Here is a 60,948-nt window from a genome sequence, read left to right on the forward strand (position 1 = left end):
AAGATATTCCTGGCCCCCAACTCAACACAAAAGTTGGTAACCATGAGAGTTACCAAATCTTTCATAGACCCCCTTTGTAATAATTTTTCATCAAATTTACCCCCCTTTTTCATGCAAAATGTTTGGTTTTCAATGACTAGAATTTCAAACACCTGTTTTCAATGACATTAAATATTGACATAATATTACCGGATTTTACCAAGTACCCCGGTACCCCTTTTTTATCCAAGGTGGATCATGCTCGTTAAAAAAGTATCCAGTCCACCTTGACATGAATTACACCCACCCTCCAACAAGATTTAGCTTAAAGTGGAAGCCCCAATTTTGGTCCAAGTTTCTTATGGAATTAGTCAAGGTTAAAATGTATCATGTAAATTCTATTCTGGCTGTCATCAAAGTAACAGATGTAATTAGTCAGTTCTTCTGCAGCGAACTGAAAAGCGGGGCTTCCTGACCTGTTTTAAGAATAAAGCTTACCTGCAGAACCCCCAGCAGCTATCTGCTGACATGCTTGCTTCACCTTGCCTGGCATCCTTAAGGATTTTCCTGGGAATAACAGGAAGAAAATTTGCTTATGAGAGATTATTGAATTTATGGCTTGGCCTTGGGCAATTGTTGAACAAAAAAATTGATTATAACAAGGGATCACAAAAAAAGGATACATGTAATGTATTCAGAGAGTATCGGAAATGATATTGATTTTGATTCAATTGTAGGCTATAATTTGACCCTATGTGTAGTTATTATTGGGCCACATCAAATTGATTCTTTAGTTCTTGTCCCCAGCATAACTAAAGTTGCTAGAGAAGTTGAGGCTGAAGACCATTAATTATTTGCATTCTAAATAGTCAGATTAGCTGAAGCATGACAGTGTAAAGCAGGGGTAGCGTTTTAAGGGGTCTTACTCTTGGGGTCCAGTACATCCATTTATTTGCCAATTTGGTTGGACCCCTGGACTCAGCAGGTCACCGCTAACCCTGGTGTAAAAGGAATGATTCAATGGAAGTTCAGACGTAATACATACATAGCCAATCAAGACCCATGCCATGGATGGACGATTGCATCAAAAATGTTGCTAAAATTGCACTTCAAGAAAATATTGGACTGTACGAAATAGGCAATCTTTCTTTACTCCCCGGCTTTTCCTCAAACATGTCAAAAGATACATCGTACAGTTCGACACATCAAATTACTTTCATCCAAATTTAACATTAACACTAACACAGAATAAATAACATAGTGTTATGTCAACGGCAACGCTGACTGACTGTACATACGGATGTATATGACATGCCTGAAATTGGGTATAGACCGGCCAAAAAACAAACTGTAATGGACTATCAATCATCGCTATATACTAGCATCGTTATCGAATGTACATATGTGTGCAATTTTGCAAATTTGAACCTAGTTCTCGAGTAAGAATGGTACCACACTCTAGAAAAAAGAATACAGCAATACTAAGACTAATGTAGCCTAGGCCTATACTTAAAGTTTACACAATTATATTTTGCTATGCATGTTATTTACCCAGGTTACCAAAAAGAGCGCTAGAGCTGTGCTGTATGCCAAATTCGGCACTCAAAACATCAACAAGTGCGAGTCCAAATCGCCGGTGGTGTTGTGTGAGCTTTCCTACTGTGTCCCTATAGCTGTGTTATGTACATTCAGTGCACTATTTCACTATTCTCAGTCAATGACCTCGCGTTTAATTATTCGCTCACAAATAACACGACACGACACAAGTCTAGAGACTATGACTTTGACCTTCAAAATAAAATTAATGACACCCCGCACTCGTCACCCCGCGTGATTTGCATTCGCGTGACTGCGCAGGCGCATATCAAAATTTGTTATTGAAAGCTTGTAGCCCATCAATCATTAATTCATGTAATTTAAAATTCGTTTTACGTGTCCACTGAGGGAACGTTCATAAACTTGTTACCCCGGGGGAGGCACTCCCTATCTGAAATGGCAGGGATGTGCCTCGGCCATGTTAAAGTCATAATGTACGATCTTTTTCAGAATTTACCTTTATTTTTTCAAACCCGATTTTTGGCATATTTGTAATACTTACACATGTTCTAACTTAAATCTATGAGCAAGCTGTCAAATTCGTCCTATGTGTAGTAAAACGGGACGATTTTCTGTTGGTCCGATATAAAGTCATAATTTTTTATTATGACTTTATGTCGGCCACGATCGCAAACCGTAGTCTCGTACAAAACTAGCTTGGTTACGCTCCCTCCACATGTGGAGGGAGCGTAACCAAACTGGCCGCGTAGGAGACTAACTCTGAAGCCGCACTCGCTGTCCTAATCCAAATAGTGCGAGATATGTTTCGAGTGATAGAGGTGAAGATTATGATGTTGTTTCTTTGCAAATTCCCAATGTTTTTCGCGTCCAAATGTATTGGGAACTTTCATAATGATTGTATATTATCATTTTAGAAGAAAAAAAGAAAAATCTAAAAATTTAAAAAGATCGTACATTAAGGCTTTAAAAGTAGGGGGCATTCAGGTCAAATGTACAATTACAAAAATATGGGGTCATTCAGTACACAACCTGAATAAAAATGGGGTCATTCGGTATGGAACTTTGAAAAAAGGATGGTCATTGGGGTAACAAAAAGTTAAATGGGAGTCATTGAGTACAGGATTGCCAAAAGAGTCCCTATCATTAAGTACACATAAATAAGTGCCAAACTGCGTAAAAACAACTTGGCCACCTTGGAAATGTGAAAAATCTCATTATTTCTGGAGCACACAAATACCACCTAAATTTTGGAATTAAAAGGGGGGTCATTGGGTATAGCAGGAAATAGAAAAAGGGGGTCATTGAGTACATGAATTTTTATAAAGGGGGTCATTGGGTAATAGATAGGACCATAACATAAAAAAGGGGGTCATTGGGTACAAGCCTGTTTGAAAAAGGGGGTCTATCCCGAGGCACATGATGCATATCTGTCATGGAAGTGCCCCCCGGGCTTGTTACAAATTCCAAAAAAAAATAAAAATCTGGAATACACTTATCATTTATCAGTGTCACTCTTACAGGCCTTAACCGCCTTATGTCTATAATTGGCCTAAATTGTCCATAAGTTCATGACATCATCATAGAATATAAAATGCTTTCAAATCTGGTCTCAAAAGTTATTGCACGGATGTATCAGGGGCGTAGCCAGCTTTCTTTGTGGAGGGGGGGGGCAAAAAAAAATTTCGGGGCACAGACGAAAAACAATTGCAGTTGCTTTTACATACATAGGCCTATGTGATGCGATCAATATTAAATTTTGATTTTCTTATAAGATAGTAAAAAGCATTTACAAAGCTGCATTGTGCAGAAAACCCCATTGAAATTGAGCAATCAGTTCCAAAGATGTGAGCAATTAAAGGAAACAGGAAACAAAAGGAATTAATACCTTTGTTTGGCTATATCTCAAAATCAATATTTCCGAGTTCCGGCTGATTTTGCTTGATCGTATCACATAATTATACCGGTTTTGTTTTTACAGAGACTGTACATATTTTCGAGTTTCAAAAAAACGCTTTACTGGCTGACGTGTATTTTACACTATTTTCGCCCATGATTGGGATGAAAATGTGCGCCCGGAAATTTTGTATTTTACTTTTTAACCTCCCTTTTGTCATGTCAAACCCCCCCCCCTGTTTGAAAGGTCTTTGACCCCCCACAGAATTGTCAGCCCCCCCCCACCAAGGTATTTATGAACGTTCCCTTAGTTTGGAAAAGTGAGCCCGGTATAAAGTGTGGAGGGAGGAGGGGAGTTTTTCTGGGTTTTTTTGGGGTTTTTTTGGTGCTTAATTGACAAATATATTTCCCGGGATATATTTAGGGGCTGTGCAACAATTATGACCCCTGCCTCCGGGAAACACAATCAGTGTTATCATAGGCCTAGGCCAATAACCTCTTGTCGAAAAATCTTTGCCCCCCCGCACGTGCCAATTTATTTGGATCCCAATTTGCAAACTTTATTACCGTTCACAAACACTTGTGGCCTGATGCAAAAAAGGGGCCCTGAAAATGTATCCCGGGGGCGGCTTAAAAAATATCACCTTAATTTTTCTCGTGGAACATGAATTTACACTATTTTCGGTGGGGTTGACGTTCGAACGTTCATTTTTCCGAATGGCCAAAATAGGCCTATAGACGAATCCAACGAGCCAAGTCATGGTCAGGATTTGGTTGGCCATATTTGGGTACCCGCATGCACCAAACAGGTGTTGTGAGTACCCAATTGGGTGGATTAAACCCGCTTAAAATTCGATGTTCTCTAGATTCTTTTGTGTTGTAAACTGTCATCGTTCTTTTGTCTACGTGTTACACGGGTGATAGAATGCAGTTTATAATACCCTTCAAGGCCGCATCATCCCACATTTTAGGTGGGATAGTTGGGTACCCGTCGCGGCTAATGGCTGCCATTGAGGAGCAGGAATGCGTGAAATTGGATTCGTCTATAGGTCCGAAAGGGGGGCCTGAAAAAACACTTGTCAATTTTTCTTTTGGCATCAGGCCCCCTGTTAGGAAATTTGAATATAGCGTTTCCGTAGGCTTAGGCCTACTGTTTTCCTAAGCCATGGATAGCCTGGCCCCCATCGAATGTCACGGTGCCAAAAATCGCCCCGGCTTAATTGCTTTTGGAGCAAAAAATGTGTAAATTAATTTTGTTGCCAGAAAGTGAGGAGAGTGAGGCCCGGGACACACCGACATCGCCCGGTTAATAATTACATTATACAACCAGAGACACTGAAATGAATACACGGAATCGATACACGTAAATCTTTGGATACCGGGGTGGAAAATGATGAATATCTCCCGTAAATGATTTCGTATAAAGAAACCAGATGTGGTTCCTTGCACTTGAATATATATTTTGAACAGATATGATAGTCGTTAGTTTGCGCTTTGAGAGAGTAGCTTGCGTCTTGAGCTGAAAAGTGACCAAAATTCAAGATTTTAAATAGCGCAGCGTAGACCCTCGTGGAAGTAGTCTCAGGCCAGACTGTATGTGGCTATCACGAACATACAGGATCGACGAGTGTCAGACCGACTGACACAAACTGGCTGTGTAGGAGACTATCGTAGAGGCAGTCTATAAGCAGATGACAATGGCGAATGTATGCTCGCTGACCGTACAGAGGTCAGTCACAGGCTAATGTCATTAGCCTTAGTCGGATGTCCTTCAGCCCACTATGCATTTAAAAACTATTAAACAGGTGGGAACACAATGGCCATGCGTGGCTGTGGATTCAACCTACCATGGCATTTTCTGCCATGAAGATATCGGGGCGATGACACTGTGCGGGAAGGAGGTGGGTGTGAAACGAAGTACTAGTGTGATGTGCCCTGAGTAATTTGATTTAATTTAATTATTTAACTTTGTTTACAAGCTGAAAGTATTTCATGAGATGGGAAAGCCCCTTGTAATTGCAAGATAATGGTGTGGAAAGTCATTTTGGAATTCCCCCAAATTATTGTAAACAAAGTCAGAGCTATGTTTGGAACTTGGAAATCCCCAGTTCATTATTGCACCATCAGGAAAACCCCCCAGGAAGTGATGTAATGTGAAAGGTGAATGTGTATAATTAATATTGGGAAATCCCAAGATTGCAGCAATGTTGTAACAAGAAATGTCTTTAAAAAAGACGGCGCAGTGAATGAAGAAAAAATGTTGGATTTCACATTCACTGAGAGGACCTTTGGCTTAAAAATGAGCTTTTAGAAACGACACTGTAAAAAGGAGAATGATGTTTGTTTCCTTTATTTTATTTTGTCTTAAAAACCCACAATGAGGGCACAAATTAATTTATATGCTGAGTACTTAGTTCATTTCTTGGTATACTTAATAACATATGATGACATTTACTTAAAATGAAGAACATATTCTCAAGTTTGTACTTAACATAAATGAGTTAAAAAGTTGTATGCATCTGAGCCTTTAATAAGGCCTAGGAATGATTATAAACATAATACTGTGGTATGGGGTAATAGCAATTCCTCATTGATAGCATGGATAGTGTCTAAGTCTGATGACGAGTCTTCAGGTTCATATTGTGGTTTGGATATACCATTGACTGACATCGGGTATGGCCATTGTTTTCAATTTTGCGATGAATAGTTATATCATTTTATGAACCAATTACAGGTAGGCCTATTTCTGGAAAGCATTAAGAACAGAGATTAAACTGACCAAAATTCGAAATCAATATTCAGGGTGTACTAGACGATATACAGTGTGTAAAAATGAACTTTTTAAGGAACATGTGGTATATTTTTCTTTTCAGGAATATTTTCTCAATCTGAGGACCACAAAATCAAACAGAGCTTGAATTGAAAAAAGCCAACCAGAAATATACTTTATTTTGGGTGCGATGTTTGCTTCTATGTATACAGGGTGATCAAAATTTACTTCATTAACAGACCTAATTATTTATTCAAAAGGTTTAATTAGTGCTAATTAGCTGCTTAAACTGCTTTCAGTCATAAATACTCATTCCAAACCAGAGAATACAATATCTCTTTGTCACTTTTAGACTACACTTGCAATTCTGATTCTTCTTCTTCTTTCGTGTCCTTACATCAAACTGTACTTATCCACTGAGAAACACACTTTTGTGCCCGTTGAGAAAATTGCGCCAGATCGTCTGTCGTCACAGGATCTTCCAAAAGCGGGCATTCCAGCAGGTGCTGCATCGTCTGTGGCTCTTGTCCACAATCACACATGGTCGGGCCACTGATGTATCCCCATTTGTGAAGGGTATCCTTGCAACGTCCAACACCGGTTCGGAGGCGGTTAAGGCATCTCCAGTTTGCCCAGACTTCGTTTGCTCCTGGAGGTAGTGATTCTGTGGGTTGAATCCCCATCTCAGTGGTGACTGCTTCAGATGAAAGCCTTTCTTTCCACATCTGGGTGCGAGCCTCTGATGATGTTGTTTGCGGGGGGAGGGTGCTTGTGATGGAGCTTTTCCTCGACTTCAGCCGTCTGGTTGGTGGTGTGTGGTTGAAGAGGGGTGTCTTACGTCCGTGGTCTGTTTACGGCGTTCCTCTTTGCTTGCCACAGCTCTCCGGATGTCAGGTGGTGCGATACCTGCCAAGAGGTAGACCTTGTCCATGTTGGTAGGCCTTAGACATCCTGTGATGGAGCGGCAGCTTGCGTTGAGTGCAGAGTCTAGCTTCCTAGCATGTGATGATCTCTCCCAAGCAGGGCAAGCGTATTCCGCGGTGGAGAAACTCAAAGCCAGTGCTGTTGATCTGATGGTATCTGGGCTAGCACCCCATCTGGTGTTGGCAAGTTTGCGCAAGATGTTGTTGCGTGTGCTGACCTTGGCCTTGGTCTTCTCCACGTGGGCCTTGTAGGATAGGCATCGATCTAGTGTGACCCCCAGGTACACTGGGTTAGGGCAGAAAGGGAGCTTGGTACCAGACCAGCTGATGTTCAACTGTCGCTTGGCTTCCTTGTTGATAAGGTGGAAGGCACAGACCTGGGTCTTCCCTGGGTTTGCGCGCAGTTGATTCTCGTCGTAGTACTCTCCTAGTCCAGTCAGTGTATCTGTCAGTGTGTCTTCGATCACCTCAAAGCTGGTACTCTGGCTGGTTACGCACAAGTCATCTGCATATATAAACCGCTTGGTTTGGCTGTCAACTGGCTGGTCGTTAGTATAGATGTTGTATAGCAGAGGAGCTAGGACACTTCCTTGGGGGAGTCCGTTTCGTTGTCTGCGCCATCGGCTTCGCTTCCCTCCTAGTTCAACAAAGAACATTCTGTTCTGGAGCAGGGTTTGTAGAAGCCTGGTGAGGTGGACATCCTTAGTCATCTCAAGCACTTTGGCGAGTAGCCGGCGATGGTTGACGGTGTCATAAGCTGCAGAAAGGTCGACGAAGACAGCACCTGTGATCTGCCCTCTCTCAAATCCATCCTCAATGTGTTGGGTGAGGTTTAGCAGCTGGCTGGTTGTTGATTTCCCTGGGCGGAAGCCAGCTTGTTCAGGGATCAGTAGACCATCTACATGTGATGCAAGGCGGTTCAGGATGAGCCGCTCAAACAGCTTGTAGCTATGGCATAGCAGAGATATTGGTCTGAAGCTCTTTGCCTCTGATGGGTCCTTTCCTGGTTTCAGGAGTGCTATCACTCGTGTCCGTCGCCAGATCTTCGGGATTCTGATAATTGACTGTTTTACATAGACCCCTATGAGGGGTGTAAGTATTCATTTTGAAAATATCATTATCATTTCATTTGTTCAAGAAAAATGTCATGCCGTCAGTCTTTTGGGAGTCTCAACTTATAACCGCATGGTCCTTTACACTGCGCCATTAGGCCTATCAATTTAATACCCAGACCGAATAGGCTATTTAGTAATAAATAAAGCAACTTGAAACAAAATGATGGAGAAATTATCACTTTCGTAAAAACAAAATAGTATGGTCCACAACACAGAAGTCCTAAACAAACTGTAGGCCGAAACAACGGCCGAAAATTGCATAAAATAGCTGACATGTACCGCAATATCAAAAACTGCATTTGGTACATTTTACAGGTTCACTTTACCATGCTTACAGCACGGTGTGTCAATTGCGGGAAAATCCGTCAAGGTGTCCCGAAGAATAATCATTTACAGTTGAGTCACGGTCACCGGCCATCTCGTTTGCATATCCACAAACTACAGCGCCTCTAATGACGTGCATGCACTGTTACTGTGCGACTGAACAACCTTTGTTTATTACTTTAGACAGATCAGCACGCTGTGATTGGATGTACTATGAAGTAAGTTGTTGTTGTAATGGTAACACACCATACTTTGGTAACACGAAACTTCACCCATCCCATCCACATGTAATGACACGTGATACAGTTTTTGAAAGCTAACTCCCCAGGCTAAATCCATATTCCTCCGCCGGCAAAAATATAGCCCATGATAAAATTAATCATAGTTATAATTATTTTCTTCAAATGTGGTTGTCGGGTTCAGTAGCCACAATTAATACAACAATAAAACAATTCCCACCAGATAATTACTTGATATGTAGGCCTATACTTTCTCAATCTAAACCTGAGGTATAATATGGTTTCAGATCTAAACCAAAATCAGTACCACTGACGTCATCTCTGTCTACCAACCAAGTTATCAAAATTTGTCTATGGCATATGCAAGGTATTCTACCGGGGCAATACACTAGGATAAATTATTACTTGTGCTGTGATAGTTGCCATCTGCGACGTGATTGGAAATTATGCACATTTACAAAAACATAGGCCTACGTTTAAACTGTTAAAATACATCACGCATTTTGACTATAAACTCATCTATACCATTTTACTAGAAATGTACTATCTCCAAGGACGCTACGACCAACTCAACGAACTCATGCATATGCAAACGAGCCCAATCCCTATGCTAAATCAGGGGTGTGAGAGTAGAAATTGACAGGACGCATGCTCAGCTAATGCTTGTAGCTAATATTCCTCATGCAAGGAGCCCAGGTTGAGTGTGTTGTTGAAAATCATTGCATTAAAAACACTTCTTTCAATGAAATCGCATATAAAATCAATGGATACACAACCAAAATTCTACAAAAGTCAATCTTTATATTAATAAAGCTATCGATGTGTACGAAAAACTTCAGTGGTACAAAATGCCTTTCACATTCGAAAATTTCAGTATAGTAACACCCAGCCAATTCAGAATTAATGCAGCACTGCTGCAAAAATGTGATTGAAGTAATGGTTTATTAATAGATGATGGGTTTTTGCATGAGTACTGATATAAAAGCTTGAGGCTTTTGTTTGGACTTTACAGAATGCCATGGGAGATTGAGAAACTCCACATGTGTGTGATGGTCTTCGTGCTTTAAAAAAGAAGTACATTTTAACCAGTTTATGTAGCCAATAATTGAGCTATTTTAATACAGCAACGAAGGAGACAGCGAGCAAACAAATGTGCTCTTCCTCATCAAAGGATTAAAGTTCTTCTGTCGAATTGCTGGAGTTTGCTGGGTTTGTGAAGGCCACACATCTGTCAAAGAACAGTGGAGCTGTGTTAAAGAAACCTGTTCCCTGGAAAAAGAGTGATTGGTGAAAGAAACACCATTATTGGAGAAAGCAGCGCAAGGAGATATATTGCGGAGAAAGCAGCGCAAGAAGATAAGTAATAGGAGCAAGCAGCATCATTTTCGTGTGAGGATTTCAAACGCAAGGATATTTATAAACGCAAGAGTACACTGGACTTCGCAGATTTTCGCAGGACAAGTGAATAAGGATATATTACATCAGTCGTCCAGAACATTAACATTGCAAGAACTCTAGGATCACCAACAAGAAGGCCGCTGGTTAAGTACTGATAGAATAAAACTGTGATTGTGTGGTTTTAGTGTATATTGTTGTTATATGTACCAAGCATACTTTATTTTCAATTAAAGACTTAGATTTTGTTAGCTTAATCAAACAGTGTATTTGTGTTGTGCATTCGTGTGAGTTCGGGTAAAAGGTGATTTTGGCCTTGAGTCAGTACGACTCCCTCGTAACACTAGTATTTGGAACTTTTTTGTATTGCGCCATCCGTGCAAATTCTTGTTTTCACGCATGCCCCGCATCGGTAGAGGTCGCTTAATGAAACAAAATTATTGTCAGGCGGTATAGGACACGCGACACGTGACGTACGAGGCCAACGAAACTACAAGGCTGACAGCCTTATAGATGGTTAACGGTTAGCAGTTACAAATTGAAAAACAACATACTTACATGGGGTACTTTGTCACACCTTATCGGTTTAATAGAATGATATACTTGAATTTTGCTTCGGACACCACCGGCATAATTATTGCGACGTCGTAATCAGCAAAATCGCATCTGCCACCACCTGATTATTGTGACAATAGGCTAATATGCAGCTGCGCACAATAAGTTTATGTACACTTAAAACAATATTTTGTAATCGTCTCAATAAGGAATCGGATATTATTTGCACAGTATTTTTTGCAACATTATGCAACATTTATATCAACCATGTCAACATTAACGAAAAAAGATCTTTGCATCATCTTACATTTGCTTTCATTCGCGATATCGTGCAGGTTTTCCAATTTGAACAAAACCTTATTCAATGTTTTGCAAGAAACAGATTGTTTAAAACGAAAAGGATTTCACAGAACAAAATATGAAGCACGACAGTTAAACCACTAGTGCGCATTGTGTTGAATGAGCTTTCTTTCAAACTTGGAATGAAGTGAATGTTATTTTGGGGTTGAAAAATATTTTGTGAAAAATGATTGCCCAAAATATTTGCAATAACGTTTTTAAAACGTTTTCATGACCTTTATATAACCCAATATTTAAATATTATTAAACATTTCTGTGTTTGCTGGATGCAAATATTTTAACATCATGTTATTTAAGTGTTGACAAAATATTTGGCAAAATATGTTTGCAAAAATAGTTTACAATAACAGTTTGAAAACATTTTTAAAATATTGCTGTACGTGTGTTTTCGTACAAAACGTTTTCATGACCTTTATATAACCCGACATTTTAATGTTATTAAAACATTTTTACCTAAACCAAAAGCCAAAATAGAGCTTATTTAAAACGTTTTTAAAACGTTTTTGTGTTTGCTGGGTATTGACGCATGCGTTATGTAATCGCTCAAACCTTCACAATCAGTCAACAGAATCCAGTAAAATTGCCGTATATGATGCAGAATAAGATGGGCTACACGCTGATGTTTATATTTTTTGGATTTTGATGTCTATTTCTCGACTTACGTCCAAAATCACTCACCCTGTTGTTTTTTCTGGGACACACTGTATAGTCACTCATAAGAAATAAATACTGTTTGGAAAACAATCCTAAGAATGAAATATGCAAAGCTATAATTCTGACCCCCCCCCCCCCATGATATATCATGATTGCCAAACTGAAATGGTAACCAGAGCTTTATTCCTATTCTCTTGCCTTCTATGCAGTACCATTTTACACCTCTCCCACTGCAATATATATGCCTTGCATTTCATAATCTTTCTTTGTTGACTATGCTAATGTTACAATTGTTTTAAAGAAGCTATGTTATCCAACCGGTTATAGACTGGTTCAATTTTGGAAAGATCGCGTTCCTTGTGCAAACGTACAGGGGGATATCATTTATAAAATTTCATGTAAACAAATCCAATTGATTATTTGGTAAAATGATGTTAAACATACCTAACAATGACGTTTCGTGCTACATCGTAGCACTTTCTCAAATCGACTGACCAATTCTCGTAGATGTGCGGCAGGAAGTGATTTCCTTCGTCCCGGTTCCGGTTGAGTGTGTTGGGCCCCCTTTTCCGTATCCAACTCGCTTCTTTTATGTGTCTTCTATTTCTGTTTTGCTCTCTGTCCTTTATGCTCGCGTCATCCCAATTGATCACATGATTATCCTCCGCTACATGGTCAGTAATAGCGGATTTGTTGACCTCACCGGTGACCGAGGCCTTCCTCTGAGCTCTGGTATTTATAATCCTTAGTTGAGGCTTTTTCCGCTTCGGTTTTGTGTTCTTTAAGCCGCGTACTTAGAACTCTAGAGGTTTCACCTATGTAGGTTTTTTCACAGTTGCGGCAGGGGATTTCGTAAACGCATTCGGCGGTTTGTAAGGAATCGCGTTTGTCCTTTGGGTGGACCAGAATGTTTCTTAATGTCTGGTGTGGCTTAAATGATGTTTGAATACCATGCTTATTAAATATCCTCCTAGCACGCTGCGAAAGCCCCTCTTTGTAGGGGAGGACGACCATACCTCTAGTGACCGACTGTGACGTTTCCTTTTTGGGGGGTTTCTTTTTGTCCACGTCTTTGAAAGCCCATTCTGGGTACCCACAAAGTTTGACGGCTTCCTTGATTTTGCTTTCTTCCATTCTTTTGTATTCCTCCTCTGTGATGACTTTATCCTTTCGATCCATAAGGGTTCGAATGACGCTGAGTTTATGCTGAAGTGGGTGGTGAAATTGGAAGTGGAGGTACTGATCCGTGTGTGTCTTTTTACGGTACACTAACAGTTTTATGGAGCCATCGGGTTTCTTGACAATGAGGGTGTCAAGGAAAGCGATTTGTTGGTTTTTCTTCTTTTTCATATGTGAATTTGATGTTACCGGTTTTGTCTAGCTGATTGATGTGTGAAGTGAGCTGTTCCGCTGATCCTTAATAACAATTTCTAACACATCGTCCACATATCTTTTCCAAAGTCTAGGTTGACAGTTGACCGGGGCTGTGGCAATGGCTTTTTTTGTGCTGGGTTGCCACGGCAACCCAGCACTTATTGCTTGATTTCTGTTTTCTGTTGTTTCTATAAGTAATTCATTAAAAAACCGGAAACTTGTAAAAATATTGCAAAAAAATTATCAAAATTGTTATGACAAACAAAAATACTTAAATTGGCCTGTGCAGATATCAGAAATATTGTGTTAAGGTAAAATAGGTATATGTTTTAGGAAAATAATTTTTCTGAATCTAGACTTGTAAGTTTTGCTGGTTCTCTTCACTAGAACACTAATCTTGGCAGGCTATGGGATCTGTGGGCAGACACACCGGGTACCACACATGCTCAGTATCTGTGTTGTATGGTATGTGATCCAATATCTCTGGTGAGAGCTACCTGCTAAGCAGTGAGCAATGATGACATATTCAATTTACACATGTTCATGGTCTGTGATCTGTGGTGGTCTGTTATCAAATAGGCCTATGTGTTGGATAATTTATAACTACATGTAACATGTTTGACCATGCAACATGCAGTAAACATGGTAAAAGTTGCATCCCTCACATCGAAGACCTGTGTTAATAAATAAGCAAGATCACTAAATATTGGAAATAAGATAGGCCTGTGTACATTTCCTGGTAACACGATCATGACGATGGTGAATGATCAAAAGCTATTGATGCACACATCACTTTCAAATATTTGGGTCTATTTATGATGACAAAAATGTCACAACTAGAACAGAATGAAGCATTAGGGCATAGGGCCTATGTAATGATTGGATATTGTTACTAAGCATATTATCAGTAAACATTCAATTGCTATTTTGGGGTTAAGTATGTGTACGTCAGTAATATGTACTGGTGCTTTTCGAAAAATAATATTCTCGAAATTTTGCTTGTTACTTTGTATGCTTAAATTCTCAAAAAACAAAAAGAGCTATGAATTAATCTATACTATATGGTGCGAACGTCGGTTGTTTTTAGGCCACAAGACCATTTAGCAATCCATGTATGTGGGGTGTATGTGCAGGGGTGTTTGTACCCTAAAAGTGTCTGCTTCCAACTCATGCCATCCAAACCTGGTGATAATAATATTTGAGTAGGGGGACAATACGTGAGTGGAGATATTTGAGTTCAAAGGTCATCTGGGGGTCAAATGAGGTCATTGCTGATTTAGATCAAGCGATGGGGAAATTGCTCTCCTTTGAAAAAGTAAATTTCAATGTCAAACATTACCTGGTGATAATAATCTCTGCGTAAGGGAGCATCAGGTGAGTGAAAATGTTTTGAGGTCATAGGTCATCTAGGAGTCAAATTTTGAATTATTGTTCGTATTGGGCTATAAGTTGGTGAACGTAAACCTGAAGAGGAGTAACAACGTAAAGAGCATAAAAGTATAAGAATTGGAATGGAACTATTGTAATGAATCCAACTGAGTCATCAGTATCTGGGAAAAAGTGCCTGATTTTGAGGTTTGAACCAACCGAATCTTTGCACTTAAAATTATTTTGACTATTTTTACAAAAAGAAATATGAAGTTACTCATTGTGAACAACCATGTCCCAGCACATCCCTTTTTAAAGGGATTTTTTTATTCATGCCACTCCATGTAGAGATTAGCAACTATTGGACTAACCGGGAGCCCATCGCGGTACCAAATTTTTGTTGATACACTTGGCAGCGAAAGGAGAAGTATGTGGTAGTGAGAGCAAAAGCTAAAATCTCCATGACGTCGTCTACAGTTAATTTGGGTCTCTCATTCAGCGAGGCATCTTCAGTTAACCGGTGCCTAATAATCTCAAGGGATTCGCTAATGGGGGTGTTAGTGAACAGAGACACTACGTCGTGAGATATGAATTCCTCTACTGACAATCCTGATGAACTTGTTTACGGGGTATAGGGGGATAATTAATTTCATTCCAATAACACTTTCAAGCATGTCAAAGTATGCGTCTGGCCCCACGGATCCCAGAAATGTAATGTTTGTGCTTGTACGACCTATTGTTAAGAAGTTATGGGGAACAAGGTCACAGATCGATTTGCTTGTTGTGTACGAGTCCAAAGTCAAAGTTGCTCCAATTCTTGTAAAGGTTGAGGCAATTATTGTGCGCCTAGCTTAAGGGCTGGGGTATGAACGTTTGGACAGTATTTATTTTGGGACATTAGAGCACATCAGACATATCGAATTGCATTCTGAATACGAAGAATGTCATTCTGATATCAAATAATTTTGATTTTTGAAATTCGCAATTTAATACACATTTTATGGCAAATCATTAAAATTGATATTTTTGATATTTAACAGTACTTGAAGTAAACTTTATAAATCTGATGATTTATACTTAAAGTGTATGTAGGTGGGATGAAAATCCGACGATCAATTGAAAATTTTGACCTTTCGTATTGAAGATATGGATTTTTTTCCCAAAACACACACAAAAAATTAGGTCTTTTTGGGAAAAAATCCATATCTTCAATATGAAAGGTCAAAATTTTCAATTGACCGTCGGCTTTTCCTTCCTGCTACATACAGTTTAAGAATATATCATTAGATTTATATAATTTAATTCGAGGACTGTTATATATTTCAAAAATGAAAATTATTTGATATCAGAAAGACATGCTTCGTATTCAGAATGCAATTCGATAGGTCTGAGGTGCTCTCATGTCCCACAAAAATACTGTCGAAAAGCAATAAACGCTCATTTTAGATCCCTTAAACAAGCACATATTTCTGAAATAGAACCAGTCTATTACATTTCAAGCTATTTCAGTAATCACAGTTTTATTCAGGAATGAGGCAGGCGTTGATTTTCATTATCTTTACTGATTAAAGCCATATTATAACATTTCTGTAAAAATAGATTAGTATTTATATATTTTCCATAAAATGTTAGCTTTTACTGTCAAATATGTCCCCTTTTAATTTTGAGCCGAACAAGTGAGGTAAAGCATAGAAAATTGGAATTTACTACTAGCGCCAATGGGTGTTACTCCCGCGGTTGTGTAATACGGTACGATCCTCTGGGGTGTGTGTATGTGTATCCCGTACGTCGTGTACGTACTGTGCATACGTGTTCGACTAATATTTCCATCGTAATAATAAAACGACGGTTCCGGCGTTTTATTCAAAATCTCGGATTTTGACAAAACTACAACACCTAAAGTCTTGATTTTTACAGAGTATCTTTATGCCTAATGTACATTACAATCGTGTAAAAACCAGAATATAAAAAAAAATGAGGGCGTTCTCCTCAGCAAATGTTATAATATGGCTTTAATTTGAACTAAGAGTTTTTTCATTTCGTTCTAGAATTGCTGCTTTCATTTGATCCGCCATTTGAAATCCTCGTCGAAAAATTGTAAAACGTAACAATCGATAAGGGATTATCGGCACCTTAGGGTCAAGGTGGTAAATGAAGACTACGTCAGTTTTGCTTCTATCTCTGTGAACAAAAAAAAATATAATAATAAAAATAAATAGTTAATAGTATTTTGGCGACCATTTTGAAAACCGGTGTTTGACACACGCAAGAGTGTTTTCAAAGGGGGTATATCTATACAAATATAACGCTATACGGGGCACAAATTGAAAAATCAGGTCACATCCGTTCCATGAGGTAGCTAATCGTTACTTCGCCAATAATTCCACTATACGCTGACGAAGAGATGTAATAATTGGATTAACTACCATAGCAACGGTTTTTGAATATACCGCGCAGCACTGGTACGTTCACGCGGTACCTCTGCTTGAACCATATCATGTTGATCATTCGCACCTGTAAGATTACTATCTTTGAAAAGACCAGTATTGTATTCAATCTATGATTGCAGACATACATATGCGATGAGTGCAACCTGTTTGTAGTGTAGCGCGATGTATTCAAAAATTGTTTCACCTATTGCTATGGTAGTTAATCCGATTATTACATCACTTCGTCAGCGTGAAATACAGGGTGTCCCCAAAACAACAGAACACTCATTGCGCCCTCTTTTACTCATATAGCGTCCTCCTTTACTAACGTCTGATTTGTAATGCTTTGGCACAGGAAAATAAAATAATTAGGTTCTTACTCTAAATTTCGCTGGCAAAAAAACCCGGATGTATACATAACTCCTCGTACAAATCCCTTCAACTGTTTGCATCCTGGATGATCAACGCTGGTATACGTCATGCTGGATAAGTCATCGTTATGCTTCTTGACGTACTCAAGTCGACAGAAATCACGGGGTGAAATTAATTTGGCAACAAACCCCCTGGTTACGTAAGTTGTATGCATTACTTGTATATTCTGTGTGCAATGATAGAAAAACAGGCAATATAAAGGGGTGGTGCAATAATTATGTGTACCCCCGGGGGGGTGAATTCTCAAAATGGTCTGCCAAAAATCGTTTGCCCCCCCTTTGGCCGTGCCAAAAATCTTTGCCCCCCTTTCGACGTGCCAAAAACCTTTGCCCCCCTTTTGACGTGCCAAAAATCTTTGCCCCCCCTTACATGCAAGATTTTGGGGAACCCGAATTTAAAACCTTAAATTGTCTTATCATATAATGCGAGCGCAGCGAGCAGGAAATTTTGCATATTTGAACGTGTTCCTAACGTTTTCCTACGCCTTTTAGGGCGTAATATAAAATGGTACCCAAAATATCTGTGCCAAAATTGCTTGCCCCCCTTTCGACCTGCCAAAATCGCTTGACCCCCCTTTTGACTTGCCAAAAATGCTTGCCCCCCCCTTTTGGCCTGCCAAAAATCTTTGCCCCCTCCCCTATAATTCACCACCCCGGGGGTACACATAATTATTGCACCACCCCTAATTGGCCAAAATGAATATTGTGTCAAATTTGGAACCAATCAAGGAGGGTATTAATAAGATCATCTGCAAATGTTACTTTGACCATAAATAGTTTAAAGCCTAGTCATAATTGGTCATTGAAATGAGCATTTCAAGTTAACAACCAATCAGAAATCCTGTTAGATGACCAATAAGGCCCATGGGGTTAATTATGGGGGCATGCCGCAAACAAAATCTAGGCCTAAAAGTGTATAAAACAAATCAATGTTGTAATGGGGTTTTGTAACAATCTCACACATACATTCAATTTGTGCACACACATCCCATACCCCAATACCCCTTGTCAGTCACCTTATACAGCGTGTAACAATAAAATTTGTACAATTGCATTTTGACTTCTCAGGAACAAACTAAAAAAGTTAAAGCACAAAATTAATGTTATATGCAATACAATCAGTAATATCTTGGCTAAAAGAAGAAGTTTAGTTGGTCTCTTTACTAGATTGGGTTCAAAAGTTATGTCCGATTAATTAAACCGTCCAGAAAACGTGTTGGGCCACTTTTGCCATGTTTGTGCATATATCAAGTTTGAACCGCGTAGATATACTTATCGTGCATTAAACATCAAAGAACTGACACAATAGAATTATAAGTGGTGTTTCTTCGTATTATTAACACCAACTTAGTAACAAGTAATATGATATTTCTTTAACTCTATAAATGAAGTCATGAAAATTCTTTCAAATTATCTTATAGATAAAGTAATTTCTCATATCCCTGAGATATCATTGGTAAAATTGAGAACAGTTTTTGCATCCATAAGTACAAAACGATAAAATTTTGAAATTAAGTTCAGCTGGGCTTCTAGCTGTTCTGGGGCGACCACTATTGCCAGCATTTCTGTTAACAAATTTCTCATACTTTTTACATACTTCTCATAGTTATATGTAATTGTATGCCTTGATGGAAGACGTGATCTTACTGATTGACCCCATGCGCTACCGAATGTCACAACCATAAAAATACGCTCTTCCAACGAGAATTGGGGTTGAAGTTGTTGAGCTGCAGCCACGATTTCTAGTAAATGAGGTTGTTATTTCAGTGCTTAGTTGTGACTTTCAAAAACTCAAGAAGATATTCTATTATGTAATCATTCCTACCACTTCGAATACCCCATTGTTTAAAACTACCTATTATAAGAGCACCGTCCAGGCTGGTCCATGGTTCAACTCTATTCAGTCACTTTTGTAACACTTGGACAAAAGTGGCCCAGTCAGTTTTAAGACTAGGTTACATAAATGGCCATATCTTCACTTGTATACCATCGATTTTATTGGAACAAAGCTTATTTGGAGGCTAAAGAAATTACGTTGATAGACATATAAATATCAAATCAAAACATAAGCGGCATCCTTGTGTCATTCTATTTTCAAAATTGTACAAATTTTATTGTTACACCCTGTACGCCACAGATTATAGAAAATACCACATTCAAAATCGTCATTTATGTCGTCAAATTTAAGTCGTCATTTAACTCGTAACTTTTCAAAGCAATCAATTTTGAGTAAATTCGAGCGGAAATAAGTAAAAATTTTGCATTTTTTTACCAAGAATTCTCAAATTATGCTCTTAATGTGGTCCAAACACACATACGCGGTGTCAACATTGGGGAGGATGATTGTATGGACCATCCTCCTTACCAAAAATATATATTGAGGGAATTTATCCCCCAGCCTCCGGGATTTACGCCTATGACCGAAGTCTTTCCGCTGCGCCACATGCCCTACGAGCGAAATTGCCTATTAAGTATAATATGTAATTACCAGGATTATTAATTACACTTAAGGGAAGGGGTATGAACGTTTGGACAGTATTTATTGTGGGACATTGCATTCTGAATACGAAGAATGTCCTTCTGATATCAAATAATTTTTGAAATTCGCAATGTAATACACATTTTATGGCAAATCATTAAAATTGATATTTTGATATTTAACAGTACTTGAAGTAAACTTTATAAATCTGATGATTTATACTTAAAGTGTATGTAGGTGGGATGAAAAGCCGACGATCAATTGAAAATTTGGACCTTTCGTATTGAAGATATGGATTTTTTTTCCAAAACACCAACAAAAAAGGGTCTTTTTGGGAAAAACTCCATATCTTCAATATAAAAGGTCAACATTTTCAATTGATCGTCGGCTTTTCCTCCCAGCTACATACACTTTAAGAATATATCATTAGATTTATAAAATTTATTTCGAGGACTGTTATATATCAAAATTTGAAAAATATCAAATTTTAATAATTTGTCATAAAATTTGTATTATATCGTAATTTCAAAAATGAAAATTATTTGATATCAGAAAGACATGCTTCATATTCAGAATGCAATTCGATACGTCTGAGGTGCTCTCATGTCCCACAAAAAATACTGTCGAAAAGCCATAAACGCTCATTCTAGATCCCTGTAAGTTGACCAAAAATGTACGTATTCATTTCCAAATATATATCAATAGCATGCTTTACCTCGTCTAGTTCTTCAATTACGTATTCTTTCACATCAGGATCCCAAACAGCTCTTATATGCAATGGAAGCAGGGCAGATATGGCTACATCGACAGGAGCGTCCACGGTCATATCTATTCGAATGCTGAATGAAATTAGACGAATTGTAAGTGTCTTAAGTTTTATTAAAATATAATAACGATGAGTAAAACATTTTTGATAGGTGAATTTACTAGCCATTCACATCAAGAGTTGAGACTGCAACCTGAACAGGGACCAGGGCCAGCACATCCTCCCTCTCAGCTACGACAACATCATCAAGTCATGTGACCCTAAAACACCAGCGGTCAAGTGACGACCACGGAATAAAGCAGTGGCTCCGAAGGCTCGTGGATGCAAGCCGCAGGCTACCACAGCTCTGAATGATATAGTCGTGAGACGTAAGTTAAAACTTTCTTATACTATGAATTTACTATTCTTATTAAAATACATAAGAACTTTTAGCATTTTGCAATCTAAAGAACGCTAGCACCATAATACTCGATCATGGGTCGGGGCAAACATGGGACATCTGGTTATGTACGAGTAGTTGCGTAAACATAAGTATACACAGACCTGAATAAAAGTGAGTGCAAACGATGTATCTACGATTAGTTGAAGTCGTTTGGGTGTTTAACACCATCGTTTATTTTTTACCGGATAAAACTCCATAGTGGGTACCCCCTCCCTTCGTAGTCGTACATACTTACATTTCCCCGCTGTTTTCTGGTGACTCCTTATAAGAAAGTGTAACATCCTGCCGGAGTAAATGAACACGAAACACATACTAATTATTAAATTGCAGTGGCGTACCGTGGCCGCTCCTACCCCGGGGGGCTGCAGAAAATTAAATTTTGCCGCCCCTTCCCGGCAACAGCCCGAAAAGGTTGACCCTTTTTTTCGGTGGTTTGAAAAAGTGAACACATTTTGATGTATAGTACCATTTTTTCAAAAATTTTTATACTTTTTCAAATTTGTCCGCCCTTTTTATTTACTAATTCTTTTTGCCGCCCTTCGGTTTTGCCGCCCCTGTTTTTGCCGCCCCTTCGTTTTTGCCGCCCCCTGCATTTACCCCGGGGCGCGATGAATTGTGATCAATAATTATAGCATTCATATATATCTAAATTTAGCGTTCTCCTGTTGCTTTAGAGCTATTAATATTCAACGGTATTCGTATGAAAATACATGCCATGTAGTAGCGGCGTGCCGCGGCGCCACATGAGGCATGGGGAATATCCCCACGCCAGAACTCTTACCCCCATGTCCTCCAGTAAAAACAAAAAATTCGAAAAACTGACTTTTTACGACAATTTTGACCGGGAAAGAGCTCCTGGTGTATGAAGTAGAGATACATAGTTAATTTTCTGCGAAAAGTGCGCGGAAAAGTTCATTCTTCTATTCGAAAGAGGTAAGAGAGAATAAGGTACTCCTCTTCCAAAAACAAATCGCACATGAGACACAAAGTAGCACCAAGTGAAGTAACTGACTCCTCAAACAGAAGTAACAATGGAGAGACGAGAAGCATCTCATCATGCTAATCGTCACTATGGACCACAATAGCCTCATCCCAACGGCATAGTTCACTAACCTCAACTAAACACTCATAGTGCAAAATTTGACCTCAAGTTGCAGACTATGAGTTTTTGTACCCAAATTTTCAAAGGTCATTCAATGAATGTACAAATGTATTGGGGTTAAAGAACTGTGCCCTGATAGATGAACATGTTGTGGATCCTAGTGCGTGCTAATAATGCGAAAACAATGTGAATCAGACTCTGATGTGAATCCTGCGGTAGATATTCAGCAAAATGGGTGATTACTGAAACCAAACCGGAGTTAGGGTGACTCTAAAAGCAGAGTTCAGCCACTCTGCGATTCTATATCTAAAATGACTTCATATTGGGAGTCATATCATATAATTTTTTGACTTAGCTAAAGAGTCATCGTTGATTACTCTTGACACATTTGACTCCTGATGTGGAATCATTTTAGACACAGAGTCACGCAGTAGCTGGACTCTGCTTTTAGAGTAACCCACACTCCACTCCATTCGAGAGTCATTATCAAATAACTGTCACGTCATGCACGACTCCACAGGTAGAGTCAATTGACTCCACGGGTAGAGTCAACTGACTCTCTTGCGACAATCAGGCGACTCCTTTGGAGAGTCAGTGCTAGTTTACCCCCACTTTGAGAGGAAACACTTGACTCCATTCTGCCATCAGTGAACACTGGTAAAATAATTGCATATTTGGGGGAATCATTTGCCTGAATGCATTTTTTCACCATTACATCGATCTCATTACCTCTATCGTATTTAGGCACCAGAAACAAATTGGTTCGATCTTTGGATCGACCATCGATGCTGCTTCGATGCTTGTTATTAATGAACTAACAACTAGTTAATCCGAATTAATGCTAAATTTATACTTTTCAATATCCATACACCAAAGATTTATGTTATCACAATTAATAATGGTCAATTAATTGATTTCATAAATAAAAAGGATCAACCAAGCATCGATGGTCGATCGATTGTTTCTATTGCCTTACCTTGTGAGTTTGATAATGATTCCAGTCGTCGTCTTGATATAGTTGATATGCACGCCTATTTACGGCAATTGCTTCTGCTTTAAGTTTAGCTCGTTGTTCGTTTGTGCTTCTCTGTGGTTTCAACTCTTCCTGTGGAACATGTATAAGGGGTGGTGCAATAATTATGTGTATTTCTGGGGTGAATTATAGGGGGGCAAAGATTTTTGGCAGGCCAAAAGGGGGGGCAAGCATTTTTGGCAGGTCGAAAGGGGGGTCAAGCGATTTTGGCAGGTCGAAAGGGGGGGCAAGCAATTTTGGCACAGATATTTTGGGCACTCTTTCTATATTACGCCCTAAAAAGGCGTAGGAAAACGTTACGAACATGTTCAAATATGCAAAATTTCCTGCTCGCTGCGCTCGCATTATATGTTAAGACAATTTAAGGTTTTAAATTCGGGTTCCCCAAAATCTTGCATGTGTAAGGGGGGGGGGGGCAAAGCTTTTTTGGCACGTCAAAAGGGGGGGGGCAAAGATTTTTTGGCACGGCGAAAGGGGGGGGCAAAGGTTTTTGGCACGGCCAAAGGGGCAAGCAATTTTGGCAGACCATTTTGAGAATTCACCCCCGGGGTACACATAATTATTGCACCACCCCTAAGAGAGGAAATAGGGTTGACAGCTGGCACAATTTTGCACAACAGCCAATACGACTCCCGGAGGGGGTTCTCCTTGGTTGAAGGTGGTGGGGATGTGCCACAGTTTTGGGGGTACCCTTTCAGCGATTTCTGTATATCGATGCCCAGCTAACACACTACGTTTTCACGACATTCGATGACGTTGGACTTAGGTTGTCATTTACGCTGTAAATACGTAAATCTGTGAACTCGTATTCGTAATAAACATACCTTTGTTGCCATGACGTCGTCCGAAACTGTAAAAATTTGCCTTTTCGGTGGTATTTTTCAGCAGTTTCACGGGCAGAAAAAGTAATGGAACACAATTTATCTCCAGCTGCTGTAAGCGCGTGATGTGTTGAACTGGTACTATTTTCAGCGTAGATAAAATAACATTATACATGCTACACAAAGGCAACAGAATATATAAACAAAGTTGGCACTCTTATTGACGTAGAGACGTTACTTTATTTCATAAACAAAAACACTTTACATAAAACAAAAGTATCTATATTATAAGCAGGCCGACTTTCTCCCTCTTTCTGTCCAGAGCGAGAACCAAACCATTTAAAAAACAAACCATGCAAGAGCAGTAGTTGAACTTAATCTAAACCTATTGAATAACTCATTCCTCAAGAGATTAGCTCAGTACCAACCTAGACACAGCAGCACATTATTTTCATGAACATGTACCGGTTTACTTATTGCAGTCTATACATGTATATAGATTAGAAACATTAAGTGAGTGTGTGTCCTTAACTGGGGGATCCACAGCACTTGGGAAGTATGAAACGACAAAGGTTATCTGAGGTCAAAGGTCAGGTCATATTCAAAGTTGCTCCGATTTGGTTGTAACTCGGGGAAAATAACACCAGACACTTGGGGAGTATGAAACCCCAAGGGTCATCCAAGGTCGAAGGTCAGGTCAAATTTAAAGTTCTCCGATCGGGTTGTAACTCGGGGAAAATAATCCCAGGCACTTGGGAGTATGGAACCGCAAAGGTCATCCGTGGTCGAATTTAAAGTTGCTCCGATTGGGCTGCAACTCTGGGAAAATAATCCCTGATATTTGGGGCGTATGGAACAACAAAGGTCAGGACAAATTTAAAGTTGCTACAACCAGGCTGTAAACTTGCAGACAATAATCCGTAACACTTGGGGAGTATTAAACCGTAAAGGTCGTCCGAGGTCAGATCAAATTTAAAGTTGATCCGATTGGGCTGTAACTCAGGGAAATGACCCCTTTTACATGACTGTACTTCGGGAGTATGAAACTGCACATGTCATCCAAGTTCAAAGGTCAGGTCAATCGCCCTAACTAAGTTTGTGGTCTATGACGACCATTTGCATCTAGTTTCTAATATTTTCAAGAACACAGTACGTTTTATTTAGATATCACATACCGGTCTCACTTTATATGGGACCACTCCACTCTGGTCCCACTTTAACACGCTCAAATGTGGTGCAGATATTTACAAAAAATGAGGGGGTGGGTATTCACTGCAAAACATATCATATAAACAGCAGAAGATTTGTTACACTTGTATAATATTCTAAACAAAGCAAAGACATAATGTCAAACCTAAAACCGGCAACCAATGCCTGTACCGTTTAGCTCTGATTTTTAAATCAGACATATCAGTTAAACAGTGATCTAAAACCCAAGGAAGGAACTAAATCAAAAGTTGCATTTTAATGTCCCAATCAATGAAGAGAGGGCGAGATGGCCGAGTGGTTAAGGCGTTGCGCTGCCGGCCGGGAAATACGATCGACGAGGGTTCGAGCCTTGGGCTTGCCTTAGGTGAAAATTCTCTTCCCTCCCAAAAAGTTCCTATATGGTCAGGAATCCTTTAATTCAGTTCAGTTATTTAATTTTAGAATTTAATTGAAGAATTTCTTCTCGCCCCCATACACTGCTTATCACGTACAGATATAGGTAGTGTATGTGCTTCGTCCGTGATTCGGACGTCACGTAAAGCCGTTGGTCCCGTGTACAGGAAGAGTCAAACCCTGTGCACGTTAAGTGTCAGAGCTATTCGAAAAGAGAAGGGGACCATCCCCGCGTTCTGATATCTGCAATCAATCCTAGGTTCCAGGATCGTGCATAGGTAAAAAACTGTGTACGCTAAGCCCGTGCGACAATACTCAATTTGAGGTATGCACGTATATAGGAAGAAGGAAGAAGAAGGGGACATTTTCTTGTTCAAGAACGCTTTGTGTACAAATGAATAGAGCATCCTATCTGTCGTTTCAAGATATGAGTGTTATGATTGGTTTTGATTTTGGTCACGTGGTTTCCTATTATCCTGCCTAAGCTCTTGACTGACGTCATTACCGATACCTTTGTCTGTACTCTTTGTTAGAAACTTAAAAGTTGTGGAAAGCAGTTTCGGTTTTGATCGTGTGACCCTGAATCAGTTGGTTACCTTGATCAAAGTATACAAAAGAACTGTTTCATATCAATTTGTAAGCGCTCTTTATCAAAGTCATAGTTCATTGAATTTGCAACCGTGTGACAAAACATTCGAAAATAGTAATTTTTTTACACAAGATTTGCAATTTAAAGTGGATTGGCCATTGCTCATTAAAATGAAGCTAGTGTAGACAATACTGTATACGCGTGCTCTTTCATTTAATGTCATAAGATTTGAAAAATATTGTAAGGAACACTTGAGGTTTTGACTTTTGAAACCTTCATCTTGGTCAACAATTGTGCTTGAATAGTTTTCACATCCGCGTTGCTATAAACATTGAATTGCGTCATCTAAAAAAGTGTTTTTAGCGGGAAGTGTTTTAACACTTCCCGCTAAAAACACTTAAAACTTATAAACTTTGATATAAAAACTTTTCTGATTGGATGAAAAACCATTCGGGGTTTGACAAAAACCAATCACAGATGCCATATTTAGTCGCCAGCTAGATCTTACACAGCTCTTATGATGCTATGCACTCAACCGTGTAATATAAACATAGACTGTAAAGAGACTACACTCGCTATGCATGGAAAAATCTGTGTACTCGGATGTATCGAGGTGGAAACTGTGCGTCGATGCATTTTATAAGAGAATCTTTTTGTAGCCAAACCTTTTCATATGAAATTTCGCAATGCAATATTCACGAGCAGAGAAATCGAACAAGGATTATTCAAATGTAGATTACATTTGAAAGCGTTGTGTAGATGTTCGAATAATCCTTGGATTATGTTCCTGTGAAAATTCTAGACCATCGAAATATTTCCTCACGAGATTACAAAAGAATAGACACCCAACATCGAGTGATGTACACATCGGATCCATATGCATATCGCATACGGGATAATCGATTGAAGCTATATGACTTCCGATATAAAAGCTAGTTGATTTTTATTCAAGTAATTTAGTGCACGAAAAAATGAGAATGAAAAAATGGGTGGAGAGAGGTGTGTGGGGTTTGTGGGGTGGGTTGTGAGGGGGATAGGGGCGAGAGAAAGAGAAACAGAGGGTAGAGAGTGTATTAAAAGAGGGAAGGAAGGGGTGGGAGAGCTCGAGAGGAGAGTGGAGTAGGATGTAGGGGAGGGAAGAGTACAGTGTTGGGGAGAGATGAGGGAGGGAAGAAAGAGACACTGGGAGCGTAGGAGAGGGAATAGGGGACGCTGAGGTAACATAGGCGAGTGGATAGGGGAGCTTAGGTGAGATGTACGTGTTTTGCTTTCCGGGGACAAGAAACTAATTCGCTTATGAATGCAGCAGTGACCGTGAACGCGTGTGATTGATATTTGTTTGCTTCAGCACCCGGGGAGGGGGGTACTCAAGTTTGGTTTTGGTAGGGACGTGCCGCTGAGATTTCGGAAGTGGACCCATAAATATACCAATTTTTCAAGAATTTGGACCCATTGATATACCAAAAGTCAAAATTTTCGGCCGAATTTAACCAAAATTGTCTTAGTTTTTACAAATTTTCCCCAAATTTTGGGAAAATTTTGAAAATTTTTGCTAGATTAAGGAAAAAATAGTCTGTTTTTCGAAAAAATTGAGAAAATTTTGAAAAAAGGACCCATTCATATACCAAAATAGGCTTTGAAAAAGGGGTCATTGATATACCAGAAGGCCGAAAATGCTACCCATGTTTGCGGCACGTCCACGTATAGTCATTTGTAATAAGTACCCCCCCCCCGGGTTTAGCATTACATAACACACAGGAGGATATGTAGATAAAAATATGCTTAGCACAATAATGACAATAGGCTATTGTATACTTATATGTTACTATACATTGTGTGTGTGCTTTATACACTAATGGTGAATTTATTACTCCATTGCTGACCGAAAAGCGTTTGATATTTGACCAATGATGTAGCGGCGCTTTTCCCAGCACAACAAAAAGCTCTCCACCTCATTGGCTTGAAACAAGAGACTGGAGCAATCTGCAACTTTTAAATTTGCATCTTAAAAGCTAAAAGATGCAGCTATTAACTGCTGAATCTAATTATATGACATATCTGTCTTTGTTTAGGATAGGCAGGGGTGATATAAACTGGTACCTTAATTCTTTTGTGGTTTTATACCAGATCTAAGTGGGGCCAGAGTGTGGAGGCCCCACTAGATTGAAGCCGGTTTGTCGGCAGGCATGGCAGGGGCCCATCGCGGGCAAACAAGCTTGACCACGCTTAGCAATTTCGACCGCGTGCATCGTTTTGATTTGCAACATTTGAAAATGTACACAAGTTTCATATACAGGTATCAATTGTCAATTTGTCAATGGAGAGTGTTTGATAGCAAATTTGGTATCAAATTGGATTTATTATGTTTCTGCACAGGATCGTATCAAACAAATTATCATAACAAGATCAGGTGTTGGTGTAGGACGGATTACATAACTGCGAACTTTTCTATTTGAGGTGTTTATATTGACAGTCTATTGGCTAAAAATTAAATACACAGTGAGTTTTTCCCTTTTCCCTATTTCAATCCCCCGGGGGATCTTTGAACATTTTTGTACGGGGATATGTGCTACGCAGACATTCAGATGCTGACTTTCTCTATACCTACTTTTTGCTGTTTTTGCCACCTATCAGTATACCAATTTTCAAAAAAGGGGGTAGAAGCAGCCAAAATTGCCCTAATTGGGCGAATATTGGTCTCCCCTGAAAACCTACCATCGATATATCGAAATCGCTAAAAATTAGGTACCCCCAAACCATGGCACATCCCTGTATATACCTTTCACCAAGAACCCTCCCCCTCCCCGGAATCAACCAACAATTTTGACACATTTAAGCATCAATAGTGCACTTGTACCGGTAAGTCATTATCATTAATAATCGGTTAGGGGGCTTGACACAAGAACCATCGTCGGCGGTAGCATGTTGTTTGTCGGACATTCACAACTTTGCACCTCCCTATTCCAAAAACCAGGCAACGCTACTGCCAAAGCAAACAGATAAACTGGAAATGCTATCTAATAAACATACCTGAGCGTCGTCTTGTGTTCGCATGAATCCTGTGATTCTTGCAATCATACCAGCTTCTTTATTTTCGCCCATTTCGTACAAAATTCATTTAATCCAACATGAGTATAAATTCGGTATTAATCATTCCACATAAATAGTATGAGGACAGTCCGTGCTTTGGCCTTTGCAATTCATTTGCTTGTTTACGTACACCAGTGATTTGACACAAAACATACAGTCCCAAGTCCGCGCGGGCAAGTCCGGCACATTGTTATTTATTTGCTATTATAATTTGCCTTATGATTGTGTAGTTTACAGATAGATAATTAATCACCATGATGACCATGATCAACTCAAAACTAAAACACTCAACGATCAATATGTGATGCGATCAAGCAAAATCAGTCGGCGACTCGGAAATACTAAATTTTTAGTTATTTATAGGATATAGTAAAAAGCATTTACAAATCTGGATTTTGCAGAAAACACCATTGAAATTGAACAACCAGTTCCAAAGATATGAGAAATTCAAGAATTTCCGAAACAACAGGAAACAAAAGGAAATGTTTCCTCTGTATGGCTATAGCCTATCAGTTAAAAAAAGGAGAGAAATTGGATAACAGGAAAAGAAAACGTATGTGTGCATGTGATTTTGACGAAATTAATCTCATATTTGACCATTTCAGCTTTGAATAAAAGCAAATTTAGGCGCACTTCGTTCGAATTTATTCAATTTAATATCATATGGGCTCATACAATTAGATGGAATTGGAGACTAGACAGACACGGAGATCGATAGATTGTAAATGATATCAAAACAGTTTAAGAAGTGTGTTAACATACCATGTTTACATTACGTCTTTGCTCAAAAACATTAAGCACGTTGAAACTCTCGAACAAAGGTTTTTATGGACACAAGCATTAACTCATGAACTGTTTGAAGTTGTTTCTGAAGACCAAATACCGTTACGTGACCAAATATTTGTTGGAATTTGAATTTCCATAAAGCAAGCCGTAATTCAAATATAGGTGAACCATTGCCGCACGCGTAATTTATTTTTGCAACCATAACGGGGCGTAAATTTTTATTAAATCCTAACCCTAACCCTAACACTTACCCTAACCCTGACCCTAACCCTTTCCTATGGGTTATAAAAATGTTGCGTCCCGTTATGGTTGCAGAAAAAAATTAAGCTTGCCGCACCATGTGTCAATTTGTAGCTATGTGACAAATAGAATATGTAGAAAGTTTGAAATTGAGCAAAATAAAAAATCGCTTTGGAGCCTTATTCCCGGCCTTATTCACACTTCTTAATTTTAATCTTCGTTTTGGCTTCTGAATTTAAATAATTTATAATATTTTATTTTCAATTGACACTTGTATTAATTTATACCGTGCTCCCAAGAGTTCTCAAGCTTTCTATTTGCGTATTCATATCGCTTTAGCTCTCCAGCATACACAACGCAATAATTTACCATAATATTCATTTTACAAAATAATACACCATTATACTCTCACCTGCCTGTGGCTGTTAATGGTCGTCAATCATGGCATTCATCGCCAACATTGATATTCCAACAGCCCTACTCTGTATAGTGACATTTTTGGTTCTAGTATGGTGGCTTCGTGGACCTAAACAAACTCTTCCTCCGGGGCCATGGGGTTGGCCACTTCTTGGATATCTACCCAATTTTGCCATATCGATTTATCGTAAAGGACTACCACCGGCTCAGCTATTTAATTCACTAGCCCAAAAGCATGGATCGGTGTTCAGCATGTACCTTGCTGGGAAGCTGGTTATTGTCTTAAACGATTTCAAATATATAAAGGAAGGGTTACATAATCCAAGTTTAAGTGATAGACCAAGATCTCATCTGAACCAAAAAGATGAGGGAGAAGGTAAGTGATAAACCGGAATTGTGACTACAGGCCAGTGGCATAGATTTCTTTTTGACATAGGGGGATGGGGATGAAAAAATTTCTTGAAGTATAGTGAATCCAGCACCTTTTGGCGACAGAAAATGTTTATGGTACACATGCGCCGCGCTTCTCGCAAAATATTTTGCCATATTGAAGCTAAACTGGTTTAAAATGGTGCAAAAAATGAAAGCGGGCACAAATTTGCACTTTGGGGGCTAAAAATTGCCAAATATGAGGTTAATTTGGTCAGAAACCCACATACAGGTGTCCACAATTTGGGGGATGATTGTATGGACATCCCTCTGGCCAAATACAGTAGCGTAGCCAGCAGGGGGGGGGGGCAGGGGGCAGAGTGCCCCCTGACAAAAAAAAATGAAAGAAAAAGTGCCCTCTGACAAAAAAATGAAAGAGAAAATCAGGAGGGCAAAGGAAAAGAAAAGGGCAAGGAGCCCCTTTTCTAGCAAAATTCAGGGCCAAAATAGTGTAAAATACAAAATTTTCCGCTCTACGCGCGCACATTGTAACAATAAAGCCCTTTTTAGCCGGATAATGGGCGAAAATAGTGTAAAATACCATTTTTTTCGCGCTACGCGCGCACATCATCCCAATAAGGCCCTTTTCGGGAAGCTCGAAGACATACAGTCTCTATGTATTGTATGATGCAACTGCAATTTTTTTTCGTCTGTGCCCCCAAAATTTTATTTTGCCCCCGCCCCCCTAACCAAGAAAGCTGGCTACGCCCCTGGCCAAATACCCCCCCCCCCCCAATCTACGCCTGTGCTACTGGCGCGGATTCTGGACAGAGTATACATGTATTATAGTCTAGCAATTTATCCAGGGCTGTGACACTCGTATTCAATCCCTGTATAAAAAGTAACTTCACGCCAGTTTGATTGTCACTTAATAGGCAGTTTGGCACACAAATTAATGCTTAGCCTAAAATAACACATTATTTCACCAAATACTCTGAGAAAGATGTTCTTTCTGAATATGCAAAACAATATTCGAAACAGACTTTTTTCAACTCTGAGACATGATCATTTAAAACTGGGCAACATTGCTTTTGGACCACACTGTACAAATTGAATGATAATTATAATATTATGTGCCTCAAAACCAGTTTACGTGCCAAACAATAATCCGGGAGCACTCCCACTTTGGAGGTGACGCGTATGTGTAGGGTAAGACCCCCTTTTTCAGCGTCGTTGTGACGTTGTCACCCAAAGACCCCATATTTTTTAACGAACACATGCTCTGTCACCCGAAGACTCCTTATTTTTTCATTCGATCTGTCACCCAAAGACACTTACTTTTCAATTTGAACAGCAACTTTCATTTATCACTGATTTTGTTACTTATTTTGAAACAAAACAAAGAAGGATGATTTAAGGAAGCCCCATCATGCACTGTAAAAGTGTTATCACGAGAGTTTCAACTGCCACTTTACTTTTCAAATCCCATTGAATTCTGTGCAAAAGATGTTGTTTTAGAATTGCGTGTGTGTCATTATTACTTGGTCGATTTCAGAATAAAAGTGATGTATGCATGAAGGATAAATCACACCTTCTGTAGATAACATAAAATGTAAAATCGACCAACATTTTAAATGTGTTTTTATTGTAAATATATCAGTCCAAATTCAAATTTAACCGTGCAGGTCTATGCAGTGTGCGAGCAGTGGTGTCATGTTCACTCACACAGCTGTGCTAACCGCAAGTTGACCCCAGTGGAGCGCTGGGTAATGCTTAAATCATCCTCTGGTGGCGCTCTTTCGGCTCCCACCCAAAGGTTCCATTTTAAAAACGGTCATGTTATCTCCCAATGACCCCTTATTTTTTACATTTTGCTCTCACCGAATGCCAAAAGTCATGCTCTCACCCAACATGCCCAATGACCCCATGTTTGTTACATTTTGCTCTCACCGAATGCCCCTTACTGCGAAAGTTCCAGCCCTACACCTATATCCATTTCATATTGAAGTGCCCCCCGGACAATAACGTGGTTTACCGTTCAATTCTGCAGTATTATACATAAAACCGGCATTTTTAAGATATAGACCTAAAATAAGGTAAGATGACAAACAGCTGGGTAGGTGACATAAGTGTCATGATTTGGGGTGCATAGGTTTTATAATACAGTTACTAATAATTGACTTACGTAACTACATAGCCATTGAGAGTTTTCACTTTATTTCTTTGTTAGGCTTTGGGGGAGCATCCGGAGGACCGTGGAAAGAGCAGAGACGGTTTACACTGACAACTTTACGCAGCTTTGGGGTAGGCAAACGAAGTTTTGAGGCAAATATCTCTGAAGAAGTTGATGCTCTAGCGAAAGAAATTAGTAGTTTAAACGGCAAACCGTTCGACCCCTGCCTTTGGTTTAGCAATGCAGCATCGAATGTGATTTGTTCAGTCGCTTTTGGAAAACGCTTTGACTATTCTGATCCTAGTTTCAAGCGTTTGATGAAGTTGTTAATTGAGAGCTTTCAACTCGTTCCTGGGCTGAGTGTGTTCCTTCCAATCGCTAAGTACCTGCCTTCCATGAACACACTAGCAAGAAATCGAAACATCATGAGGGAATTTTTAGGTAATGTTGTCAATGACCACAAACAAGATCATGTCTTCAACGATCCACGTGATTACATCGATGTGTATCTTGATGAGATAGAAAAGAGGCAAACATTGAATGGTAATTCTGCAGTCAATGACAAGAATCTTTTAAAGACTATAGGTAATCTTTTGGATGCTGGTACAGAGACGACCTCTACTACATTGCGTTGGGCGGTACTGTATATGATGGCTTTTCCAGAGATTCAAGATCGTGTTCATCTAGAGCTAGATTCGGTTGTGGGTAGAAATCGCCTACCAAAGCTGGCGGATAAAACAGAATTACCCTTTACGTGCGCAACACTGCTTGAAATTCAACGAATCGCATCCATTGCGCCTCTGGGAATCGCGCACTCATGCGGGAAAGATACCACCCTAGGTCCATACACCATTCCCAAAGGAAGCATAGTCGTGCCCAATTTATGGGCCGTCCATCATGATCCAGATTTGTGGCCAAATCCTGATGAATTCAACCCGAAAAGGTTTTTAGATGAAGACGAAGCATTGCAAGAAAACGATAAACTGATTCCTTTTGCAATAGGTTAGTATCATACACTATGGACCACAATTTGACCTCAAGTTGCAGAGTATTAGTTTTCGTACCCAAGTTTTCAAAGGTCATTCAATAAATGTACAAATATATTGGGGTTAAAGAACTGTGCCCTGTTATGAGCATGTTGTGGATCCTAGTGATACAATTGTGTGAATGTTCTTAGTCGTCCAGTGGTTTTAAGAGAGTTTTGGAATTGAATCGAATACTGGAATTTTTTGTAACTTTGCGACGTTGCGTCTGGAACCACTAGACTTCATCATGCAACTGACCTGCAGGACTGGTCACTTGATAGACGGCTATGTATATTCTTGATGTCCCAGTCTCATACATGAGATAAGTTAAAGCGCTGTGTACCTCCATTTAAAGGATACTGGACACTCAATTAAAAACGAGAAAGTCGTTATTCTGGATAAGGAGGAACAATGGCATAAGAGGCATAAAAGAAGTTATTTGGGAGCGCATTGATCAACCATCACTGAACAAGAAAAGGATACTCCGCTTTAACTTATCTTATGCATTGGACCGGGCCATCAAGACGATGCCTAGCCGTCTATCACGTGACCAGTCCAGCGAATCAATTGCCTGATGAAGTTTGGTGGTTCCAGACGCAACATCTCAAAGTTGCAAAAAGTAAGTTCCAGTATTTGAATCAATTCCAAAATTCTCTAGTATTAAACGATATTTTCTTATATATAACAACGAACAAAGTGATTTACCTATTTTTTCATCACTACCAAAATAGCTAGAATGTCCATGTAGCCCTATGGCGGACTATTTGCATCGTTCATTTTCTAAATAATCAAGCACGTGGAAATAAATTTGCAGTTTTTGCGGTACTGAATGTAGCAGCATTTGAATGCACGTGTCAATTTTTTCTTTGTTTCATTTTGCAGGTCATCGCATTTGTCCCGGAGAACATCTTGCCAAGATGGAACTTTACATCTTTTTTACGCATCTACTCCATCAGTTCACCTTCAAGAAACCAGACGATTCGCCATCGCTTTCACTGACAGGCGTTACTGGTCTGACTCATTCTCCGAAACCTTTCTTGGTCAAATTTGTTGCACGTGACTAAATGTCCACTAATAAAAGGAACGAACCATTAGATATCAAGGGGGCTGAGTAGTTTTGTTCTAGACAGTGCAAACTATATATTATTTGACTTCATTTTACGTGACGAACATTTGAGACTATTTTCATTGAAACCGGAGCACTTTTAGTTTTTGATCACTGTGTGGGCAAGAAAACTGATCCCCCTCCCCAATTTGACCTTTATTGATCTAGAGACGTTGATTAGCAGTTGGTTTCCAAGGGTTAACGATAGACCCTTCTTCCAACAATAAACAATATTATCCGGTGTGTTCTCCATGGTTGTAGGTATGCGAGTATGTGTCATCATTTTGGTGATTTTGGTATATCGATTGGTGGGTTTTCAGTGGAGATCAATGTGGCGCATTTGGGCAAAAGTAATAGTAAAAAAGTCGAGAACAGTCGGTACCCAAATGTAACCCACGTGGTACATGTAAATAGTATACAAAGCATACATAGCCCAGAAGGACTTATAGGGAACCGCCCAGAATCGGCGTTCAACCGCCGATCGAGTTTTGATATCATCCCTAAGATGATGTGACATCGCTGAACTCTAACTGGCTGGCTCGCAAATTGGGAATTGTGCTGTTTAACTTGTTATTTACTTAGGGATTCAATCATGTTTCACCGTTGTTCATCACCGTTTAACAACGATGCGGCCGCGTCGTCTGCGTGGTTTACTTCGCGAGGGCAGCTTAGCTGCCCGAGCGAAGTAAACCACGCAGACGCGCCGGACGCGAGTTGTTTTAACGGTGATGAACAACGGTGAAACATGATTGAATCCTTTCAACAACGAAAAGAAGCTAAAGATCTTATAATTCACGATTATTTCACGAGGAAATATCAGTAAATCATTGTCACTAAGCCTTACAAAAACTTCGATGATTTCTCTGTTAATAGCAGCAATAAAACTACAGAATAAAACGGCAAAGTTTAGCCGCTACCTGAAAATTACTGAATTCCACTTGTAAGCTTGCATACGCACAAAGGTTCCAGGCATGACGAATTTTACACGCTCTCGCGTAACGTGTAGTCTCGCTCGCGTTCGCGTATACGCTACAGTAAAAGTGTGGATTCATCACGGATTAACAACGGTTGGCTCCTGTAAAGGTATAGGAGGAGTTGTTGAATTGCAATATAATTCAGCGAACCAACATTATTTTTACCAGATCAATAAGTTGATGTGAAAATTAATATGAAAATAACTTTAGGAAAAATTGTAAACATTTAATTTAATTTAATCAAATATTAATATTAATTCTTTTAAATAATGAATACTAATTAGTTAAAATTTAACTTATTAATTACTAACAAATAAAAAGAACATCAGGTGTCTGCTCCTAAAAGTCTTAAAGAGCCTGTTGAAGTGTGCACCAAGCTCGGTTCAGCGCTTTGCTGTGCAACAACCGCTCTGTTTTTTTACCATGTTAAGGGGTACTACACCCCTGTAGTAAATTTTGTGACTATTTTGCATTTTCTCAAAATTAATAACACACTGGTAACAAAAGTTATGTATATTATTGGGGCAAGGAATCCAATTACTACACTGAAATTTCAGTGACTCAAGACAAGCGGTTCAGTAAATATGATAGGAAATGAGGTACATCCTAGCGGTACCTCATTTTCTATCATAAGTATCGTACCGCTTGTCTTGGGTCACTGAAATTCCAGTGTAGTAATTGGATTCATTGCCCCTATAATATACATAACTTTTGTTACCAGTGTGTTATTAGTTTTTGAGAAAAATGCAAAAATAGTCACAAATTTATTGAGGGGTGTAGTACCCCCTTAAACATGTTAAAGGTTATGATGATTTAAACATTTTCAATACTCGTCACCTACTTCACACGTTCGCTCGTGTGTGTAGGTAATACAAATGTGACGCATTAAATAATCGTGGTCCTTATCAAACGTGCCTTGTCAATGTTGTTGTTTATATTATTAAACAAATAATCTAATCACTAAACTGATTGATAATTGTTCTTTCAATTCCATAAAGCCAGCTACCGTAGCTACGTCATATTATTGCATGGATGTTTTATATATACACAAATACACAAATATATTTTAATTTTAGGATTAAAATCAAACTATTGGAGTTCCAAAATAAGTCAAAAATCGTTGGTAACAAAGGCTGAACCCTTTAAAAAAAATTTTAAAAATTAAAGAATTTCAGAGGGCACGAAATTTGAAAAGTGGACACCGCATTATCACCGGACTGTCCTTACTTTAATAGTTTTAAAATGTGAGTGAATGCAGACGCTCAATATGCATTGAAATTACTCAGAGGATGATTTAAGGAAGCCCCATCATGCACTGTAAAAGTGTTATCCCTAGAGTTTCAACTGCCACTTTACTTTTCAAATCCCATTGAACTCTGTGCAAAAGATGTTGTTTTAGAATTGCCCGTGTGTCGTTATTACTTGGTCGATTTCAGATCTAAAGTAATGTATGCATGAAGGATAATTCACACCTTCTGTAGATAACATAAAATGTGAAATCGACCAACTTTTTGAAGGTGTTTTAATTGTAAATATATCTGTCCAAATTCAAATTTAACCATGCACGTGTGTATGCAGTGGGCGGGCAGTGGCGTCATGTTCACTCACACAGCTGTGCTAACCGCAAGACTTGCTGGGAAGTGCTTAAATCATCCTCTGGAAATTACTTTAGGATATGAACATCAACATTCATTTAAATTTTGAAACTATTAAAGTACAGGCAGTTGGGGAAAGTACGGTGTCTGCTTTTCAAATTTTGTGTCCACTTTTTTTAAATAATTTCAAATTGTTTTAAAAAGTTTCAGCATTTGTTATCAACCACTGTTGACTTGTTTTTGAACTCCAAGAATTTGCTCTTTTGTGTAATTTTCTTACTACGTAGGTTGATCGAAACCATCGTGCGATACATTTTAATTCACTATTTTGTAATTACATGGTTTTACAACCTATAATAATCCCACCACGGACACTGGTTTTTTGCTACCGGGGCAGAGAAGGAACAAAAAAGGAGAGAAGATGAACAAAGATTTAACTTGGCACCCCCCCCCCCCGGAATCGACCTGGGACCCCTCGGGTGGCACGCACACGATCACGACCCCATGCCACGGGGTTGGGCTGGCCTGGCCAGCAATTCCGTGAGCATATGTGACTTAGGGTGATTGCGCCATCGCATCACGTGGAATGCATGCACGAGCAGTGGTTTTCTTTGTAAGATTTTATAGCCTTTGAGTTAATATTATTAACACACTGTAAACATGGTAAATAACATGCTCAGTTCTCTTGCCCAGTTCTCTTGTGCATTATTTGAACGTGTTCCTGATGTTTTCCTACTCCTTTTTAGCCTAGGGCGTATATAGAAACGTTGCCCAAAATATCTCTGCCAAAAATCGCATGCCCCCTCCGCCTTTCGACCTACCAAAAAATGCTTCACCCCCTTTTTTTTTGGGCCTGCCAAATAAATCTTTTGCAGCCCCCCCCCCCACACACACACACACACACCCTATAATTCACAACCCCGGCCCGAGGTACACATAATTATTACATTACCCCCTTTTAAACCATTCAGTCTGTGTTCCCAACATTAAAACAAGAGAATTGGTCAAGGATATATTATATTATACCATAAATGTCTTAGGGAGGACTTACATCTTGTTAACCCTAGTATTTGTACCAATGTACTATCATATAGGTCTCTTCTATCCAGTGTTCCCAAAATAAGTACAAACATTAATTATATCGCTACGACGTAGTGTCATAGCACCCTCACAAAATTCTAGCTATTTACAAAACTATACAATTTATTCTCGGCTAAAAAGCCAAGAACATGCAATTTGTGCTAAACATGTAAGGAAGTAAGTAAATAACTTCACTGCCAATTTTAAAGTGCATATCCGTTAAGATAATTTCACAAGAGCAAAATAAAAATCATGGATTTGACGGTTTATAAACCTATGGTGCCCCTTCCTACCCCTACTCCCCTACCCATTATGATCGACTTTGACGCTACCCCCGGGTAAGGTGGGCTAATCAATTTCACTAAAATGACCAAGATTTTGATCGAGACAAATATAAGCATGCTAAAATTATTGTTTCCGTAATTGTGACAAATACCAAGAAACGTATTATAAGTATTATCGTTATTCATTTTCAAGGTTTATTACCAAAAAATTATTGTCATTTTGCACCGGCTGCGATTCAATATTTTGTTATGAATTTTAATCAAATACATGCAATAACTTCAAAGGTTTCAAATTTGTGTGGGTCTTTGCAGATGAAAGTAGGTAAAAGATGAAGTAAAGAAAGTTGAGGTCAATACTCATCACCTACTTCATCACCGATCACCCGGCTGATATAGCGACAACTTCCATGAATCATTAGTGCATGTAAATAGAACATGTAGGTGAAACGCTTAAAACGAGTCGGCACAAGGCCTCGTTCATTATTATTTTCATGAATAATATTGTCATTATTGTGAAATGCGTTCATGTAGAAAGGCCAAATACATAGGTACTGCAACACAAAAGTGAATTGGAAAATTCAAGCGTGCGAGACCTTTTCAACATATACATAGACTCAAAATATAAATGGAAAAAAATAAAATAAAAAATGTAAAAAATAAACTAAAGCCCCCGGGGAAAGTCCTAAGGGACGCACCGTCACACAGACTTCAAAGGGGGCTGAAAGTTGAGGTAATGACAAACAAATCGCCACCGAAGGCCGCAAAGCCCCCCACCCCCTCGGCAATTCGAGTCGGCTTTATATAAAAACTGTTTGGCCAGAACATGGGTCTAAAAAGGCTCGTTCTGACATCTTTGCACCGTACTCCATATGTATAAAGAACACGAAACATTCCCCCAAATGGTACGGGGAAACAACATAGCATTTTGGGGCCTTATTTACACTACTTAATTTCTAATTTTCTACCTTCATGACCTTGTTATGTATTTTAGATATACATGTAAGGCAAAATAAAAAAATAAACATGTTTTACGTCCCCTCCCGCTTCCTTTTTTGAGGTTTCCTCAAATATATTTTTATTTTTTGAAATTCAGTTAAAACTTTTCAAAAAATATGTCTATGAAGTTGGAATACTTTCTATAGCCTTTTTAAGATACAAGAAACATTTTAGGAAGGTTTTGTAATCATTGGAGGGGGTGTAACTCTCAGAACAACAAATAAAAAAGGGCCTCCTCCTTTTCCCAGGCATTATTGTATACGCCAAAACAGCTCTAAGTATGGGTATTTACACCAATTTTGTGATAAAAAATAGAAAACCCGGACGTGAAACATGTTTTATTTTTTACTTGGCCTAAATAGTAGTCTTTTCAACCAATCTTGTTAGGGGGCAAAGCTTCAGACCCCTACCCTTCCTCCAAATTAAACATCAACCCCCTCAAGTTGCCTTTATTTTTGTTTGCTTTCACTTGAACGTTTGACCCCAAATTGACCACTAATACCCCCCCCCCCAATGAACTTCATGAAAGACCTCTTCATGTAATATGTATAATCTTATTATTTGCACAGTTCGTGCAAGAAGTTTTGAATTGCAAAGTATGCGTGAATAACGGTGACTTCGATTGACCCTTGCCTTACTTCATACCGTGCTGTTCGACGACTTAAGACTCCGTGTCTATTTGCCTACTTTATCTCTTTCTAGCATGGATATAAACTCGACGCAATTTGAGGTAATTCATAATTAGCCAGTGTACCATTGCACTTCACCAGTGGCTCTCAATCCTACTGTTCACAGAGAATTTTTGCTCTGAAGTTCGTCATCAATCATGACAATCATCGCCAACATTAATATTCCAACAGCTCTGCTCTGTGTGGTGATATTTCTGTTTCTAGCATGGTGGCTTCGTGGACCTAAACAAAATCTTCCACCAGGACCATGGAGTTGGCCACTTCTTGGATATCTACCAAATTTTGCCATATCGATATATAAAGGACTTCCCCCGCCTCAACTATTTAATTCGCTAGCCCAAAAGCATGGATCGGTGTTCAGCATGTATCTTGCTGGGAAGATGGTTATTGTCTTAAACGATTTCAAATATATAAAGGAAGGGCTACACAATCCAAGCATAAGCGATAGACCAGCAATAGTGTTCAAGTCAAAGTCAGATGGTGAAGGTAAGAAGAGTTGATAATTAAGGCATGGGAGCATTAAAGTAGCGTTCTCCGAAAAACTTTTTCAAAAAAGTCATTATTAATTTCTCAAAATGTGAAAATCTCAGTTTAACAATATTCGGTTAAAATGTTGGGGCTAATTATTGTATCATTATAATAGGTCTGACACAAATGTAAACATTTGTTTCGGTGTCCCAAGCATTATACTATAGTCATTTACGCTCACACTCTTTTTACAGATCGTCTGGAATTGCATATTAGGTTTCAGCGATTGTTAAAAACGGGTGATATGATTCTGAAAAGCGTCTCCGCTTGGAATGTAGATCAGGATGTAGACACCTATTGTGGATCTTTATATTGTCCGTGATTTTAATTTATAAGCACTTTCATCTGACAATTTACAACGTCTTTTAATACATACCATAATTGTCATCTTCGTTAATCCCAATATTTTTATCGATTATATACTTTAATGCAATCGCAGATAACATTCGAACGTGAAATACGGAATATCGCAGAATACGGTATAGCATTATTGTAAGAAGTTGCAAGAATTGACAATGTTTTGTTTTGCATATTCTTGCTAAGAAGAAGATTAAGAACTTATACCTAAAGCGTCTTATGTAGTCTGCATGTATATTCCGGTTTGGTAATATATAACCCAAAATCTTCGTTATTGGCAAACATTAATTTGAGCACATTTTCACTCTTTAAAATGCAAAAATATTGCAAAATCGAATGTCAAATTGATGCTACTTGCCCATGATACATCGGCTATAGCATATAGCACTAGTGTCTATAATCATGATAATGTTGTACACATACTTGCAATGCATATCATTATGAATTCGGCAGAGTGACGAACCCGGTGACGAATCGAGAATTTTGAGCAAATTGAGTTTTTGTATGCTTATGATTATGTTTCAGGTTATTTTTTATTTCCACCAAAAATCGTATTACTTAGCTGTACAAATCAGGTTGATCTATAGTATTGTATAGCGGGAAACCCCGAATTTTCTATATTAAATATCCTATACTGATATATTTGATACCAACGTAAAGCTGTAGGTATCTTCTATCCAGTGATACCAAAATAAGTACAAACATTCTTCAAATGATATTGCTGTGGTTTAATAATGTGAGTGCGCCCCCGTGAAATAAAAAAATCCCGGAAAATCATACGCAAAATATAGGCCAGTATTGTTATTTCAGCTTTATAATCCTCGAGTTTTTGCTAAATATAACAGGGATGACTATTTATAACTTATATAGCAAGTTAAGTCTACATAGCCTTAGGACAACCAGTAATTTCTACACAAAAGCCCCAAATCAAGAATGCGTGCTATGGTTTACACGTAGTTTAATGCGTATTCGACCCTCTCTGCGCAGTGGTAGAGACATTTTGGATACAGCATAAAGCCGAATAGCTGTTAAAACGGGTTTTGAGGGATATATCGATTGTTTCAGAACATTCAAGTATTGTAAATAATTCGTGTACATTCACTTCTATAATATACATTTCAAATGAGTGCTCACGAATGTTCTAAATTTTTAGAAGGATCAATGGAATAGTACCAAGATTTTCAAACGCCGTTTACTCAGAACAGCAATTTTGCGTATTCGGCACTCTGCCGTGTTCATAACGATATGTTTGATTTACGATTTCTCTCTTATTTTCCTCGACAGGCATAGGTTCTGCTTCTGGAGAACCGTGGAAAGAGGTGAGACGGTTTACATTGACAACTTTACGCAGCTTTGGGGTAGGAAAAAGAAGTTTTGAAGAAAACATCTCTGAAGAAGTTGATGCTTTAGCGAGTGAAATCAACCGTTTAAACGGCAAACCGTTTGACCCCTGCCATTGGTTAAGCAATGCAACTTCCAACGTCATTTGTTCAGTTGCTTTCGGAAAACGCTTCGACTATTCTGATCCTAGCTTTAAGCGTTGGATGAAGATGCTAAATGAGAGCTTTCAAATCGTTCCTGGGCTGAGTCTATTCCTTCCATTCGCTAAGTACCTGCCATCCATGAGGTCATTAGTAAGAAATCGAGACATAGTAAGGCAATTCTTATCTGATATTGTCAATGAACACAAGCAAGCCCATGTCCTGAACGATCCGCGTGACTACATCGATATGTATCTGAATGAGATGGAACAGAGACAGAAATTGAATCAACATTCCGCAGTCAATGACACAAATCTCCCAGCGACTGTTGGGAGTCTCTTTCGGCTGGTACAGAGACAACCTCTACTACCTTGCGTTGGGCGGTATTGTATATGATTGCCTATCCAGAGATTCAAGATCGTGTTCATCGAGAGCTCGATTCGGTTGTAGGTAGAAATCGCCTACCAAAGCTGGCGGATAAAACAGAATTACCCTATACGTGCGCAACACTGCTTGAAGTTCAACGAATCGCGACCATTGCTCCTCTGGGAGTCCCACATTCGTGCGGAGAGGACACCACTCTTGGGCCATACACCATTCCCAAAGGAAGTATAGTCGTGCCAAATTTATGGGCTGTCCATCATGATCCAGATTTGTGGCCAAATCCTGATGAATTAATCCCGGAACGATTTTTAGATGAAAATGGAACTTTACAAGAAAAAGATGAACTTATTCCTTTTTCAATAGGTTAGTATTTTATGACCATGATAGTTTTTCATAATGTTTTGCCGTTTGATTTACCAAAAATAGCTGGAGTTTCCATGTAGCCATATGTCAGACGTATGAATTCTTAAATAAGAACTTAAATAAAACGCTCTAAAAAGGGGCTATATGCATATATCGACCAATTAAAGTTTGCAAATTGGAATCCCAAAAATTTGGCAAGATTTTTTGGCAGGCCGAGAAGGGGGCAAAGTTTTTGGCAGGCCGAGAGGGAGCAAGTAATTTTTGGCACGCTATTTGGAAATACTACCCGGGATACTACCCCACCCCACCACACTAGTACAGGGAACCCATACCGTAGTAGCACTGCACAACGGTATGGGATAAATTGTATCCAAAAAGCTAGAGCAACGCAATTGCATGATTTCAATTAGAGTTTGCACTAAAAATTACAAGGCTCCTGTAGCTTAAATAGCTGCATGGTTGTCATAATATTAATTACACAGCTTCTTGTACTTCTTGCCTAAACTCCTATGCTTGAAATTGTAATTAATACTCCATTATTTATCCAGAATAAATAAAAATTCATTACCACATGATCCAAATCGGCGCACCCAAACTGAGATGGCACTTCAGTGCAAACTTAAATAGGGCAGCACCAATACGAAAATGTCATACCGATAAATGATGTGTCTGTTTTGCCCGGTTTTTTAAGTTTGCGTTGCGAACTACCACCACACCCCACCCGGCTCATATTGCACGTGGAAATAAATTTTCAGTTTGTTCCACCGCGTTTGAATTTCATAAATTTAATTTTTGAATCTAGCAGCATTTAAATTACATGTGTCAGATAAAGCGATTATTTAATTTATTTTTTTGATTTTTCTTTGTTTTTATTATACAGGTCGTCGCGTATGTCTCGGAGAACATCTTGCCAAGATGGAACTTTATATCTTCTTCACGCATCTGCTCCATCAGTTCACCTTCAAGAAACCAATCGATTCGCCATCTCTTTCACTGACAGGTGTTGTTGGTTTGACTCATGCTCCAAAACCTTTCTTGGTGGAATTTGTTACACGCGACTAATGCAATATACACTATGGACCACACCCAGCAAACACATAACGTTTTCGACATCATTCGCAAAAGGTTATAAAAGGTTGTCAGAAAACGTTTAAATGTCGGGTTATATAAAGGGTATATTAAGAGTATAAAACGTTTTCATAACCTTAAAAAACATTTTTGAAAATCTACTGCTCAGCAAACAAAAATGTTTTACAGAAAATATTTAAATGTCGGGTTATATAAAGGGTATAAAAACGTTTTTATAACATTCCAAAAACATTCTTGAAAACTTGATACAAAACATTCTAAACAGAATGTTATTTTGGGGTTGAAAAAATATTTTGCGAAAAATGTTTGCCCAATTTTTTTTAAATAACGTTTTAAAAACGTTTTCATGACCTTTATATAACCCGACATTTAAATGTTATTAAAAGCTTTTGAAAATAACATTTTAAGAACATTTCTGTGTTTCCTGGGTTCAAATATTTTATCATAATGTTATTAAGTATTGACACAATATTTGGCAAAAATGTTTGCAAAAAAATAGTTTACAAAAACATTTTTTGTAGTGTGTTTTCATACAAAACGTTTTAAAACGTTATCATGACCTTTATATAACCCGACATTTTAATGTTATTAAAACGTTTTTATCTAAACCAAAAGCCAAAATATAACTTATTTAAACGTTTTAAAAACGTTTTTGTGTTTGCTGGGACAATGACCTCATCCCAATGGCATAGTACAATAACCTCATAGTGTAAAATTTGACCTCAACTTGCAGAGTATGAGTTTTTGTACCCAAATTTTCAAAGTCAATCAAGGAATGTACAAATGTATTGGGGTTAAAGAACTGTGGATTGATAGATGAGCATGTTGTGGATCCTAGTGATATGCAATAATGCAATACCTTGATTAGACTTCAACAGTCATAATTGCAGACTTGACATAATTATATTCATGATATAAATAATGCATTCGATTCGAAAGTTTGATTTGAAACATGACTTTAAAGTGTACTTATTCGTCTCTTTGATATAAAACAATAAGCCCAATCGGCATTGGAAGTTTGCAATGCATTGTGGGACAGTTTTTGCAGTTTTAGGACACTTTGTCCTTTGACCTATCGGGAAAATTGCTGTAATTATTAATAATTTATTTATTATTGTCATAATGTTATCATTAAAAATATTTAAATAATTCATTCATTTAATAATAATGTTTTTTAAGTTTGTTTTTATTCTAGTAACACGTTTTAAATTATATTTTGTACGCACAAAACCCGAATTTTTCTGAATTTTCCAGATAGGTCAAAGGGCAAAGTTACAATAGCGATTTGGCTTATTCATACTAAAATTATTGTTTGGATTACACCACAATACCTTTTTATCCCTAGAATCCTGTATGCCATCTAGACAATGGGATGCACCTCCCCCGCGTGTTACAAAATGGCTAAATGTATAAGTGCAGGAAAATTCCCTAAGGCATTGTGGTATAATCAAGTGCGTGAGGTTTGCAGAAATGCAGAAATTGTCGACAAAAAAGTTATGCATCACTTTCTGTTTGCGACCTCCTTCACTTTAAGTAAATTAACAAAATAAACTAAAGCATTTTTTTTATTATATTTGTTATAAGGCCGTATAAAATTAATGTTTTGGTTCTCGTCCAGAGGATTTTCATGAATTGATGAGGGAGGGAGGTGTTTTTTGTTTTTTTTTTCAATGTAAAATTAGCATTGTCAGTAGTTTTCGGTCTTCTCCAACAGTGCTCGAGGAAACGATGAGGCCCTTTTTTTTTCAAATGTGAGATTCTGAGGGATAAACCCCTAGAGTACCACAAAAAGACTTGGAAGTGATGCTTGTTCTCTAATAAACTTATTTATATGTATGAAAATTTCATAAATCATTCCAAAGTCTACAAAAATTGAAAAATCTAAAAAAAAAAAAAAAAATCTGACAAATCCCAGAAATTGAGGAGGAGGGACGAGAACCAAAATATTAATTTTACACGGCCTTATGAAGCTTTCGGATTTTATTGTATCTGCTTTTTATTATATAATGAGGGAAATTATAAGAATTCACTTTTTTAAGATACTTATTTCATATAAAACAAATGATTTTGGAAGCCTCATAAAACATATTAAATCAAAAGAGAATAAGTATTGTTTCAGACGTTTAAATTAATTAGATACGGTATGGCACGATTTAGGGGCAATGTTTTCAAGATGCTTATTTCAGATCCTCGCAATTTCCCTCCTCATAATACAATTTCGAGATACTTAAATCCTGATAATTCCCCTCATATTAGATCATTAAATCATATTAGAATAAGGGTGTTTGAGACGTTTATCTTAATTACTCATAATTTCCCTCTTAATACAATATAAAACAAAAGGAATATAATTGAAACCCTCATAACCAGTCAAAGAATAATTTTTGAGACAATTATTTCAATTTCTCATAATTTCACTCATAATACAATATAAAACAAAAGAAATGGAGTGTGACACTCTCATAAAACAAAGTAAAAGATAAGTATTATTTTTTTGAGAAGTTTACTCATACTCTCCTTCATAACTTAATTATATTATATAACATATTAAAAACAAAAGAAATAGATTATCTGGTTGTAAACGTTCATATCGATAGATGGTGTGAATGTGAGTGACGCCTCAAAACCTAATACTAAATTTACCCCTAAATCGTGCCATAGCTGTAACATAATTATTTAAGACACTAAGGGCGAATTTCTCGACGGGTGGCTTAGCAGTTGGCTTGCCTAGCCTCAAAGCTTTAAAAGAGGTCGTAACAGGCTCAACTGAAAACGCGTTTCCCGAAGCACGGCTACCATAGCCACGAGGCTTATAGATGAATACAAATTTTGAATAGATCGCCCTGCACTACAAGCAGGTTACACTCATCACCTGTGTACCCAGCAAACACAAAACGTTTTCGACATCATTCGCAAAATATTAGAAAAGGTCAGGTTACATAAACATTTATTGATAACCTACTGTAAATATTCTAACATAATGTTGTTGACAAAATATTCGGTAAAAATGTTTGCAAAAAATATTTTACAATAACATTTTCAAAACATTGTCAAAATATTGTTGTAGTATGTTTTATACAAAACGTTTTAAAACGTTTCCATGAAGGCTTTATATAACCCGACATTTAGTGTTATTAAAACGTTTTTATCTAAACCAAAACCCAAAGTATAACGTGTTTAAAACGTTTTAAAACATTTTTGTGTTGGATGGGTATGTCTGCAATCATAGATTTAATACAATACCGCTCTTTTCAAAGATCAGCATTTCTTTGACATCTATAGTTCAATGCATAAGTACCTCGTGAACGGTTTAGTGCAGGGCGATATATTCAAAATTAACTTTGCGTTTCAGAAATCCGGCTAGAGACCAGGCTAGGCTTAGATAGACTCCTGTCGAGAATCTCGCCCAACGTGTCAGTCAAGGAGGTTTTCAGATTTTAGAAAGAAACCAACAGCAGATAAGAACTGAGATACTTGGAAGTCATAAAAGGGCATTATAAAATCATTATAAAAATGTCATTTCATAATTTGCAGTAGGACCTATTCATTTGAATTTGTTCATAGAACTGTAAAACTTTTTGTTGACTTGAAGTAAAGGTAGTAAAACTCCCGCTCACTGATGCATAACTAATCAGTCTGTGTTCTCAACTTTAAAACAAGAGAAATGATCAAGAAGTTTTTACATCATACCGAAATGTTTTAGGAACTTAAATCTTGTAAACCCTGTATTTGGTACCAATCTCGAGTCTTTTCTATCCAGTTATACCAGAATAAGTTTAAACATTCCCCATGTTTATGTAATGACAATATAACAGGATTAAAGTCCATATCCCGTATAACATGTATAATAATTTCACAAGATCAAAATCAAATCTAGGAATTCTTATCAGTTTGCACCGGCTGCGATTCCATGTTTTGTCAAGAGCCTTAAGGGGTTGTGCAATCATTATGTGTTCCCCCGGGTTGGTGAATTATCAAAATGGTCTGGCAAATATCGCTTGCCCCACCCCCTTTTGGTCGTGCAAAAATATCCCCACCTTTTTTGACGTGCCAAACCTCTGTGCCCCCTCCCCCATACATACAAGATTTTGGGATACCCAAATTTAAAACCTGTTACGAGTCGTACTTGACTCAAGGCCAAAATCACCTTTTACCCGAACTCACACGAATGCACAACACAAATACACTGTTTGATTAAGCCAACATAATCTAAGTCTTTAATTGAAAACAAAGTATGCTTGGTACATATAACAACAATATACACTAAAATTACACAATCAGTTTTACTCTATCGGTACTTAACCAGCGGTCTTCTTGTTGGTGATTCTAGAGTTCTTGCAATGTTCTGGACGACTGATGTAATATATCCTTATTCACTTGTCCTGCGAAAATCAGCGAAGTCCATAGTACACTTGCATTTATAAATCCTTGCGTATAAAATCCTCATACGAAAATGATGATGCTTCCTCCAATCTCCTTTGCGCTGCTATCTCCACAAATGTATCTCCTTGCGCTGCTTTCTCCACAAATATATCTCCTTGCGCTGCTTTCTCCAAAAATGGTGTTTCTTTCACCAATCACTCTTTTCCCAGGGAACAGGTTTCTTTAACACAGCTCCGCTGTTTTTTGACAGATGCGTGGCCTTCACAAACCCAGCAAACTCCAGCAATTTGACAGAAGTACTTTTAATCCTTTGATGAGGAAGAGCACTTTTGTGTGCTCGCTGTCTTCTTCGTTGCTGTATTAAAATTAGCTCAATTATTGGCTATATAAACTGGTTAAAATGTACTTCTTTTTTGAAGCACGAAGACCATCACACACATGTGGAGTTTCTCAATCTCCCACGGCATTCTGTAAAGTCCCAACAAAAGCCTCCAGCTTTTTATATCAGTACTCATGCAAAAACCCATCATCTATTAATAAACCATTACTTTAATCACATTTTCACAACATTGCTGCAATCTTGGGATTTCACAATATTAATTATACACATTCACCTTTCACATTACATCAATTCCTGGTGTGGTTTTCTGACTATGGTGCAATATACTGAACTGGGGATTTCCAAGTTCCAAACATAGATCTGACTTTATTTACAATAATTTGGGGGAATTCCAAATTGACTTTCCACACCATTATCTTGCACGTACAAGGGGGTTTCCCATCCCATGACATACTTTCAGCTTGTAAACAAAGTTAAATAATTAAATTAAATTAAATTACTCAGGGCACATCACAAACCTTAAATTGCCTTATCATTATAATCATAATAATATAGGCTAGGCCTAATCAGGTAATATTGAAACAGTGCCCAAAACATTTGTGCCTAAATCGCTCTCCCCCGAGTCCTTTTCGACCTGAAAAAACCACTTACCCCACCTTTCGACCTGCCATAAAATGCTTCCAACACTTCGAATTCACCACCACAGGGATGCATAGTTATTGCACCAACATTTTAATACTTTAAATAAATAGAAACTGGAAGCCCCGGGGGGGGCACTCAACTAAAATTTTGGTAGGGGTGTGCGCCGAACTTTGGGAACTAAGAACTAATTTTGGGTAAAATAGGGGCTTGATGAACTGAAATTTCAACATATTTGTGGGGCTCTGTGAACTAAAATCGGCCAAATTATAGGCTTTGGAGCTAAAAATTTCCTAAAGAGCTACATTTGTCAGTGTTTGAGGCTCAATGAACTAGAGCATATTGCAAATGTGGGGCTTAAGGAACTGCCGGAGAGCCTGATAAAAATTCCCTTTAAAAGGGAAGGCCAGCCTAAATGCAGAAGAGGTCTTGTAAATAGTTTGGGTCACCGTGAAAGGCATTTTTTAGGATCACGCTTACATCCATGTTACCTGACAGTTCACCAAACCATCAATGGTGAGAACATGCACACTGAAACAGCAAAAAACATTAACTCCTATAACTCCTGTCAACTCTTTAATATTACTCCAAATTGTTCTGTATTTTTGTCTTTACTGCTTTTTACCCATGCTTATTATTAAAATCAAAAAATACACTGCAGTTGTTAGTTAATTCGCTATGTAAACTCAACTTACATGCACATTTTATTTTAAAATGATTTTATATTATTGCGCAATGTATAGTTTACTATAAAGTAGATAGTGGCAAGCACATGATAAAGGACTGATCATTCACTACAATCTTCACTTTTAAACTGTATTTTTTTAATGTGTTGATTGTTAGTCCGAAACTCCTGCAAAGCTATGGACATGGCATCTTACCTACTCCATTCTGTAATAGTCTGCATTGTGTGTTTTCTCAGTCTTCAATCATTTTGTTGAATGTAATTTTATGAATCAAATAAAAAAGATAGAAAGTGGCCTCACTTTAGTTATGTGTCATTTTACAGTATTTATAATTTATAAAGTAAGACAATAATTTATTTATTTTCTATAAGTGCATGTCAAAATATGGGATATATTGTTCAATATTATAGCTAGCCCCTAAAAACTTTATTTTCCATCGGATTTTTCCCGTTGAAAAGACAAAGCTGATGTTAAAGATAGCAATAATATCATCAATAACATTTTGAGTCAATTTTATCCATAAAACGATACAGGATAGGACAGATAATTACTTTGACTTCAATGTGGTCCATATAATGAAGATTTTGATTCTACAACATTATTAGATCTGTTATCAACATATCAATTATGCACTCACAGGCAACCAAACATCATGCTATGCTCAGAAGTCCACTGATATGACCTTGTTCCAGTGATCATTCCCCGCTAATTACTAATTGTCATTTTTTGGATATGCTGATTGCTGAACAAGTTTATGTTTATATGTGTAGGCCTAACCTATGATAACTTTTTAAGTCATAATTAATTCAAACATAACTTTGGCATTTACTCAATCGTTTTCGTTCGTTGAAACGGCAAAACATACTTTCTTTTCCTTGCAAATCGAATTAGCAGACATCAAACACATTTCCCCACAAGAAGTTAAAAAAATAATTCATACCAATAGAAGAAGACTATAATCTTAGCTAATGTTTAGTGTACACAAATCCCATCTCAGAATTAGATACCAGCCCTATGGGCTGGCGAAAAAGGGACCCTTGACCGCCGCACATACCCGTACCACCTTTACATGTGAGTGCCCCCCCCCCCCCGGGCTGGAAGCACTAACTTTGTGCAAGACGACACCATTTTAATAGATAGGTGAAAGTTAACATCAGAAAGTTAATATTGCCAAGGTCAATACTTGTCACCTACTTCACCCGGTTACTCGCTACCGTGAACAATGGTGAAGGTTAAAATGAGTAAACTTCCATGAACATGATGAATACGTGTATTAGTATGTAGGTGAAACGCTAAAGGAAAAAGTATGCATGGTGAACTTTCGATTGACACTTGCCTTACATCGTGCCGCATGTCATGCTCACGTGTCAAGCCGGCGTGTTCCCGTATCGCAATATGCAATACAACTTGTGATATTAATTCCATTTCACCATAGACTGATTTCACATACACATTACACTTAACCGTGGCCGATTGCTCCTACTGTTTAGATCATTTTTGTTCTGAAATTTACCAAGTTCGTCGTCAACCATGACATTCATCGCCAGTATTAATATTCCAACAGCCCTGCTCTGTGTGGTGACATTTCTGTTTCTAGCATGGTGGCTTCGTAGGCCTAAACAAAATCTTCCACCAGGACCATGGGGTTGGCCACTTCTTGGATATCTACCAAATTTTACCTTATCGGCATATCGTACCGGACTACCACCGGCTCAACTATTTAATTCGCTAGCCCAAAAGTATGGATCTGTGTTCAGCATGTACTTTGCTGGGAAGCTGGTCATTGTCTTAAACGATTTCAAACATGTAAAAGAAGGTTTACATAATTTAAGTATAAGTGATAGACCAACAGCTGTAATCAACAAAAACGAAGAGGGTAAAGGTAAGCGATAAAGTGAGGGGCTGTGCAATAATTATGAGCCCCGGGGCGTTAAAATTTCGAAAAGGCTCGCCAAAATCGCCCCCCCTCGGCCCGCCAAAAATCGCCCCCCTCTCACGGCCCGCCAAAAATCTTTGCCCCCCTTCCCCTTTGAACATGCCAAATTTTTGGGATCCCAATTTTGGGATCCCTCGGGAGGGCGAGTTAGCGCAGCGGAAGTTCCCTCGCTTTGCACCACTGAGGCCCGGGTTCAAGCCCCGGCGCGGCCCAAGGACTCATGTGCATTTGGTGTATCCCGATTCCATGCTCGCTCTCGCAGGTTTTCTCCGGGATCTCCGGTTTCCTCCTGTATCGCAAAAATCCGTGATTAGTTGTTTGGTTATCAAAAACGTCCTTCACCCAATAGAATTTGGGGAGCTGCACAGATAATTGGTGGATGTTACAATCTAAATGCGGATAGGTGTGCGCCGTTCGGCAGCAACCTAGTTGATGCGATCTGATTGTGACGATTCACCATTGCAGCGAAATTACAGCGCTTTGAGTCCTGTAAGATCTGGAGAAAGGCGCTTTATAAATCCAAAAAACTATTTTATTATTTTATTATTAAATGGTCTAGATCAGACTAGATGAATGTTGCGAGCGTATTTAAGCGTTTGCGTACTGTTTTCCTAAGCCTTTTTTGAACGTGTTATCAAAAAGGCGCCGCATGAATGTGTGCCAAAAATTTCTTGCCCCCTCTGGGCTTGCCAAAAATTGCTTGCCCCCCCCCCTTCGGCTCGCCAAAATTTCTTGCCCTCCCCCATTTTAACCACCCCCAGGGCTCATTATTATTGCACAGCCCCTAATGTAACGTCCACGTAAATCTGAAAGCAAATTGTATTTTTTACCACAAGCCTATAGTAGTAAATAAGAAATCCAATTTAATTCAACAATTTGATTCAACAATTTCATTTGACTTAAAGCCATATTATAACATTTGCTGAGGAAGACGCCCTCACTGAATTTATTAAACCAATATACCCTGCAAAAATCAAGACTCTAAGTGCTGTAGTTTTGTCAAAATCCGTGATTTTGAATTAAAGGCTGATTCAGCGCTTTATTATTACGATGGAATTATTAGTCGAACGCATACACGATGTTCATAACACACAGTACGTCACGGCGTGCGGGACGGTGATATACACAACAAAGGGTCGTACCACAACATGACCGAAGGAGTGGTACGTATTGGCGACATGTGCGTTGGTAGTAAATTCCAATTTTCTTTGCTTTGCCGTAGTTGTTCGGCTCAAAAATATGTATATATCTGACAGTAAATCTGACAGTAAAAGCTAACATTTTATGGCAAAGAAATGCTAATCTATTTTGTTTGAAAATGTTATAATATTGCTTTAAATGCCATACGTAGAATTCCATCTACAGCTATATACATGTATCTTGAAATGAGGGGTGTGGCTTGGTTTTTTACAAATCCAATTTGCGAGTGTACTGTTTTTGGTCTGTTCTCTTTCTTTCTTTCTTTCTTTTCTTTCTTTCTTTCTTTCTTTCTTTCTTTCTTTCTTTCTTTCTTTCTTTCTTTCTTTCTTTCTTTCTTTCTTACTTTCTCCTGTCAAACTTATAACGAGCCATCGTATATGCTTTACGCCAATGTGACCATATTTGGTCACAAGGACCATTATATAGGAACACAAATGTTACATGACCAACTCGGGGTCAAAGGTCATCCAAAGGTCATTATGGCTAAAAAAAAGCTTCTTCTTCCACAAATTACATAACACAATCACGTCACTTGCATACCTGCATCGCCTTTAGCCAGTGTCTAAAATTTTGTACACAGAATTGGGGTCAAAGGTCATTAAGGGGTAAAATCTTACAATTGCATTATCTCGACATCTGTACGGGGTATGGGGGTCAAACTCGGTAACAACATATCTCATGACCAGGGGAACATTTTTCAGGGGTCAGGTCAAAGGTCATGCAGAGGGGCAAATTTTAGAAGTGCATTTTTGGACATCTGTAAGGGGTACGAGGCTCAAGCTCGGTGACAACAAACTTAATGACCAGGGGAATATGTTGGAACACTTTGCAGGGGTCAGGTCAAAGGTTATCTGGGGTCATATCTTATACCATAATGTTATTTTCTATAAGTGGTAAGGGGGCTCAATTTCGGTGACACCAAACCTCGTGACCCAGGAAAGATTAAGGTCAAAGGTCAGGTTAAAAGGTCATTAAAGGGTTACATGCCTTGCGATTGTCTGCGCTCTGTGTGCGTAAATTATCCCTAGTTGTTTGTTTGTTACCTTGGGGGGGGGGGGTCTCAACCACACCAGCCATTCATGTTTAGTTGTCATGGTTGTGGCGTTAAAATACCCAAACAATTAAGTTTCCGACGATGCCGTTCTTTTGCCTGCATGTAAACGGAATTATACGGTCTACAATTTGATTGTGTGTGCCTTGATACAAGTAAACCTGTAAAGTTATATATTTCTGTGACATTCCCGTATTTTCATTATTATTTTCATCTGAAGTTTCATTACAAAATATTTGATTTATATATGACAGTGTTCCCTCTTATACATTATATTTCTTTAAAGGCTTTGGCGCGGCATCTGGAGAAACTTGGAAAGAGCAGAGACGGTTTACATTGACAACTTTACGCAGCTTTGGTGTAGGCAAACGAAGCTTTGAGGAAAACATATCTGAAGAAGTTGATGCTTTAGCGAAAGAAATTAGCAATTTAAACGGCAAACCGTTTGACCCTTGTCATTGGTTTAGCAATGCAACTTCCAATGTGATTTGCTCAGTCTCTTTCGGGAAGCGCTTTGACTATTTTGATCCAAGCTTCAAGCGTTTGATGAAGTTGCTAAATGAAAGCTTTCAACTCGTTACTGGGCTGAGTGTCTTCCTTCCTGCAACGAAGTACCTGACATCTTCTAAGAACGTACTAATGAAAAATCGAAATAATATAAGAGAATTTTTAGTTAATATTGTCAATGAACACAAACAAGATCATGTCCTCAATGATCCACGTGATTACATCGATGTGTATATTGATGAGATAGAGCAGAGGCAAACATTGAATCGTAATTCTGCGGTCAATTATAAGAATCTCCCAAGGACTCTAGGAAATCTTTTTGCGGCTGGTACGGAGACTACTTCTACTACCTTGCGTTGGGCGGTATTGTATATGATGGCATTTCCAGAGATTCAAGATCGCATTCATCAAGAGCTCGATTCGGTGGTTGGTAGAAATCGCCTACCAAAGCTAGCAGATAAAACTGAATTACCCTTTACTTGCGCAACGCTGTTTGAAGTTCAACGAATCGCGACCATTGCACCTCTGGGAGTCCCACACTCTTGCGGGGAAGATACCACCCTCGGGCCATATACCGTCCCTAAAGGAAGCATAGTTGTGCCAAATTTATGGGCTGTCCATCACGATCCAGATTTGTGGCCAAATCCTGATGAATTCAATCCAGAACGATTTTTAGATGAAAACGGAGCTTTGCAAGAAAAAGATGAGCTGATTCCTTTTGCAACGGGTTAGTATTTTATGTGTTTGCCGTTTGTAATGTTTGTAGATAACTTTTGAATCTAGATGCATTTAAATTACATGTGTCGGATAAAGCAATGATTTCTGTGATTTTTATTTGTTTGTTCACACAGGTCGTCGCATATGTCCCGGAGAACATCTTGCCAAGATGGAACTTTATATCTTCTTCACACATCTGCTCCATCAGTTCACCTTCAAGAAACCAAACGATTCACCATCTCTTTCACTGACAGGTGTATCTGGTTTGACTTATTCTCCAAAACCTTTCTTGGTGGAATTTGTTGCGCGTGACTAATGTTTAGTGTCTTGTTAAACATGTTAAAAGTAATAACGAAATTTAATATTCATAAGCGTGGCCTAATGGTTAGGATACTTGCCTTGAGTGGGCCAGGGCCAGCGTTCAATTCCCGACGGTGCCGATTTGCTGAGATATTGACTTGGAAAACAAAAGGTCTGAAATTAATTGGCAACATCTGTAGATTAAATTCAGAGTAGTTCTACGCTCCCCATGGTTCATTTAGAATTGGGTAAATGAATCATGAAAGTACTCCATCCTTCGGAGGGGACGTTAAGCCGTCGGTTCCGTGTGCAGAGAGCCAAACCTGTACATGTATCTCACAGCCAGTTTCGAAAAGAGCAACTGACTGTTCCCAACCCGTCCCGGTGTTCAAATGCAAATGGACCCCCATGGAATAAGCTTTAATAGAGGCTTTCTTTGGTTATCCAAGGTTGTCAAAACCCGATCAAATCAAATAAAAATCAACATGATATGACACAACCATCATGTACCGTATTCAATATATAGCCAATACGTTAATGAATGCGTCTTCCTTGATGAGAGAGAAATTGAAGTCAATTTCATAATAATATGCAATAATATCATAATAATGCAAACGCGCTGAGATGTTGACCTTGCAAGTATGAGACATTTTTTGAAATTTGTTTAGTACTTTGGACATGTTGGACCACATTTTACTGTTTTCAGTCAGTTAATCTATATATTCTTATTCCGACCAAGGGCTGCAATTCCATGGTTGGTAGTGTAGTGTAGCGATTATCACACGTTTGCCTCACACACGGAGTTCGACGCCGGGCGCTTAATTCCTTTCTGCAACAATAAGGCCATGTCTCCATAGGCTGTTCCCTTGTAGCGGCCATTAAGCAAAACAAAGGTTCGTTGTCTGTGTGGCAGGTCACATGGGAACAAGTGAACACGGAACAAGGGCACACGCCACAAGGGAACAGCCTATGGATACTGGGCCTTACGGGCCGCAATATACCACCAGGGAAGTGCAAACCGTATAGTCCGATGCATGGTTCATTATTGATCGGAGATTATATGTAATACAATGGTATAATCCTCTGGATTACAGATCCATAGATTGTGGGTTTGAACTCCAGTTAAAGCCTGGTAGAATTTAGTTTTATTTCTTTTTTATTTTGTTAGGTAAGACGAAATGATAATGGTGATAAACCTAGATAAACCTGTGTTATATCTACAATCACGGAAATAAATCTTGGAACACTTGCGTATAAAGATTGGAAAACTGTCACCCCTTCTTCAGAAATGCCAATGTCTTCAGCGGTTTCCCAATGTGTTCCAACATTGATTGATGGGGAGAGGGGAAGGGTAAATCATTGTTGTAGATGCCATGTTTGTTCCCAAGCACAATATACCTCATTCCCATAATCATATTAAGAAATTCTGCACGTAATTTCGACAGAGTGTGCCAAGCGTTCCAAGTACTTTTTTCCAAGATTGTAGCCCCAATACTTATGTACTTATGTTTCATCCCATTGCTGCCCATTATGGTTGCAGAAAGAAATTACGCATCCCGAGCGGATCCAATTTGATTTTTTAATTATATAATTTAAGAAAAAAAAAAAAACATGTTTGTTTCCTGTAGCAGGTCAAAAAAAGTCAAAAGCGAAATGAGGTGTTTTTTTTTAATTGTTTTTTTATAATTCATGTCTTCAAATGAAAAAAAAACCTTTTTCCTACAAATTGGAATGGAAATTTACAGTTGGTCTCTCTGACACACACACAAAATCATAGTTCTTCATATTCAAGAATATTTATGATCCCCTTTCAACCTGCAGATTAAAAAAGTATTAAAAAAATGTGTGATGTTTTCTCCAGTATTTTTTCAAAAGTGAAACAAAATCTAAATGCGCAAAAAAGCCGTCAAAAACGAAATGCGCGCGCTACAGGAAACAAACTTGTTTTTTGGGGTTTTTTTTGGCCTAAACTCTATTTTTTATTATTATGTTTAATTGGGTGTGTGTTCTAGTTTGTGGGTTTGTGGCGTTTTTTTCCAACAGGTGTGAAAGTGACAAATCAGATGCTTATTGATATAATGCACTGAATATTGATACATAGAAACTCCTGTAACACCCGAAAATTAAATTAATAACTATCACGTTGCTAGTCATTTCAAATGTTTTCCCATTTTCGGGCGTTCGATCGATCGAGAGAATAATTATAGTGACTTCTTTGCATATGTTTGTAGGATATTATTTTGATGATATTTTCACTGTCGAAGATGATTAACTGATCAAAGTCAATAAACAAATCCAAATTATCTTGCCGATTTTCCTGCCGATATGCGGTGTCGTACTATTTATGTGATAGTTATGAAAGTTCTTATTTCTTTGAAGAAAATTAATAGATAAGGTTCCCCTAAAATTCATGAATTAACCCTTCTTTATTCCAACACCTTTTTTATATAGCGCAATTAGGGACCGTTCACAAACACTTGTTACGGGGGGCTGATGCAAAAGGGGGCCCTGAAAATGTTTGACCCTCCTGGGGGGCTGAAAAAATGACCACAAATTTTCCTGGGAAATTGAGTTTATATGCCTTTTCTATGGGGTTGACCCATAATTTTCATGTCAAAAAGGGGGGCCTGACATTTTTGAGCTCTGTTAAGGGGCCCCGAAAAATAAGATCTACGTAGACATTAAAATGAATAAAAGCATAAAAATACAGGCATTGAGTTTTAAGGCGTGCGAGTGCGATTCGCACGCGCCGCACGCCTGAAAATGCGCCGAGGGGTGCGATTTTTCGCACGTTTAAAAAAAAAAAAAAAAAATTTTTTTTTTTTTTTTTTTTTTTTAAGTTTTTCTTTTTTGGATTTAGAATGTCCCTGGAACTTAAGAATGTCCCTGAAAAAATTTTTAGAAATAAAAAAAAAATTACAAAAAGATTTTAAAAAATTATTAATTCATGTTCAAAATAGGCAAATTTATAATTGATGTTCACATTGCAACCTATTTATGATGTAAAGAAGCATACAAAACAAATGCATTTGAAAATCATTCATAGATTATTATGTGAACATAAGTTACGAATTTGCCTATTTTAAACAAGAATTTATAATTTTTTAAATCTTTTGTAATTTTTTGTATTTTTATTAAATTAATTACAAATGACACTAGCAATTAGTCCAAGGTCCAGGGACATTCTAAATCCAGGGGGAATATAAAAATGTAAAAAAACAAAATTAAAAAATTACGGTAGATTGTGATATGAACACAATACAACTTTGCCCTTTGTGCATACCAACTTGTAAAATAATTTTTTCTTGTTATTGTATTTTTTCAATTAACCACGAATGATACAAGCAAAGTTATCACCAAAGCAAATTTACAGCTAAAAGACATCTTTGCAGAATGCACCGTTCATTACCCCAGAGCTTAACCGTGGCCAATTAAAAAAAGTACATGTAGTCACAATATTGCTAAGTTTTAACTGAAAATGAAATCATAGTCATACACCAGTTTTGAAAAAAGCACACCTTGATTTATTTAGGTGTGCGATTTGCAGCACACCTAAGAGCACACCTCGGGTTATCCAGGCGTGCGATTTACAGCACACCTGTCACTTTGCAAAACTCAATGCCTGAAAATATATATTTCAAAAACATTATTAATTGAATATGATTTATATACGACAATCATAAATTTATTTGCGCTGTCATACTGTCAGTTTGAGGTACTTGCAGTAATAAGAAGGTATTTTATCAATCAAAGAAACGGGTTAAAAGGTTAAATGACTTTTTTATGTATCACCAAGGTTATAACATAAGGTGATGAGTTTTAAACAGATAAAACCTTGTTATTAAAAGAACAGCCCGAAGAACAGATCAATTTGAAAAAACTCGAACGACTAGATTTACGCACCGTCATGACCGTGCAGCCCAAATCCTTGCTACGCTCGTTCACTCTTTCGTACCTGCTAAGG

At 38.3% G+C, this 60,948-nt stretch overlaps 5 protein-coding genes across 6 annotated transcripts in view; 3 read left to right on the forward strand and 2 right to left on the reverse strand.

Annotated features, from left to right (window-relative positions):
* LOC140165623 (mitochondrial 2-oxodicarboxylate carrier-like) overlaps positions 1–1,795 on the reverse strand; it is a 21,725-nt gene extending 19,930 nt beyond the window's left edge. Inside the window, exons 1-2 of the mRNA XM_072188908.1 lie at positions 1,540–1,795; positions 478–546 (exon numbers count right to left, since the gene is read on the reverse strand). Of these exons, the coding sequence (XP_072045009.1) occupies positions 478–532 (55 nt within the window). The 5' untranslated portion in view covers positions 533–546; positions 1,540–1,795. The remainder of the gene's footprint in view (positions 1–477; positions 547–1,539) is intronic.
* Positions 1,796–16,053: 14,258 nt separating this feature from the next.
* Positions 16,054–29,371, reverse strand: LOC140165295 (stAR-related lipid transfer protein 5-like). Of its 2 annotated transcripts, none has more exons than XM_072188635.1 (6): positions 29,231–29,371; positions 23,132–23,260; positions 21,289–21,335; positions 20,561–20,684; positions 17,316–17,533; positions 16,054–16,687 (listed from the first exon to the last, which is right to left on the reverse strand). In XM_072188635.1, exons 1-6 carry the CDS (start codon positions 29,300–29,302, stop codon positions 16,519–16,521), a joined length of 759 nt encoding a protein of 252 aa, XP_072044736.1. In that variant the 5' UTR covers positions 29,303–29,371; the 3' UTR covers positions 16,054–16,518. The 2 variants fall into 2 exon arrangements, with proteins under 2 accessions (XP_072044736.1, XP_072044737.1); XM_072188636.1 differs by lacking the exon at positions 29,231–29,371 and adding an exon at positions 24,013–24,195.
* A 1,386-nt stretch (positions 29,372–30,757) lies between these two features.
* On the forward strand, positions 30,758–35,364 carry LOC140165555 (cytochrome P450 2U1-like). Its single transcript, XM_072188841.1, has 3 exons — positions 30,758–31,109; positions 33,333–34,277; positions 35,183–35,364. The coding sequence occupies exons 1-3, from the start codon at positions 30,758–30,760 to the stop codon at positions 35,362–35,364; spliced, it is 1,479 nt and encodes a 492-aa protein (XP_072044942.1).
* A 5,636-nt stretch (positions 35,365–41,000) lies between these two features.
* LOC140165556 (cytochrome P450 2U1-like) lies at positions 41,001–45,215 on the forward strand. Its single transcript, XM_072188842.1, is given in 4 exon segments — positions 41,001–41,509; positions 43,193–43,729; positions 43,732–44,136; positions 45,017–45,215. Coding segments are annotated over 4 exon segments (1,473 nt in total). The 5' UTR covers positions 41,001–41,160; the 3' UTR covers positions 45,199–45,215.
* Positions 45,216–52,748: 7,533 nt separating this feature from the next.
* On the forward strand, positions 52,749–59,677 carry LOC140165624 (cytochrome P450 2J4-like). Its single transcript, XM_072188909.1, has 3 exons — positions 52,749–53,155; positions 55,747–56,694; positions 56,819–59,677. The coding sequence occupies exons 1-3, from the start codon at positions 52,804–52,806 to the stop codon at positions 56,998–57,000; spliced, it is 1,482 nt and encodes a 493-aa protein (XP_072045010.1). The 5' UTR covers positions 52,749–52,803; the 3' UTR covers positions 57,001–59,677.
* The last annotated feature ends 1,271 nt before the right edge of the window (positions 59,678–60,948 follow it).

This window comes from Amphiura filiformis, chromosome 12, assembly GCF_039555335.1.
Source record: "Amphiura filiformis chromosome 12, Afil_fr2py, whole genome shotgun sequence".
Classification (NCBI taxonomy): Eukaryota; Metazoa; Echinodermata; class Ophiuroidea; order Amphilepidida; family Amphiuridae; genus Amphiura; species Amphiura filiformis.

Coding starts and splice junctions, on each gene's coding strand:
- LOC140165295 (XM_072188635.1), bottom strand. CDS start 29,302: ATGGGCGAAAATAAAGAAGCTGGTATGATTGCAAGAATCACAGGATTC. Junction 23,261..29,230: donor GAACACAAGACGACGCTCAG/GTATGTTTATTA, acceptor CATGTTCCACAG/GAAGAGTTGAAACCACAGAG. Junction 21,336..23,131: donor ATCATTATCAAACTCACAAG/GTAAGGCAATAG, acceptor TTACTCCGGCAG/GATGTTACACTTTCTTATAA.
- LOC140165555 (XM_072188841.1), top strand. CDS start 30,758: ATGGCATTCATCGCCAACATTGATATTCCAACAGCCCTACTCTGTATA. Junction 31,110..33,332: donor CCAAAAAGATGAGGGAGAAG/GTAAGTGATAAA, acceptor TTTCTTTGTTAG/GCTTTGGGGGAGCATCCGGA. Junction 34,278..35,182: donor ACTGATTCCTTTTGCAATAG/GTTAGTATCATA, acceptor TTCATTTTGCAG/GTCATCGCATTTGTCCCGGA.
- LOC140165624 (XM_072188909.1), top strand. CDS start 52,804: ATGACATTCATCGCCAGTATTAATATTCCAACAGCCCTGCTCTGTGTG. Junction 53,156..55,746: donor CAAAAACGAAGAGGGTAAAG/GTAAGCGATAAA, acceptor ATTTCTTTAAAG/GCTTTGGCGCGGCATCTGGA. Junction 56,695..56,818: donor GCTGATTCCTTTTGCAACGG/GTTAGTATTTTA, acceptor TTGTTCACACAG/GTCGTCGCATATGTCCCGGA.